The sequence below is a fragment of the Hibiscus syriacus genome, unplaced genomic scaffold, assembly GCF_006381635.1.
Source record: "Hibiscus syriacus cultivar Baekdansim isolate YM2019G1 unplaced genomic scaffold, ASM638163v2 tig00110374_pilon, whole genome shotgun sequence".
Lineage (NCBI taxonomy): Eukaryota > Viridiplantae > Streptophyta > Magnoliopsida > Malvales > Malvaceae > Hibiscus > Hibiscus syriacus.
The window spans coordinates 485,467-557,555 of record NW_024062710.1 but is presented as its reverse complement, the minus strand read 5'-3'; the positions used below and the strand labels follow the sequence as shown (position 1 = coordinate 557,555).

At 34.1% G+C, this 72,089-nt stretch overlaps 2 protein-coding genes, 1 long non-coding RNA gene and 1 pseudogene across 5 annotated transcripts; 3 read left to right on the top strand and 1 right to left on the bottom strand.

The window, feature by feature from the left end:
- The window catches only part of LOC120121527, a 2,606-nt pseudogene extending 1,119 nt beyond the window's left edge, over window positions 1-1,487 (top strand).
- Window positions 1,488-5,989: 4,502 nt separating this feature from the next.
- Window positions 5,990-8,992, top strand: LOC120121500 (inositol phosphorylceramide glucuronosyltransferase 1-like). The gene is made up of 9 exons (XM_039140848.1): window positions 5,990-6,290; window positions 6,502-6,622; window positions 7,125-7,474; window positions 7,565-7,672; window positions 7,754-7,891; window positions 7,978-8,106; window positions 8,205-8,463; window positions 8,533-8,656; window positions 8,744-8,992. The coding sequence occupies exons 1-9, from the start codon at window positions 6,042-6,044 to the stop codon at window positions 8,883-8,885; spliced, it is 1,620 nt and encodes a 539-aa protein (XP_038996779.1). The 5' UTR covers window positions 5,990-6,041; the 3' UTR covers window positions 8,886-8,992.
- A 31,181-nt stretch (window positions 8,993-40,173) lies between these two features.
- Window positions 40,174-46,175, top strand: LOC120121499 (zinc finger CCHC domain-containing protein 8-like). Of its 3 annotated transcripts, none has more exons than XM_039140846.1 (11): window positions 40,174-40,372; window positions 40,496-40,533; window positions 41,101-41,148; window positions 41,505-41,947; window positions 42,129-42,210; window positions 42,382-42,457; window positions 43,071-43,148; window positions 43,545-43,681; window positions 44,054-44,309; window positions 44,883-44,946; window positions 45,407-46,175. In XM_039140846.1, the coding sequence occupies exons 3-11, from the start codon at window positions 41,138-41,140 to the stop codon at window positions 46,030-46,032; spliced, it is 1,773 nt and encodes a 590-aa protein (XP_038996777.1). In that variant the 5' UTR covers window positions 40,174-40,372; window positions 40,496-40,533; window positions 41,101-41,137; the 3' UTR covers window positions 46,033-46,175. The 3 variants fall into 3 exon arrangements, with proteins under 3 accessions (XP_038996777.1, XP_038996776.1, XP_038996778.1); XM_039140845.1 differs by having other exon boundaries at window positions 41,505-41,953; XM_039140847.1 differs by lacking the exon at window positions 41,101-41,148 and having other exon boundaries at window positions 41,505-41,953.
- Window positions 46,176-46,503: 328 nt separating this feature from the next.
- On the bottom strand, window positions 46,504-46,992 carry LOC120121528. Its single transcript, XR_005515996.1, has 3 exons — window positions 46,854-46,992; window positions 46,678-46,768; window positions 46,504-46,589 (listed from the first exon to the last, which is right to left on the bottom strand). It is a non-coding gene; the product is annotated as an uncharacterized LOC120121528 (long non-coding RNA).
- Between the last annotated feature and the right edge of the window lie 25,097 nt (window positions 46,993-72,089).

Below are 72,089 nucleotides of genomic sequence, written 5' to 3'. Positions count from 1 at the left end.
AACGATAGATTTCTGATATTTGCTGTAACTAGGACAAATGTCAATGTAATCTGTTTGCTGATGCTTCAGAATATTAGGGAACGGCTTGATGAATCCCTTCCTGGAACTGGAGGAGGCAGAGATCCATATGATGAGCTTATAGTCAAATTCCTCTTCCTCTTACCTTTCTGTGCTTTACTTTTTTGCTTCTATCGTTCTTTCCGTCAGGTTAGCAGCATCGATTATTATGCTTTCCTGAAATTCATGCCTAGATGATTGCTTTCCTGTTCCGAAACCATATTACTTTTCGTTGCAGACTGGGGGATCGATTTGCAGAACTCCACTATGCAATCAGATCAAACACCTTTACCACAAGCTTGGGTTGAATGGAACCGTTGCTTACACCAGTGTTGCTTCATCTACCTCCACTAGCTCAAACAGTCAAGTTCGTTTCCTCTGGTTTGTCAACTGAAATTGATATAAACTTGTTAATTTCTTACTTCTATTGGTTGGTGTGGTTTTATCCAGTTTCATAACAGTGCACAGATGAAGGTGCCTGCATACTTGGGTGCAGTTTCAGTTTCTGTATGTTTTATGGCTGCTGTGGTGTCCCTTGGAATTTCGATTTCAATCGTGCCTCGACAAGTGATGCCATGGACTGGTTTGCTCTTGATGTATGAGTGGACATTCACAGGTTTCTTTCTTTTGTTTGGAGCTTTTCTTCATTCGGTTTATCAGTGGGGAAAAGCAGTGGCTCAATCGGGACCGGTTGCTTCTCGCACGGATTCTTTTGATTCCGATTCTAGAAAAGGTTTGTTTACTAGGCACAAATGCATAAATCAGTCATGCTCATGATTATTTACCCAGCATTAGTTGACAATGGTCATGTATTCTTTACAGGTTTTCAACGACAGGCATCCTCTTGTGACATGGTTACTTGGTATTATGGATTGGGGATGGCTTTTTTGTCTGTCGCAGCCCCGTCCTTGCCGTGTATTTTCGGGATAACCGCTCTATTCCCGAGGTAAGTTCGACCAAGTTAATCTTCTTTTAACAGTATGTTCAAGTCTGGGTTGACACTGGAGGAAACCAGAAATGGTTTGAAAATTTATTTTCAAGTAGTCTTGCTTATTGACAGTGTTGTTGCCAAATTTCATGGTCCATGACTATTTTCGAACCAGGTCGGGTCTGATGGTGGTCGGAGGGTTTGTATTAACGTCGTTCATGACATATGCATCGGAACATCTAGCAATTAGGTCTTTCTTGAAAGGTCTTGAAGATCGGAACACCGCTCGGTCGAGGACTGCATGTTTCTTTTGTTGAAAGCAGGGCTTCAAAATGATCTTATTACTTCCCAGCTCTGCAATTTTCTTCAAATCTGTGCTGTTTAACATTTAATCATAACAGCTTTTTTTAATTATTTGATGCTAATTTAATCACAAGAGTTGATTTGTAAAATATTGCAGTAAATTTCGTCTAAATAGAAATGTAAATTTTTCTCATTAGATATATTTGTTGTTATAATATAATACTCAGTTTCATGTATAATACCATCATAATGCACATGGGATGTAATAGATGACACGTGATTGATAGTGTCTCATGCTCTTGATCACATGCAAAAGATTTCTACAAAAAGAATAAAAAAGTGAATAAAAATTTACTTTTTCTATAGCACCAAGCACTGCTGATCCAAATGGAGGAGTTCCGGCACCTGATCTGGTGGAGCAGTAAAACATTCCGGTAACGGTGAGCCTTGGGATAAACACGTAAATCTATCCGTAACCGCATTATGACCTAAACGAATCTTCCAGTCCAGTTTGGCTGCAATAGTTCTTTGAAAATTCTGATCAAAATGGGTATAATCAATGAGAATGTACACTCTGACTTGTTATGATATGGTCTTCCAAGGAGGAGATAGCTGAGAAATTTCCTATTTTGATGGGTCCATCCCAACTCAAATTATACGTTTACTTGTAGAGAGTATGTAAATATCATTGTTCGCCATATATGACTTAGAGTTTTCTTTCTTAATCGATTCTTAAGCATAAACTAATCAGGTGAATTATAAAATTAATCTATAAATTGTAATATTTTAATTGAATCCGTTTAACTTCAATTAAAATTTAGACACCAAATTTTACTTAAGGGATCTAATGTCTCATACCACTATACCAACCGGTTGTTAATTACTTCACCTTTTGTTATTCTTAGTTATAAAAGATCAAATAAATTATCATAACATATTATTAAACATCTATTCCGTCTTGATTTATGAATTTAGATTAATCCTATTTTAATCATCTAATAAAATAAATTTAATAATAAGTTACATAATCATTCATCAAATTGAACCGACTCAAGCATTGACATCGATAATTCCACGTTATAAGTTTTCATCGATTTAAATAATTTTTTTTATAAATATAAAAATGAATACATTACGTTCATTGACCTTATCTATCTTTCCACTAAATGTTGTAATTACGAATATTCAAATGAATTATATAATATGCCGATTAATCTATTCATGGATATGATGAGAGTATACTTTCAAAGACTTGTCTTCAAGACTGAAATAAAATTATTGTATTTAGTAATCATACTAAGATCCAAAGTAAAATCATTAACGTAGTTGTTGTATTTGACTTGATCCAAATACAATAAAACAAATGAGGAAATTGAACTTAAACGGAATCGATCACGTATCCACAAAATAAATGAGGAATATGCCGATCCACGTCTATCTGTTAAAAATTATGAGGATCCCATTAATAAAAAAAGATTACGAGGCTTTCAAATTAAAGCACTATATTTTTATTTATTAACCAAGTCTCACCTGCATCAACCTTAATATACGATTAAAGAAATAAATTATCGGTTTTGTTATTAATTTTTAACTGGATTGGTAAAAAATTACCGGAAATATTAATATTTCTACCGGTTTTGTTATTATTGGCCGCTTTACTGTTTTGTTAACATATCCGGTAAACGCTATCGGTTTTGTTATTTTTTCTACCGCTTTTGTTATTATTAGATACTTTACCGGAAATATTAAAAAATATTAATGTTTTAGATAAAAATAATAATATTTTAAATAATTTTTTATCGATCTTGTTAAAAAAATATAAAAAAATATATAATATCTTTCTTTAATTTTATATTAAGACTGTCGTACTATATAACTTCCCACATGAGTTGCTCTAACTACTAACTACTATTTATTGGTTTCTTATTCTATTTACCACGTGATAGCATCATCTCATTTTAACACCGTTATTCCATTTGCATCAATTCTAGATGGTTTCAGTATTAACCCGAATTTTCTCTTTTACTTTTCTACGAATTTATTCAATTCAAAACGGAAACCTCACTACTTTGTATAAAATTTGAGAAGCTGCCAGACAAGCTCCAACTCTCTATCAATTTCATAATAGGTTTGTATTTTTCTTCCTTAATTTCAGAAAATATAGAGGTGTCTGGCAAATAGTTTTTTAAAGAGTTTTTAGTTTATTTAAGCATAAATAACTTATTAGTAGTCAAACATTCTATTTTTAGTGTTTGGTAAATACTTTTTTGAAAAAAAAAATTTATTTTACAAAATAAGCTGAAAATGAAAACACTAGAAAATTCAGCGGTTTGAGAGAGTTTATTGCAAAATAATATGTTAAATAACATATTTGACCTTATTATTTCTATAATTACATCATTACCATAAAAGCTAATATAATGAAATATCCTCCATCCTAATATATTTTAGTGAAATTTTATTTTATTACTCTATTTTTCAATTGTAAATTCTCAAATATATTTTAGTTAAGAAAATATAACAAAACATAAAAGTAAAAAAAATTAATGTTGATATTTTATACAAAGTTAATAGTATGTATCAATCTCGCAAGATTAATATTTGTAAATATTAAATTTTAAAAATACATTCAAAATTTTCAAAAATATTCACTAATTTTCTTAAGGAAATTTTAATTTATTGTCAAAAGCATTTTATCTGAATAGTTTCACTCCAGTAAAGACTAAAATATTATAAAACATATATGTACTTAACAACTAAATGTATCATACCTTTATTTGTCATTTTACCCATATTAGCTATCAGCTAAATTTTACCAAATACTTCTATATAAACAATTAATCAAATCAGATTCTTAAATTAGCTAATCAAATTAATCGATCAAACCAACTACTAGAATCAGCTACCAACTATCAGCTATAAGTTGTTTGCCAAACATCCCCATAATATATAGTCATTTTCGTTTTATTTAATTAAGATATAGGCATCACGAGTTACCTTTTGTTAAATATTTTGGTATAATCATATATTTGATCTTTGTTATTTATATATTCTTAATTTAATCATACTTTTAATATATTAAATTAAATTTAATCGTCCAATCGAATGATGTCACTTGTCACTAGTATCACGTGTCATGTCACATGTCACCCTTCAATTAGAGGGCTAACTTTATTTTTATTTTTTTAATTAATATATTTATTTTTCACCAACCGAATAAATTAAAATAAATATATTAAATTCAAAATAAATGAAAATCAAGTTCGTCCTCCAACGAATGACGATACATGACACCAGTCGATTGGATGGTGAAATTTATTTTAATTTACTAAAAGTAAGACTAAATTGAGAGAATATGTAAATAACATAGACTAAATGTGTGATTATACTAAAATACCATGTCACCTAGTGAACGACAAATAACCCATGATGACCAGAGCCATCTCGAGTATTTTCGAGACCCTGAGTGAAAATAAAAAATAGTCCCTGATTGAAGGAAAATATACTTCATTACTTTAAACAATTAATTTAATATCGTAGAAAAATTATTAAACTTTTTCGAATATTAATTTTATTGTTTTGTTAAGAAAACATCTTAAATACAACTAATAGAATAAAAAAAATCGAATGTCGATATAAATTATGATAAGGAGCTTTATTTTGAATAATAAATTAAAAAAATAAAGAATAACATATTATGTTATCATTTAACTGTGATTGCAAAAGGCTAGAAATTAAAGAATATTTGGTAAAATGAAAAATAAAATTTGTAAAAAAAAAGAGCCAAATATAATTAGATTTAATTCAAAATTAAATGAATTAACGAGAGAGACGGAGAAAGGGAAGAGAAATTGAGAATTTTATGAAATAGTAAAAAATTAGAGACCTTAATTATAAAGGTAGAAATTGAGGTTGAAAAAAATATGGGCCTCAATTATAAATGATAAAAAATTCTTAGGGACCTCAATTAGAAAGTTAAAAAATGAGATTAAAAAAACTTAAGGGCCTCAATTATAAAATTAAAAAAGTGAGATTAGAAAATTAAGGGCCTCAATTATAAATGTAGAAATTGAGATTGAAAAAACTTAGAGGTCTTAACTTGAAAGTTAAAAGTGAGATTACAAAATTAGGGGTCTCAGGTAAAAAAACATTAAAAAAATTAGAGATTTAATTATAAAGATAAAAAGTTAGATTGAATTATATTGTGACCTCAATTATAAAGGTGAAAAATAAGATTTAAAAAATTAAGAACCTAATTATAAAGATAAAAAATAGGGCCCAAACCCGCTCATGACACTCCCCCTAATCAGATCTGATGATGATTACATCTCAATTAGATAAAAATAAAAATAATTATATCTTAATTAAATAAGATAAAAGTAATTATATATTATATTTTTAAAATCAATAAAAAATATCAAAACATAAATATCAGTTTTTAGTTACGTAGTTGACCTTCTATAATTACAGGAGGCGACTGACTGCAAGCATACCACATTAAAAAAGGTTTTTTTTTAAAAAAAAGAACAAACCGCTCGAGTATATTCGAGGTAACCATCACGTTATTCATTTCCAATGTTCCTTACACGGCAATGGCATCATCAATGGTTGTTTTTCCTGTTGACTTTTCCTTATAAGATCAATACCGAAGATGTTTGGTTCCCACGAGTTCCCATTTCTATATATTCTCCCTGTAATGGCTGCCTAAAAACGGGAAAAACTCATTTTCTCGATAACTGAAAATCCCAATAATATGAAATTAACAAAGCTGATCTCTGTTCTTTTTCTGGTCGCTCTGATTGCCATCCAATCGAAGGCGGCGGCGTTGGGGATTGAGCCTCAGTCTTCATCGAAACAAGCTTACGTGACGTTGCTTTTCGGGGACGAGTACGTTCTCGGGGCGAGGGTTTTAGGCAAATCGATAAGGGACACCGGAACAACTAAAGACATGGTGGCTTTGGTCACAAATGGCGTCTCTGATTATTCCAAGGAGCTTCTTAAGGTAAACTTACACCATCCTTTAACTTCTCAAAGTTAGTTACTTTCTGTTTTTTGCCCTTTAAGGTCAACTATAAAGTCAATTCATTCTCTAACCAAAGTTATGAGCTTTATAATGAATGATCTGTTAATTTACAGACAGATATTTATGGATTGTCGTGGTTTAAGATTTGAAATATCTTTTAACTCTCTGGTGGTTGATGATTAATGGGCAGGCTGATGGGTGGATAGTGGAGCCGACGAGTTTATTGAAAAATCCAAATCAAGCTCGGGCAAAGAGATATTGGGGTGTTTACACCAAGTTGAAAATATATAATATGACTACCTACAACAAAGGTAAATCTTTTCCATTTATTTGTACTTCATCTTTGCCGATTAAAACGAATGCTGTAGGATTTTAGCTGAAGGATGATTGTATTTGTAAAATTTAATTATATACCATTAATGGTTCTATCATTAACAGGGACGGAGCTATGTAGGCCCCGGGGGCAGCCCCAATTAATTTTATCATTAAAAAAATATAGGAATAATTATTTTTTTAGATCTTTAAATTTTGATTTATTTTGATTTTTGTCCCTTATTTTATATTGTTAATTATACTTTATCCCTTGAACTAAAATCCTGGCTCCATCCCTGGTAGTTAATCATCAAGTTTATGAAATTAACATCTTATATAATTTTGGATTTAAAAATAGACTGAAAAAAGTATATTTGTAAAATTATGTATTTTAATTGTTGCCACCTTTTCTCTTTAGCTATTCTTCTCTTTTGAATCCATTATTCTTTCTCTGTGGATGTTTTTTTCTAGTGAATTGACACTGGGCGTTTGCTTGTGTAGTTGTGTATCTTGACGCGGATACCATAGTAGTCAAAAACATTGAAGAGGTGTTTAAATGCCAGAAATTCTGTGCGAATTTGAAGCATTCCGAGAGGATGAATGCAGGAGTCCTGGTAGTTGAACCGTCGGATGCGGTTTTCAAGGACATGCTGAGCAAAGTCGATACTTTGTATTCTTACACCGGAGGGGATCAGGGTTTTCTTACTTCTTATTACTCTAATTTCCCGAATGCTCAACTTTTCGACCCTAATATACCCGAGGAGGTAATGAAATCCCGTCCTGCACCCCAGATGGAGCGACTCTCTATTCTATACAATGCAGATGCTGGTCTCTCCTTCATTAACAACAAGGTACATTCATTTGACATGAACATTATGGTCTGAACTTCATCTTAGGCTGTTGTACAATTGATATCTTCTTTTTTGAATTATTTTTTGCAGTGGAAGGTAGATAAGAGTGATTTTCGTGTAATTCACTATACGATTGGCCCCTTTAAACCCTGGGATTGGTGGACATATTGGCTCATGGAACCGGTTGGTGTCTGGCAGGTATTATTGAATTCCTTCAGATATAATATATTTGCTGTAACTAGGACAAATGTCAATGTAATCTGTTTGCTGATGCTGCAGAATATTAGGGAACAGCTTGATGAATCCCTTCCTGGAACTGGAGGGGGCAAAAATCCTAATGATGAGCTTAGAGTCAAATTCCTTTCCCTCTTTCCTGTCTGCGCTTTACTTTTTTGTTTCTATCGTGCCTTCCGTCAGGTTAGTGGCACATGGTTATGCTTTCCCGAAATTCATGCCTAGATGATTGCTTTCCTGTTCTGAAACATGTTACCTTATTGTTGCAGATTGGGGGCTTGCATTTCAAAACTTCATTGTTCAATAAGATCAGACACCTTTACCATATACTGGGGTCGAGTGGAACCGTTGCTTACACTAGTGTTTCTTCATCTACCACCACCAACCCCAACAGTGAAGTGAGTTTCCCCTCTTTACTTTTAGGGTCCTCTCTTTATGGTTTGTCTACTGGAATCGATTTAAACATGCTAATTTGTCACTTGTATTGGTTGGTTAGGTGCCTGCGTACTTGAGTGCAGTTTCAGTTTTCGTATGTTTAACCTCTTTCGTGGTGTCCCTCGCAATTTCAATTTCGATCGTGCCTCGGCAAGTGACGCCGTGGACTGGTTTGCTCTTGACGTATGAGTTGACGTTCACAATCTTCTTTCTTCTGTTCGGAGCTTTTCTTCATTTGGTTTATCAGTGGGGGAAAACAGCAAACCAATCGGGACCAATTGCTTCTCGCACAGATTCTTTCGATTATGATTCAAGAAAAGGTCAGTTTACTTTGCCCAAATGCATATTCCTGTAGGCATTGGTTGACAATTTTCTTATATTCATTACAGGTTATCAACGACAGGCATCCTCCTGTGATATTGTTACTTGGTCTTATGGGTTGGGAATGGTTTTGTTGTCTGTTGCAGTCCCATCAGTACCATACATATTCGGGATCACTGATCGATTATGGATGTAATTTCTTCTACCAAGATAAGCTTGTTCATTGTCTTGAACTAGTCTTTACTAATCTTCCTGATCCGTCACTTTTTTCTGCACCAGGTTGGCTCTCATGGTTGTTGAAGGGATTGTATTAGCGTCGTTCATGACATACGCGTCAGACCGTCTAGCAGTCAGGTCATTCTTCGAAGGCCTTGAAGACCGGAACACCACTAGGTCGAGGACCGCCTGCTTCTTATGTTGAAACAAGACTTCAAAATGCCCGTATTACTTGGTGTTCTGTCTTTAATTACATTTACTTGCGACAGTTTTTATTTATTAGTATTATTTTGGGTTCAAGTGTACATACACAATTTTATTTTTAATTCAATTATATATTTCAAAATAAATATATCAATTTATGTCGAAGACAATAAATGGCACTAACTAAAGTGGCATCCGTCATAATAGAATTATTGTAATTCCTTGAAAACCCAAATTCGAACACTAGCGATCAATGTCAAAAAAGTTTGAAAATTATCTTTAAACTACAAGTTTGGCCTCCAAGTCCTGGATGAGTCATTAAGTTTTCCCCTTTTTCCAGTAGTTTTGTTCAATCAATTAAGATGCGTGGCAGCTAAACTTGACTTTAATTATGAAATAAAGTGGAGTTTTAGATGAATCATCATTCTTACCCCAAAGTTAAAGCTCTCTTCGATTACTCTAATTATAAAAAGGTATTATTATTAAAAAATATTTTTTCCTGATGAAAGGTCTTATTTTGATGTAGTGAGGTTGCATAGTACTATTGATAGGATGACTTTCAAAGCTGTCTTGGGGATATGAGTCTTATGGACCATCCTTAAGACTATCCTTTTCTTGGCCCTTTATAGACCTGATCCAATAGGCAAGAGAGTAACTTCTTGACTCGAAAGCTTGATAGGGTGTTAACCAACTCTCAATGGCTTCTTGATTTCCCTGAGTCATTTGTTGAGTTCAAGGCTTAGGGTGTTTCTGATCACTGTCCAAAATTGTGTGGTCTCAGAAGGATAATCAGGCTAATAGGCTTAAACCCTTTAAGTTCTTTAATTGTTGGACTTCTAATGAGAACTTTCAGAGGATTGTGAAGGAGTTTTGGTAGGAAGATAATGTTGGTAATGCTATGCAATGCTTATTCCTTAAGTTGAAGAGGCTTAAGCCTAAGTTGAAGGAGCTAAATAAGGCCTATTTCTCTAATATTTCTGGTAGAGTGTTTGCTAAAAGGGCTGAGCTTGAGTAGGTTCAGATCTTTAATCTCACTCATGTTGATCAGGATGCTAGAAGAGGTCAGAATGACTCAGTTTGAGCTGTTGAATTAAAAACTGTTGAATCTGATTTCTTCAGGCAAAAAGCCAAGGTTCATTGGCTTCATGAGGGTGATTTGAGTACCAAGTTTTTTCATTCTAGGATAGAGTGTAATAAGAAGAGGAACACCATCAGAGCAATTAAAGATGAGAATGGGAAGGTTTGAGAGTCTTTTGTTGACATGGCTGTCGAGTTAGTGAATTTTTTCACTAATCTTATTGGCTCTGCTGACTCTGAGATTAAGGGATGTTCTGTGGAGTGCCTTAGAGGGTTTCTGAATTATTCCCTGCCTTCTGGTGTTGGGAATGATCTTGGAAGGGAGGTCACTCAAGATAAAGGAGGCTTTGTTTAGACAAGGAATGGACAAGAGCCCTGGTCTTGATGGCTACACATTCTGGTTTTTCAATGCAACTTGGAGCACTGTCAAGAATGACTTCGTGGCTGCTGTGAGGTATTTTTTTCAATCCTCTTCCTGCTATCTGCCTTCAATGCTACAACTATTGTTTTGGTTCCTAAGTCCTTGAATGGTTTCATGGCTAAAGATTTTAGGCCAATCTCTTGATGTTATGTGATTTATAAAACTATTACCAGAATTCTTGTTAATAGATTAGCTTGTTTCTTCCCTGGAATGATCTCTGTTAGTCAATCAGAATTTGTTAAGGGTAGGAACATTCACTTTGTTGGCCCATGAAATTGTTAGGGGTTTATGTAAAGTTGCCTACCTTCGTCCAGCCAACTTTCTAGCCATGTTTCCGTTATTGTTCGAGATGAAAACATCGCTTTCATCGCAAACAATGTAATCAAGTGCAGCCATGCAACCCGAAAAACTTAGAAAATGGTGCTAACTCCTCCTCAGTGGCTATAGTCTCTTTTGAATGATAATTAGGGAAGATTGCTTTGAGCGGGGCTAACCTTTCTTGACCTGAGGCCACATAAATGTGAACATCGCTTCCAAAACCCAATGCTCTCAGCATTAGACCGATTTCCTCTGGAATTAGGGGGCATCTCTCTTGCCATCTCATCTTTGTCTTGTTGCTGGAATGCAATTCATGCCAAAATAAATATGTTCAAATACTTTCAGAAGCTATGCTTGAAGATGTGTATTTTAACAGTTCTCCTCCACAATAATCACATTCGGTGAATGCGAGCATATCAGGTTCGAACCTATGGGAAACGACATAACGGCCTGCATTAATAAATTCCTTCTTGTTTTTATAGTAAATTTGTTGAGACCACCTGATTTGACATTGAATATACAGGCATTATTATATAAAAAAACCCCAGAATTTTTTTGATTGCATCTCCTTAGCAAATTTGTTAGAAAAATATCCGTCAAACTGCTCACGTAAGATTATCTCGCGTCCTATAAAACGTGTTTAACAGACCTCGTGTTTTATAGGGCACGAGTTCCATCAATTTTTTCAGACAAAGTCATTTAATATTAGATAAAAACAATAATAAATGCATGAAAATTGCTTTTTTTGTAAAATGCGATGTCTAACCTCGCTGTTTGTAGAACGCGAGATCATCTTACATGGCAGTTTAGGGGTATTTTTCTAATAAATCTGCTAAGAGATTATTTTTCAGGAAAAATAATTATTAGGAGTTTTTAATATAATAACGCAGAATATACAACCATTGCAGTAGCGGAATTTCGTCAATTATTGGCAATTAAAAGAGACGGTAGTACCTAAAGACGATGTGAATAACAATTAATAACAGAGTGGCCTTTACCTCAAGTGCAATGCAATGAAATGCTTGGTTTTCATCTTCATCCTTTCAATCAAGAGTCTACCCATTTCAATAATGGGATCCGTGAATGTTAGAGTATGTAAATGTAACATTTATATCCCGTAAAAATCCAAAAATACGAGACATAAATATCATATATGACTGATTAATGATCACTATTCACAGTTATTTAAAATTTTATTTAATTTAGAAATTACATTTTCGACCTCTAAATTTTTTAAAGTTTACATTTAATTTTCACAGTTATTTAAAATTTTATTTTATTTAGAAATTACATTTTCGACCTCTAAATTTTTTAAAGTTTATTTTAATTACTAAACTTTCAAAATTTACATTTTAATAACTAGATAAAATTTAAGGTATTACAGTAGTTCACCCTACATCTAAGTTTTTGTACACCTGTTTCCAACCTATTTGAAAGCCTATATCAAACTTTCTAAGCTCAACAGCCTGCATCAGGAAAAAGGATGGGAAAGAAATCGTCAGTTTCCAAATGTTGTGCTTGTTTCATGGAGATAAAAATCAAGAGAGAGATCATCATAGTTACTTCAACATTTGAAAAGATAGAATAGGATCATCTTTCAGGGTAAATAAGGAGGTTTGTGTCGCAACATTCCGAAAAATAAAGGGATTCATTTCGACTAAAAATCATGATGGTTCGAGGGAGTTGTCACTAATCTTTGTTTAGGGTGTAATTTAATCACCCCAAAAGTGTTTTGTTATTTTAATAAAATCTTAATTTTAAAATTTATTAAAATAACTTTTTGTTCTGCTTTTCTAAAAAATGAGTTCGGGAGTCGATTATGTGCCGGAAATGATTAACACCTCACAACGCCCGAAAATCGATAGCTAGTCAATTAATTATTGTCTTTGCAATAGAACTTATGGATCCAGACTTAATTTAATCAATGATCCCTAATTAGTTAAATAAATATCATGATATTTAAAATCCAAGAGAAAAGATTAACAATTCAAACATTTAATCGAGAAAGTTAACCACCTTGTATAAGGAAGAATGACATCTCTTTCATTCCCAATTAAATTGATCAATCACTAATTTCTTCATTGAAAATTTTAATTGACGTTCCAACGTTTAGAACTAAAAGGGAATCACCACTTAATATGAGGTAGAGTGATAATACCCTAGAAGGAAACAAAGAATATCTTATTCATGATATTTATTTACCTAAATTTATGCAACAAACAAATTTTCATTAATAGGATTACAGATTCTTTAAGATAGATAGAGAATGTTCACTTGTTTATAAATACCGAAACTAAACCTCCAAATAAGATCGAGAGATTCATTTTCGATCATTCTAAATATTGGAACATTTCCCTTTCTACTCTCTTGATTAATTTTAAAGGTCTATCATATTTTTTTATTATAGCATTGGAAGATACACGGGTAGTTCTGCGGTACGGCGCCTAAAAAATGGCTAATATACGGCGTGACCGATTAAACAAGTGACCGGTTAAAATTTAGACCGGTTATATTATATTATTTAACCGGAAATATTATCAAGTACAATATCATATTAGGTAACGCTTATATAATGTAATAGATAGCGCTTATATAATAAAATAGGTATTTAACGGGAAATATTATCAAGTACATAACATATTAGGTAGCGCTTATTAATGGTATAGGTAGCGTTTATATTGAACCTATTTTATAAGTAAATCGGTATATTTATACCGGTAACATTGCAAATTTACCTATTACATTATATTATCGGTTTCGATATTTCATAAAGTGTCGAAACTTTTTAAAAAGTATCGACACTTTATGCTTGCACCTCGTTGGGCATTAATATTTCATTTTGGACAAAAATATCGACACAACTAAAAAATGTCGATACATGATTTAAACCTATTTCTCATAAAACCGGTATAATTACCGGTTTCATTGACCATTTACCTATACATTATACTTATGGGTTTCGATGTTTTAGGGATCGATATTTTTTAATAAATGTATCGACACTTTTTAAGGGTACACCTTTTTTGGCATTCATTCTAGACAGTAAGTATCGACACTTTATGCTGCACCTCGTTGGTTTTAATATTTCATTCTGGACAAAAATCGACACAAACTAAAAAGTGTCAACATGATTTAGACCTATTCTCTCATAACCGTATAATTATACCGGTTTCATTGAACATTATACTTATGGGTTTCGATGTTTTAGGGATCGATACTTTTTAATAAATGTATCGACACTTTAAGGGTACACCTTTTTGGCATTCATTCTAGACCGTAAGTATTGACACAACTTTAACAAGTGTCGATACTATATGCTGACCTATTTTAGCATAAAACCGATATATTTATATCGGTTACATTGTAAATTTACCTAATACATTATAATTATTGATTTCGATGTTTTCGGGATCGATACTTTTAATAAAATGTCGATACTTTATGTTAACCTAATTATTATACGTGCACCTCGTTTGGTCGATATTGTTACATTGTTAATTTACCTATTACATTATAATTATTGGTTTTGATGTTGGGTCGATACTTGTAGTTATTGTACATACCTAAATATGTACTGCGAATTTAATGTTGTACCCACCCTTTAACTACCACTACCAATACCACATCCTATTGAAAGCAGCACACGACTGAAACATGTTCAAAATGAACTTTGCTTACATGTCCATCAACTCCTGGACCACTGAACTTGCACAACAAAATTTTTGCCATGGATAATACTGATGTAGACAATGTTAAGTCAACCGAGGATTGCCATGAAGTACATAATGTTGATGAATCTGACAGATTGGTTGGTCAGCTCTTCTATTCACGTGATCAAGCTTGGTACTTTTACAAGGGATTCGCACGGGAACATGGGTTTAGTGCACGTAAGGGAACAACACGGCTTGACGTGGAAGGAATGTGAAGACACAAGAATTTTGTTGTTCCAAAGAAAGGTTTCGAGTATCAAAAGTCAATACTGTTGATCGTCAACGTGCTCATACTGAGTCACAAGAACATGTAAGGCTAGAGTCGTAGTTACAGCAACAAACAAACGATCAGTGGGTTATAAGTAAGTCTGATCAGAAACATAATCGTGCATTGTGCCACCTGCTATGACACCATTTATGCGTTCTAATAGAGCTGTAAGTAAGGCTGATATCGATGAGGCAATAACATTGAAAGGTCGGTGTTGGCACGTCACAAGTAAACTATTTAACGCAGCAGGCAGGGGGCTATCATAATGTTGGATTTACACATAAAGACCTCTACAATGCACTTCAAAGAGGTAAAGCAAAGGAAATCGTCGATGGGGATGTGAATGCGCTATTGCCTACTTTGATTATAAGAAACATGATGATCCCGGGTTTTTTTTATGAATACTCGGTAGACGAATCGGGGGCATTGTATAATCTTATTTGGCGGATTCTACATCGAGATCGGATTACACATGCTTCGGTGATGTAATTGCGTTCGACACAACGTACAAAGATAATTTGTATGGTCGACCAATTATGCCTATTGTTGGTGTCAATCATCACCATAACACATTGTGTTGCCACTGCCATAATCGCTGACGAGACGTCTAATCTTTCGAGTGGGTGCTACATAATTTCTTAGAAGCCATGATGAATAATCACCTATTTCAGTTAACCGATGGGGATAGGGCAATGCAGAGGGCTATCAAATCTGTATCCTTATGCTAAGCACAGATTATGTTCTTGGCATCTTTCTCGCAATGCACAAGTTAACATTGGTGACCCAAAGTTTACAGCATTCATTCAAAATGCATGGCTTCCTGGTGGACAACCAAGGAATTTGATATTCAATGGCGTTCGGTTGTTTCAGAATTCAACGTCCAAAAGCATCCATGGGTGATTGAGAAGGGAAATACACGACACTTATGGGCACAAGTATATCTAACCGGTCATTTCTTTGCCAATATTCGCTCAACACAAAGGTGCGAGTCTATGAATGCTTCACTAGCTATTGCCTGAAACACAAGAAGACATATTTAGATGTTGTTCGTGCAATTGAAGATGGAATTAGTAGAATGCGTATGAACGAGTTGAAAGCGGATTACTTAAGTTCCCATACGAAGCCCTTCCAGATTATAAACTGTGTCGACCTTGAAGCCATGCCGCTGCGATTTTACCGCGAATCTTTTCGTGTGTTCCAAGATGAACTTATACGGGAGACATTGTACCGGATTGAGAAAGAGATTAAGTCCTTATCAGATGATGTCAACATTATATTTGTCAAAGTACGCAGAAAAAAATAGGAAATTTGAAATTAGTTTTGATTCTCGTACGAAAACTCTAATTTGCTCCTGCAAAAAATTCGAGACCGTTGGACTTCCGTGTCGCATCAACTTCACATTTTGAAGCACTTGGACTACACATATTGCCCGGGACTTTGATTCAAAGTAGGTAGACTAATGATGCGAAGGCTTCTGCACTCAGTTTATGTTGATTTGAATGTGTCCCAGAAGTGATGCAAATGGCAAGGTTCGTTGCTCTACGTTCAACGTCAAGTAGGTTATGCTACATTGCATCAAAGACAGACGTCTTTCAAAACCGCAAGAGATGAGATGAAAAAACTAATAGAAGAATTAGAAACTCGTTTGGTTTGAATGATTCAGTTAACCAGAGCATTGTAGTAAACAACGTTCGTGAGCCTCAACGAAAACAACGCAAGCGAAAAGAAGTGCCGAAGAACAAGGTCGAGAAGAAAATTAGGCGATGTGGGTACTGCAATGGTGAGGGACATAACAAACTAACATGTCCTCAAGTCAAGCTCAGTTTGAGTACAAGCACACAGCCTACATCAACTGATTTTTTCGAAGACGGAATAGAATGACAACGATCTCCATATATCGTAAGTATCAACATGACTCCTATTGTGTATAAGAAACATGTACATATAAATATTTTGAATGAAGGAAGAAAAACCGCGTTACTTAAAATTAGCGACACATTATTAAAAAATGTCGATATAGGTTGTAGACCTATTCGCTCATAAAACCGGTATATTTATTGGTTATATTAAAAATTATCTATTACATTATAATTCTGGGTTCCGATGTGTAAATGTCGACCTTTTTGACAGGTATCGACACATTTTTCTTCCATTCTGGACATAAAGTACCGACACAATATTAAAAAGTGTCGACATAGGTTGTAGACCTATTCGCTAATAAAACCGGTATACTTATACCGGTATATTACAAATATCTAGTACATTATAATTCTGGACATAAGTACCGATACAAAATTAAAAAGTATCGATATAGGTTGTAGACCTATTCGCTCATAAAACCGATATATTTATACCAGTTATATTACAAAATTATCTATTACATTATAATTCTGGGTTCCGATGTGTAAATGTCGACACTTTTTGACAAGGTATCGACACAATTTTCTTCCATTCTGGACATAAAGTACCGACACAAAATTTAAAAGTATCAATATAGGTTGTAGACCTATTCGCTCATAAAACCAGTATATTTATACCGGTTATATTACAAAATTATGTATTAAATTATAATTCTGGGTTCCGATGTGTAAATGTCGACACTTTTTGACAAGGTATCGACACATTTTTCTTCCATTCTGGACATAAAGTACCGACACAATATTAAAAGTGCGACATAGGTTGTAGACCTATTCACTAATAAACCGGTATACTTATACCGGTTATATTATAAAATTAGTAGTACATTATAATCTGGACATAAAGTACCGACACAAAATTAAAAGTGTCGATAGGTTGTAAACCTATTCGCTCATAAAACCGGTATATTTACCGGTTATTACAAAATTATCTATTACATTATAATTCTGGGTTCCGATGTGTAAATGTCGACACTTTTTGACAAGGTATCGACACATTTTTCTTCCATTCTGGACATAAAGTACGACACAAAATTAAAAAGTGTCGATATAGGTTGTAGACCTATTCGCTCATAAAACCGATATATATACCGGTTATATTACAAAATTATCTATTACTTATAATTATGGGTTCCGATGTGTAAATGTACACTTTTTGACAAGGTATCGACACTTTTTTTTCATTCTAGACATAAAGTACCGACAATATTAAAAAGTGTCGATATAGGTTGTAGACCTATTCGCTCATAAAACCGGCATATTATACCGGTTATATTAAAATTATCTATTACATTATAATTCTGGGTTCCGATGTGTAAATGTCGACACTTTTTGACAAGGTATCGACACATTTTTTCTTCCATTCTGGACATAAAGTACCGACACAAAAAAGTGTCGATATAGTTGTAGACCTATTTTTTCTCTCATAAAACCGGTATATTTACCGATTATATTACAAAATTATCTATTACATTATAATGGGTTCCGATGTTTTTTCAATCGACATTTTTTGAAAAGGTATCGACACATTTTCTTCTATTCTGGACATAAAGTACCGACACAATATTAAAAAGTGTGAAAACTTTGTTGTGGATATCATGGAAAATATGATATAGTAATGTGTTTCGATACATTTGCAAGCAGATGTAAAATACATTAATAACTAGTATTGATATTTCAACAATCCTCAAATATATGTATACAGAGAAGCAAATAATAATTAATGAAAATATACACACAATATAATCACACCAAAATATACATACACAAGAATATCAATAATGTACCGACAAACGAAATTCCGATGAAAAAGGGTTTTCTAACGAAGTCCGGAACATTAGAGGCCTTCAACAAATTTTCCAAATACTCTCGTATGTTTCCGCCTTTTTCTAAGGACATACATAAATAATTTCAATTATCAACTAATGAGGTGCAATTTTACTAACAATAAACTAAATTCGCATAAGCATGAATAAATTTGTGTCATACCTAGAGCATTGTCGTTCGAATGGGAAGCAGCGTCAAGGTATGTGGACATATGTAATTGTATTTCTATATAAACAATAAGTTGTTAAAATAATCAATGTCTGAACACCTGTTCAACTGGAAAAACATATTGCATAAATGCAGCTTACCGGATTATAAATCATTTTTTTCCGCTGAATCATCGACCAAAAGTGTATTTAGCTCGTTAAAATCTGGACACGCGTTCCAAACATCATTGAGATCTTACAGTAGGTAACAGTATCGTATGTTTTGCATTTGCTTGATCCTGTTCACAAACAGTCGACCATAAATATGTAGGAATCATAGACAACGAAAGTCAGCAAACTGTAATGACATTCATCTTACCCACACGAATAGAAAATGCTCAGAAAATAAATGTAGTTTCTCAAGTACACGGTCGACGTTATGCCTGAGATTGTAATCAAGTTTGAATGTTAACATTCAAATGTATATTAACGATTTTAACTACAGTAATTCAATTGCTCCAAACATGTTCTAACCTCATCTTTGAAGACAAAGGGCAACAACAAAATTGTCGACACAAAATTGCATAAATTCAAATAATCCTGTTCTGAGGACAACATCTACAACATGAAGAAAATGAGATTAAAGTTCTACGCTTATATGTTAAAATAATGGATACAAAAGAATAGAATTAAAACCTGCAGGCAGTCTTGGGATGTAGGCAAGGACACCATTGAGATCAAAAATTAAAAGTTTTCTTGAAGGCGGCGTTGCAGACACGATATAATTGTTTGGATCATCATCATCATCGTTGTCATCTTCATCGTCATCTTCATCGTCAGCTTCATCTTCATTGACCGCTTGGTTGTCTACATCTGTTAAAAGAAAATAAAATACAGTTCAGAACGTATAAATGTTTAGAAACAAAATTGAATTACCTAACTCGTTTGATGTCGTTGACGTAATTCGTCACGCAACATGGAGACTTCATGTTGCATGATGAAATATTCGGATCGCATTCCACTACAAGGGAATCAATATGCTCCCGAAAATTGACCATGTATTCCATCACGGTCTTAATTGTGAATCCTCTACAACTGGAGCTTCTTCCATCATTGCTCTCCACTTGGTTGCTCTTCTTCATGCCAACGGGGTCCATTTCCTCCCTCTCTTGATCTAATCCGACCTCCTTGACACGCTTCCAACCGAGTTTTTCAACAAAATCATATCCCGCTTTTTAATAAATACCATGTCAATCTTGCGGGTTAATCGAACAGGGGCGTCATGCGAAAAATCAACTTCTTCTTCAACAGATGGGTGATGACACATCCATATGGTAGTGTAGTTGAAATTGTTGGTCCCTTTGTGACCATATATACAATGTATTAATATGAGTTTTGTAATGTTTAGAGCCGTTTTGGATTTGGATTTATACTTTGCTATCCACCAATAATCGCTGTCCGGAGCGTTGAATGTTTTCCCCCACTAGGCCGGATATACCATGTGAGCATTTGTGAAACACTCTCGACTCTACATCGAGGTGAATTGGGCTATTTCTAGTAACCCGTTTAATTGTAGACCAATCTACACCATTTTCATCTGAATCCCCCGCTACACCTAAACCCTCCGCAATAGTTTCCGAGATATATATATCCTTCCCCATGACATGGTTAATTCCTATTATATTAGTCTTATTAGGCTCGTGCTGTAAGGAAACATTGTTGTAGAAGACTCTAACTAGGTTGGGATAATATCTTGGTTCTACACCAAGGAATTCAAGCCAACCCCAAGATGTAAATGGATTTAAAACTAAATGCATATTTATCATCAAACAAGAAACCCAGGTCAATGACACGTTCGGGACAAATCTTCCTTACTTTAAAACTCGTCTGCCATCTTTGTTTCTCCATATCGGATCTAAAGTTCAGAGTTTCGAAGGACCTGATTTCCTCAGAAGAATCGTTGTTTCAGAAGGAGGTTGTGGTTGAGAAGAACTAGGTTGAGAAAGCTTTGAGAAAGACCGCGCTTCTGCGCTGAGTTTTGGAGCCATTTTGGTTGGATGCTATTACAATGGAACACAAACACATTCAGGAAAAAAACTCCAATATAGAATCAATCAAACCCATAAAATATCGATAAATTTACCTGAATATCTGATCGTCACTGTTATGATAACGCTAGTATTCTTCGGAGAGGAAGAGTTATCTTATGCTGTTTTCTTTATGTTTAGGGGTTTTGATTTAGAGTACTATATATAATGACGGTGGAAAAACACTTGATATTTAAATTAGTATCGACAAAACATTAAACAGTGTCGATACATATATATACCAATTCTCCCATAAAACCGGTATACTTATACCATTAGATTGAAAAATTACCTAATACATTATACTTTTGGGTTCGATGTTTATGGGATCGACACTTTATGGTTGCACCCTGTTTGCCATTCATTCTGGACCAAAAATATCGACACAAACTACAAAAGTGTCGACACATTATTTAAACCTATCTCTCATAAAACCGGTATACTTGTACCGGTTAGATTGAAAAATTACCTATTACATTATACTTATGGGTTTCGATGTTTATGGGATCGACACTTTTATATATGGATCGACACTTTATTGTTGCACCCTGTTTGCCATTCATTCTGACCAAAATATCGACACAAACTACAAAAGTGTCGATACATTATTAGACCTATTCTCTCATAAAACCGGTATACTTGTACCGGTTAGATTGAAAAATTACCTATTACATTATACTTATGGGTTTCGATGTTTATCGGATCGACACTTTTTATATATGGATCGACACTTTATTGTTGCACCTGTTTGCCATTCATTCTGGACCAAAAATATCGACACAAACTACAAAAGTGTCGATACATTATTTAGACCTATTCTCTCATAAAATGGTATACTTGTACCGATTAGATTGAAAAATTACCTATTACATTATACTTTGGGTTTCGATGTTTATGGGATCGACACTTTTTATATATGGATCGACACTTTATGGTTGCACCTGTTTGCCATATTGTAAATTGCCTTTTACTTTAAAGTGAATTTTGTAGTTATTGTACATACCCTAATATATATGAATGGCCATTCATTCTCGCACATGATGACATATGAACATTTGGTATAATACAGACAACAATCTCCATATATCGTAAGTATCAACATGACCCTTAATGTGTATAAGAAACATGTACAACAACATACTGCTAACTTTTCTCATCTCATTCATAATTATATTCACATACAAAATTATAAATCGTATACAAAATTATAAATCTTATACAAATTAACCCTACATTTACATCATTGTATCTTTTGTTATTCTTATGTATCATGGCAGCTTTTGTTATCTCTGTCTTCGTTGATTTTGATTGTGGCTTACAAGATCGTTTAATATTCGCGATCGATCCCACTCTCCAACAACCTATATTCAAATTGTCAGAACGTTAAGTATTGTGAACTACAACATTCAATCTACGACTTTTAAGAATTTTACCACAAACAATTTTTCTTTCCACTTACAAAATCATCAGTTGCCCCTGTAGAATCGATCGATTCCATCCACATCATACATACATGCCGCAATCATGTCTGTTACAAAATTTGAAAACCACACATGTCAATTATGATGAATACTGCATAATTAAGCTTTCTATTTGTGATAACATCTCATACCCATTCAATTGCTTATTCTTCTTATGCTCCACAAATTTGAAATTTTTCAAGGGATGCTTTCCTAGAGATCCACAGGATTCAACCCAAATGCGTTTCTTATTATAAAAATCTAATATTTTAATCTGCATTAAAATAGAAGAAGTTATGATCCAAAAAAATTATGCATTATAATTTACATAATGTCCTTTCATACATACATACATACATACCAATCTCTTAGCATCCTTCACTCTCTGTTTAGTTGCTTCAGTTGTAAAATACTATCATATATGTTGCAACACATCTACCATATCCAACACCAACAGATACCAATGTGAATTATGGTAGTTTATTGTGATCATGATCTGCAACAAATTTCACACCCAATTTGACAAAATTCAACATTCTATATCCAAAACATCATTGGCAATTGGTATGGTGTCTTACCTTCTCACAGTCGGTGAATTTCACATAGTTATTAATATGGGACCCCAGAAGGTAGCAATACTCTCAACACTTTTTGTGTTGGCATCCAACGCCTGCTGCTGCAATTAAGCAACAAACATTATTAATTTACTGTTATAACACTACTTATTCATTTATTAATTTAACTCACCGCTAAGTGGTATGGAAGGTAGCCAATCCTCCGGAGTGACTTTTGAGAATCGTAGCATACTGCCAGGCGAGCAAATCAATAACCTAACAAAATTAATTACACAATCAGAACATATTCAATAAGTTTTACATTTTCTACTTTCTACTTACCACACCGCCAACCCATTCCGTAGGCTTCAACGTTGCAACGTCGTATACACTAGCGAATTGATTTCCCATTGAGATTACAGAATATCTGTATGAATCATTAGGATTAATATGTTGTCATGAAATATTTAAATATAACTCACAAAGCAATATATTTCACTTACTCCGATTCTAACTCACTATTCCATAAATAATCACAAATTACAGCTTCGATGTCATCAATTCCGCTTGGAATATCCGCTTTTTCAACCTACAATTTTGCATACAAATTTTGTCACACAACATAATAAAAATCAAATTAAGTTTTCTTTTATTCAACTTACCTTCTGCTTCTTCTGGGGTGCAGGACATTCCGAATCCAAATCTGCTGCTATAACACTCTCCGGTGTATAAATGACATCGACTTCCTTCCTCCTCATTTCTTCCATCTCTTCTTCTCCTCCCTCTTTTCTTTCATATTTTTTCAGTTCATCGTATTTTTTCTACATAGCTCTTCATCTCTTTTATTTCACCCTTCAATTGATCTCCTTCATCCAAGTATTTATCAACCACCCCCTTCACCCCCGTAAGTTCACTCCTCAATTCCACAACCTCCTTCACCACTCCCTCAAATTTTGACCCGTCACCATCTTAATATCACCCTTAACACCCCAACTTCTTTCACCACTTCACCCCTCAACACCTCTACTTCTTTCACCACTCCATCTATTTTTCCTTCCACTACCCCTTATGCCTCTCAAGTGTATCTTCGACTCTCTCAAGTTTCTCTTCGACTCTATCAAGTTTCTCTTCGACTCTTGATTGTCTTTGCATGATATCAAATTGGATTTTTTTGATATCAGCCAATTCAGACATCAAAATGTCGAAGTTACTATGTTTTCCCTCACCGTCGTCCCACTCACCGTCATCCCCCAATACAACAATCTCTCATTTCTTCTCATCTGCCTCCACTGCCTCCTCTACATCCTTGCCAATAACCTTCAAAATTAAATTACAATATTAAGACATTGATTATATTCTTAATATTATTTAATTACATTTATTACCCTTTCTTGCTTCTTCGCTCTATCCAACTTCAACTTCACCATCACTCTAACCACCTCTTCCTTCCCCATGCACGGATGCGTGCCACTCTGGTTCTTTCATAAGCCGGCACTGCCTCACAGCCCGACCAAAAATCGAACAGTGCAACCTGCATTTATAATAAAATTTATATTTTATATAAAAACACAAAAAGTTCTTCAACTCATTTACCTCTAAGATTGCTATGCACCCTTTGAGGTATCTGGCTGCCCTTTTTAAAGGTGATTATTGATTCAATCAATCTCGAATGGATATATTCAGCCCAATTGAATTCACCCTTCAAGCTTCATCGTAAATGAGCTTCATATGTTCCTTGTTCGTTGACGTATGACCGTTGGACAAAGAAAGATACCGATAAGGTATAATAGAACTCTGGCCTTCAGCTCATCCCCAACGTAAGATCCACTTTTTATTTCCTCTTCAATTTCAGCATATGTCACTTCTGCTTCAAACCATATTTGGAGGCAAGTGCTTTCCAGTCCTTACTCTTACAGACTTCTACAACACTTTGCCTTCATTTTCTCCCCAATACGGCTGCAGAACATGGGATCCCGAGAGGAAATGAAAAATCACCATACTTAGCAATACATTGTCTGACATCAAATTGCGCCATCAAGGATCGACACAATTCCCTCCGAATAGGTCGATCCCTTACTCCTACCAACGATCCAAAACCTATTTCTCCCAGCACATTCAACTGACCCTTCTCCTTAAGGTGTTTAATTAATGAATTCACCCTTTTAATGCTGCATCTTGTCGACACTTCCTACATTTTTTAACAATATATAATGTTATAGTTCTTATATATTTTGTATCAACGTATTTACAAGTTTAATGAATACCTTATTTTCATGTGCTTTCCTCCGTTCTTTGTATTCTTTACTATCATTCCTTGACTGTGTGATGTAAGGTTCCTTTTCAGCATCACTCATTGAATTCCATTTGGACCTCACATCTTTTGTCACCTAATATTAAACATAAACGTTTCTTAATCAATACATTAACACTAAATACTACTCAATATCAATTTCATTTTACATACCGAACCGCTCTGTGTGCCATCTTCCTTCATCCTTTTGCATTCGGCCATACTGTCAACATTTAAAATTTGTAATCAATTTAAAGTTTATCGATACTTTAATCCAATTACCATTTCAACAATAATAACAAAAAGACATTGATACTTAATAGAAGTACATATATCCACCCTTTGGTTGCTTTCGAGTCTCGGCCTCAATTTCAAAGTCATCTGCGCCACCGACAATTTTCCAACCCATTGACTCCATTTTTCCTTCATATATCAGTTTATGCAAATCAAATTATTTTGTTACATACACTTTATTCAATATACAAATATAGATAACTACTCTTGTGGTAAAACGGTTTTCTTCAAAAGAATTTGAATGGCCACTACAAAATGTGTCGGCACATTTATACAACCTATAATATCATTTTCTACCTATAATATTTAATAAAGGTATCGACATTTATATTTTACCTTCAATATCACTTTCTACCTGCAATCGGTCCCAAATGCTTCTTTACTCCAAAACCCCAAACAACACATAAAAACTCTATTCGCGATTACTGTAATAATAAAAAACTAGGGTTTCGACAGCATACTTTTCGATTCGACTGCATCAACAAACAAACAAACATCGCTTTAGAAACGCCTTCTGAAATGCAGCAACAATTACGCTTCGATTTCAAAAACTCGTCCGTTCTATCGATTTTCAGAGGATATTTAGATATGGCCTTTATATTTTCATCGGATATGTTATTTATATTTAATCGATACAAATACAAAAGTGTCGATACTTTCGAAAGGATAATTACCTATTTCTTTGAAAGTGTCGATAATTTATTACACGTACTTACGAAAGTATCGACACTTTCAATATATCTGGTATCGTTTTACCGGTTTTATCATTTTGATACCGGTTTTATCATATTTTACTGTTATATCGTTGTGGATCGATATATTTTTTTTAAAGTATCGACACATTATAGGCGCTAAAACTACTTCTCTTTTAAATTCACAAAGTGTCGATCCTTATATAAAGTATCGACACTTTCAATATATCCGGTAACGTTTTACCGGTTTTATCATTTTGATACCGGTTTTATCATATTTTTACCTGGTATATCGTTTTGGATCGATACATTTTTTAAAAGTATCGACACTTTATATGATTTAAAACTGCTTCTCTTTTAAATTCACGAAGTGTCGATCCTTATATTAAAGTACCGACACTTTAAATGTATCCGGTAGCGCTTTACCGGTTTTATCATTTCAATACCGGTTTTTATCATAGTTTTACCTGTTATATCGTTTTGGATCGACACGAACCGACAAGTTAAATTTGCCGGTTGCACAATTTTTTAATATTTCTTCATGACTTAGACCTACTACATTATTATTAGTCAACATTTTCGGTAGCGCTAAACCGAATTTGTTAAATATCTTTTAATGTATCCGGTAACGCCGTATATTAGTCGTATATAACCCTGAGACAATCCCAAGATACACATTCATTTTGAATTACCAAATTAAACTACCCAAGTAGATTAGGGTAACTCTTTTTGATAATTTAAATTGAATGTGTATGGCCTTTAGTTTATTGTGGAAGGGTGAAGTGATATGCATGAAGTCATCATGCTTAATAAATAAAATATGATGTCACACGATTAATATATTTCATGAAAAAAATAATAACACATTCTAAACACAAGCAAATTAAAATTTAATTTAAACATTCGGACCACATCTCAAATCAAAAGTTAAATGAATGAATCATAAGAAATTAATAACTAAGGACAAAATTATAATTTAAAGCAAATAATAACTGAATTGCATTTAAAATAAAATTAAGAGGCCAAGTTACAATTATTAAATTAAATTTCATGCAAAAAGGGTCAAAGTGGAATTAAGACAAACCTTTAAGGGCCAAGATAAAAAGTTGCCCCTACAAATTCCAGGATTACACCCTGGGATGCCGTGACCTGTAATCCAATAATTGTGAAAACCAATTTTAAATTTGGCTCATTTCTTCCTCTCTCCACGAGATGAAACAAAGAGGTCTCTCTCGTCCTTGCTCCAATTCTCAAAGGCCGATGATAGAACCCCTGCAATGCTCGCCGCCGCACGCCGTCGGTCACCGTTCGAGCCGAATTTCATGGGGAGTTTTGTTCCGACGCCGTGGTCACGGGACTGACTTTCTTTTCGCGTAAAACGGCCTTCAACTACACGAAATGGCCGAGTAACATTTCGGCTTTCTCGCTCCGAATCTCCGCCGGTCAGACTGGTTTCGTTTTTAATTATATGTGGTTCCTCTCACTATAACGGAGCCTTCTACCGCTCGGATCGTCGGATGGATGTCTCAATCCCCGGAAAAGTGCGTCGGCCGAAGGGAAGAGCACCCCTCTTCTCTCTTTTTTATTTTCTTTCTCGGCTCTCACCACCACCGTCTAAGCTCCTCTTTTGTGTTGGTTTTCAGCTGATTTTATAGCCCTCAAAGAAAATATCCTTCCCTTGAATGATGGGATACGAAAATCCCCTTCCAAAGAGAGATGGATTTCTTTTCCATTTGAGTTTATTTTCATTAAATCATGGGATTTGAATCTGATTTGTTTGGAAGAAAGACTCCTTTTTTGAAAGAGGGATTCTTTCCATTGATGGCTGATGAAAAGAAGGGACACCGATGCATTGGCGCGTGACGGGTGCTCCACGATTGACGTGTAAAGGAGCTGTTCGGACTTGCTTGTAAATGAGCTCAATCGTATAGGGAGTAGATTCCCACTGTTGATTAATCTATGCGTGTAAAATAAAAATCAATAGTCGATAAAACACCCTTTTACTTGTATATAAACATATTAATCAGAACCGATCCAAACAAGCCATCAAACACAAATAAATGACGTTAAGATTCAAGCACTTACACTAAAATGAAAAAAAAAACAATAATATCAAAAGAAAATCGTGCCGGAACCTGAAACACCGCCCCAAAATTGGATTCCACGGTCCTCGCCTAAGCACGTATCCCTCGTACACTTAACTCTGGTTTCGTTTACAGGACATCAAATTTTTTAAATTGATACATTTCAAATCGAGTCACATTGGATGTCTAGATGAAAAAAAGCTTCTGAATATTATTTTATTTTTAATTATATTTTATTTTTTAAAAAATATAAATTTCGAAAATTTATAGACGTGATTGGTGATATTTTTATGATCGACGCAAGATCTCATGATAATTGTAAAGATAAAATCGTTATATATACTTGATAAGTCTTGGATCCAAATATTAACAAAGTTATATTGTGTTTCTATTCTATTGAAATATTTGAGTTTTCTTTTTTCAATGTCGAGTGATTTATATTACTTATATTTTTAAGTTATAATTTATCTAAGATTAATAGGAAGTCTTTCAATTATCGTCATTGTTAATAACATATTCACTAAAGAGAATGTAAAATAGATCATCTAATCGGTAGTTGTTCAAAGATGACTTAAAAGATATAATATTTTCTTATTTCCATCATCAAGACGATGCTTGAATTAAAAAAATGGTTGTTATTAAGCACGATTTCCAAAATTAATTAATTAATTAAAGTGAAAAGACATTAGACGTCTCTGTACTTTTAAAAATTATCAATGTGACTGTCGTATTATTTTTTTTCTCTCAATGTGACATTTCAACTCAGAAAATAAATCCAATGTGGCCTTTTGACCAACATTTTTTTTATCATTAACCGTTACGGTGCTGATATGACAGTTCATAATGCTGGCATTGCAGTTCACGGTGCTGACATAACAGTCCACGGTACTGACATGACTGTCCAAGGTGGCAGGTTAACCTCGCGAATGACATGGTAGGTTGTCTAAATTAGTAACTCAAATATGACATATAAACTGTCACGTTAGTACCGTGGACCACCATGTCAACACCGTGGACTAGCACACCAGTACTATAACGGTCAATGACGAAAAACATTTTCAAAAGACCACATTAGGTTTTTTTAGTTTGAGAGACATATTGAAAAAAAATAATAATAAGAGGACCACATTGATTTTTTTCCTTTCAAAGTATAAGGAGTATGATGAATTTTTGCCATTAATTAATAACATCAAAACTATAAAATAAATTATTGGTTCTATCGATTGGATCTCAAATCAACAAAAAAAAAAGTAACAACATGCAGTTTTATCAGGATTTTATTTCTATTTAAAGAAACCAGGTGATTATAAGAATTCGAAGATTAGCCTAAACTACAAAACAAAAGTTGATTTTTAACTAGCTTTTCTAATTTTCACTGAAAGAGACTCGGTGAATGGCTCCAAAAAGCAACGAGCATTGGCTTAAAGATTTGGCGATATCGATTCTTTTCAGTTTGTCTGTTAAATCAATCATCCGATTTAAGTTTGTATAAAAAACTTGGAGGTCTTTTCTCGACAACTCAACTTTTGTTTCCCAACACCTTAGCATTAGTAAGAGGAATAAGAAAAATCAACGACTTCTATTATACTATACTGACGAATATGATGACAAAATTGTGCTGATCAAATACTTGTATCTTTCGATGATTTGTTCCCACAATTCTACACATTAGACTGTGGATCAATCTGCGTTTATAATAGTTTACTTTGTATGAAAAACATAAATTTATGTATATGGAAATCTAAAAAGAAGGGGGGAAATACTAGAAAAAATCTTTTTACGTTTGCTTCAAAACTTTTTAATAACCGCACCTCAAATCAAAATATAATGTTATTAATAGTTAATCCTACTCGATTAACCATGGAATTTATGCATGAGAATCATACAAGGTCATGGTTTCCACCAAATCAGATTCTCCTTTAACACCCAACTTTTTTACAAAAAAAAAAATTATTATTATTATTATTATTTGGTAAACTCTAGTTTCTCGATCAACTAAGCCATGGCATAATAGCAGCCACAAAGCCACAAAAGGAGTTATTATGCTCGGATGAAATAGGAAATGGAGGGATGTAAACTCGTATGAAATTGATGGAGAACCAATAATACGAAGTGACGAAAATAGGGAACAAATATGACTAAGGATGATAATTTAACTCGGTTTTGTCAGTTTTCGACTCGATTCGATTGAAGCATAAATTTTCATTTTTTTTTAAATTTCGGGTCCAAACTAGGTCAAGTCAAGTTTAATTTGCAAAATTTTTGGATTTGAATGAGAGTCGAGTTTAGAGTTAAAAATATCCAATCTTTATATTTTTAATTATAATTTAAGTTATTTACAATGTAGACACTCGTTTTCGCCCGACTTTTATTTTTATTTTATTACAGGCCAAATTACAAAGAGTCATCCAACCCAAACTGAAATCCAACGGCCCAACAAGTAAGCCCATCAAGCATCCAAGCCCATTGGTGAGCCCAAGATTAGGTTAGGGTTTCTTCACCCTGGTTTGGTCTCCCACTGCAGGCACATCTTGCCCACTGCAGCACTCCATGCCTGCCACTCTCGCCATACCCTGCTAGCAGCAGCAAGGCCACCATCTCCCCCAAAACATTGTACCACCAACTGCATCAACCAAATCAGCAGGCAAATTTTAATTTTTATCCTTGACAGTGTAATGGGTATATAACTCGAAAAACAAAAAAAGGACAATCAATAACAAAAATGTTGAACTATATTTTGATATAACAATTTAAGGCAAAATGTTTTTGAACTTAAATTGAATTTATTCAAAGTGTAACATCCAAAATCAGAGCTAGTGACTAAAATGTAAATTTTGTGCTCAATTTCGAAATAAGTTAAAAGTTCAGGGACTTAAGTAAAGAATTTAAATGTTGGATTAAATAGGAAAGATGGATGAATTAAAGGGGTAAAATGGTCTTTTCATGGGAAAGATTTTTATCTTCCCTTTTTGAATAATATAAAACGTGGAAAATGTGAGAAAGCTTTCAGAGTTCTCTTCTTCTCATCTCTCCTTCATGCGTGGAAGCCAAGAGCAAAGGTGAGAGTTCTTATTAGTGGATCGTTAGTTAAAATTTAAGTTGGTTTTGATTCTTAGAATGATAAGAAAGCTTAAGGGAAGTTTTAAATGGTTTGAAAATCAAAGATGAACAAGTTATGAGGAATTAAGAAAAAAGGAGTTTTTAGGTGAAACTTTGAATAAGAAGGTTTAAATGAATTTAGAAGTTGAATTTGACTTGTCATATGTATGAATAAGAAGTTATAAGTGTTAGAACAAAGTTTGGATTATATGGAAAGTTTAGTGAGATTCTTAGTTTTAATAATTTGGGAGATATATGGAAGATAATAAGGTGTTGGAATGATAGAAGTTAGTTAAAGTGTTTATAGTTGAGTTTGGTAGTATAAAAAGGACTTTATATGATGAAATTGAATGAAGAGTTGATGAATTTTCGGGTTAAAAAGTTTGTTCTAGGCAGGGTATTGTACACTATGAATAGATACCGACACACTAAGACCAAAATTGAAGAACAACTTCATAGTGTATCGATACATTAAGGAGTGTACCGATACCCGTGAATTTCGAAGCTAATTTGGGTACCGATACACTCCTAAAGGGAAAAATGAATTATGGTTCATTAAATTAGTTTAATTTATTAGCATCGAATTATAAGGTTTAGACTTCTGGTAATGTCTTGGAAATTATATTTATGTAGATACTGAGCCTAAACGAGTTCCGGAATAATTGGCAAGTAAGATCGATCGGGGGAAAGACAAAGATAAGTGCTCGAATTGACTAGTGAGGTCAGGTGAGTGCATACTAGTTAGTACATGATATTGAAGGGAAATAAGACTTGTGACAAGTCTATTTTCTATAGTAAAATACATGAATGCATTAATATGAGCATATGTTTGACATAATATATGTGTGTATTTGGTTATTGACTATGTTATATGATATATGTGAATACATGTTAGTGTAATAAATCAAGTGAATCGATATAAATAATTCATGTGAATATATAAGTTATAGGATATGAACATAAGAGATATATGAGTTATGTGAATTGAATTAAGAATTATGTGTGTGACATGTGACATGTGTTATGCGAAAATAAGCTAAGTGATTACATGTGTATGTGAAAATGTTATGTGGAATAAGTGAAATAAACTATCATAAAAGGTGATGCCCATGTTATGTGAATTGAGAACTAGAGGTATAGTTGTCATGCCAAGAGTCGAGGGTTCTACGTGCTCCTTCGGGACATATATGTAATTTTGTGGAACATATATGTGGTACTTCGGTACACTTATTTGATCCATTGTATTATGTATATGGTTCTTAAGGAGTAGTCCTTCGAGAGATAGTGGTCCTTCGGGACATAATGGTCATTCAGGACAAACCTTCAGTGCCCCTAGTGGGAATTTATACGAGCTGTAGTGACAACATATGTGCGCAACCTTAGCGTACTTATGTACCTCATATTCTCACATGTGGACATGGGCTAATAACATATAATAGAAATACACTTGAAATGATTGTTATGTAATTGTGTACTTGGATATGAGTGTATTGATTGCATGTATTATATATGTTATATTATCTATGTTAGAAACTATGATTGTTTGATATGTTAAATTATAAGAGAATAAAATGAACTTATATGATATGTTACAAATAATCACATGAGAAATGTTGTGAACTCCATAAGTATAAGTATACGTAATGAGGTAGTGAACTATAGGATTATATGAATAGAATAATTATGATTGTACTATGAGAATATATTGTGTGAGTGAAATATTATAATAAAAGTATAATAGAATAGAGATAAAATAAATAGTATATCAAATAGGAAACATGTACAGAAAGAAGTATAAGAATATATAAGACAAGTTGTATAGGAAGGATTATATGTTTCAATAAAATTATAATCTAAAACCTGTTAAGTTCTTAGTTAATATGAAAGATAGTACAATGATCTAGGAAAGGAAGTTATATGAAAATATCATATGAATTAAATTATGATAAGTTGATGAAATATAGGTGTTTATGTGACAAATTATATGAAAAATTAATTAATAGAATATAAGGAATTAATATACAAGAATATGATATAGAGCATGTAACAAGTATCTGTGGGTTATATGATCATTATGGACATATGGAAAATAAGAGATAAGACATGTGACTTTGGGATAGAAATTATATGATTAAGAACTATATAAAAGAAAGAATTTATTCAATAACAGGAAAATGGGATATAAGATGAGTGGGGTAAATATAAGGATTATATGAGCATGAAATAGTATATAAGCGTATATTATATGATGATGTATATGTATTTGTAGGTTCATTATGTGAAAGTGTATATGAGGTTGCTTGATATGATAATAGGAAACATGCATTCATTGTTAGGATTCATAATTACCTTATAAGTTTTATATGTCTCACTAAGTCATAGACTTAGAGTGTGAATGTTAACATGTAGGTTTCTAGAAGCAAATAGAGAAGCGAAGCAACGATAGTCAAGGCAGGACATGTCAGCCTCTCATTTCCTATGATCAGATCAGAAAAGAGTTGGAATTATTTGTATTTTGTTTATTTAATATATGAGTTGGCATGTAAAAAGAGTCGTATCGACATAAGCTCTGATCAAGTTTGTAATGTTTTGAACTTAATGACGTAAATATAGTTTTGTTGTTAATAAAAGTTTAAATTTACTATGGTTTTTTATAAATGTACAAGCTTTGAAAAGTCAATGTGACACCTCAGATTCGTATTCGGGTTGGGTATGTGTTAGGGTTGTTACACAAAGTTTTCAAAGTTTTTAAAAATAATTCAAAGTCCTTAAAAGTGGAATTGAGCACAAATTGTTTTTCTGGATAAGCGTACTGATACCTCATGAACAGTACTGATACTATTCATATGGTATTGATACCGAAGGTAAGAGAAGTATCGATACTCACTAGGTAGTATCGATACTACCCGTATTGCTCAAATTTTAGAATAAAAAAATGGTACTGATACCCAAAGGGATACCGATACTACTCTATATAGTAGTACCGATACCATAGTCATAGTATCGATACCATAAGGCCCCAACGGCTAATAACAACTAGTTGATTTAAAAATAACAAAGGTAGTACCGATACTCCCTTTAGGAGTACTGATACCCTCTATACTTGGTAGTTTTATTTTGCAGAGAAAACATCCCCAAACGGCTCCAAATCACTCTTAACGGCTATAAACGACCACAACTTCATTCCAACATATAAATACAAGTTGAGGACACTTGAAAAAGTGTTAGAACACCTATCCAAGCAATCAAACACAATATAAGAGTTTTTCAATCTTATTTTATCTCTCTTGTAAATATTTGTGTTTTTAGTGAGCTAAATTTGTAAACACCCTGCCTTTGAGAGGTTTTATTGTTTAATTTTTTTTACCTTTTGTAAAAGGGGATTGGTTCTATCTTAGCCAAGTGAAAAGATAGGGAGTGTAAATGTTACTTTTGATCCTTGAAAAAGAAAGAACAAATTAGTGAATTTGTTAGAAAATCTTAAGTGAGGAGTTTAGGTAGTGGAAGTAAACTTAGTTGAGAAGTCGAACCACTATAAATCGTTGTGCAAAATTTCTCTATCTTTTACTCTCCTTACTCCCTAAACAAATTTTTTTGCCAATTCACCCCTTTTGCAACTTTTTCAGTTGTTCGAATTGAGCTTCTTCGATCTTAACAAAAAATAATTTCCAACTAAAAGGATTCTAGCCACTACTTTTTCTTCTGTTCTTGATATGGATGTTTGATCATTCGAATATAACAATAAAAAAGGGATAAAAGGATAACTTATCTTGCTACTTTCAGGCTTCGTTGGGACCAGAGAAGACATTGGGGAGGGAGACCGAGGGTAGTTTTAGGTAAGATAGGATCGTGGCTCCACCGTTCGTGGTGATAGACCATGGGTGATGTTTTCTTTACCAATTAGGAGAAGAAAATGAAGGTATACCTTTTCGACCGAACCTCTCATCGGGATCAAGACTTTCTTCGGTGAATCGCAACGGTGAGAAGGAGCGTGAGGGGAAGAGGAACGACATATCTCAGTATCGGCCCGATCCAATGGCGGACGGCAAAGATCGGAGCCCGGGAAAGCCGAAGAGTCTCGACCATTTTCACGACGATAGAACCCCCTTCACGAAAAACCAAGCCCAAATCCGAGACAAGGAGATCGAGGCGGATCTCTAGGTAAAATTCGATGGCCAACGACGACGCGACGACTGGCGGCATCCAAACGGCTGGCGAGAGGCCTGCTTTCTAGAGAGAAGTGATAGCTTCTCTCTCTAAAAACTAAAAAAAACAAAATGAAGAAAATTTAAAAAAGTTTGTATTTATAGAAAATTTTAGGGGGAAATTGCTCTTAGGTCCCCAAAAATTATGTTTGTTTTTGCAAAATGATCATATGTAGGGATTGATTTTATAATTTACCTATTTCTTATGCATATTATATATTTTTGGTTTAATTATTGTTTAGTCCCCATAACTTTAGCGTGTTTTTGCATATTAGTCACCTGTAGCGATTGTTTTTGTAATTTACCCACTTTTATGCATGTTATATATTTTTAAAGTTATTTTTTGTTTAGTACTTGTATATTTATGCGTGTTTTACATTTTGGTCATATGTAGTAACTGTTTAATTTTTTTTAAATACTTATGGACTGATTTAGTGATTTTCCCTTTTTTTTTATTTGAATGTATATTTTATGGACTGATTTAGTGATTTTCCCCATACTTATGCATGTTTATATTTTGAATCAGAATCTATCTTTTAATTTATTTTAATTTGGCCATGCAATTTTAGTTTATTTTAATTTAGTCCCCATGTTTTATTTATTTTTATTATTTGTAATTTTAGCACCCAATATTAAGCATGCTCATTTTAGTCACTTTTATACTTTATTTTATTTTTGACATGATGGTTTGATTATTTATGTTTTAGTCTCTTTCTGTTGGTTATCTTATTTTTATGATTATTTTAATTTGAGTGTCTTACTTTAATAATTTCCATTTTGGTCCTGAATTATTGAAGCTGGTTTATTTACGATTGCAATGCCTAGTTTGTAAAATATTTGCAATGGTTGCCTTGATCTCTTGTTAGTTTTGTAGTTTAATCCCTAAAGTCACAATCTTTATTATTTTGATCCATCATTTACATATTTGTTAATTTTCTGCTAGTTGTAATATTTTCAAATATTATTTTGTATGGGGAATTCATGAAAATGTCTCCTTAACTGACAAGGAATGTATTTTCGAGAATTGTTCTTGCAAAAATAATACCCTTATATTTTTTTCTAAAATGATCATAATTTAAATGTATATTATTTGTAAATTTCAATATTTAGATGAAGTATAATCGCTTAGTTACCGATATTGAGCGTTGTGGGGGTGCTAATCATTCCCCTGAGTAATCGACTCCCGAACCCTTTTTCAAAACAAATTTCTCTTAAACGCGGACCATTTTTTATCTTTTAAAATTATTTTTTCTTAAAATTGTTTTAAATGATATTTTTAGGTATTCGACCTACTTAATCCAAAGGTCGATATCGACTCCAAATTTGTTTATTTATGCATTTATTTTAAAACTCAACCATTTCTCTTAATTTGTTTTCTTTTCCTCTCCTCATGTCATCTCTTCGCATTCAAACATTTGAATGTTAATAATTTTTAACTTCATTTCTTGTTTCTTTATCTATATTATCAGATATTATCCTTTTCTAAAAGTTTTCTTCTTCTTTTTCTTTTGTTCGAAGAAAAATCTAAACTTTCAGACTTATTATATCCAAAGGTTTGGATTTTCTAATTTATCAGTTCTTTTGAGTTTTTTTTTCCTTTTCATTTTTTTCTTTTTATCTATATTTTTATAATATATGCTTTTGTTTATTATTTCCTTTTTCTTTGAGTATATATTGTAAAAAATTGATTAAATTTTATAGTATTCGCTTTAAGTTCTAAAAACTCAGTTTAATATATATTTTTACATATGAAGAAGAGAAAATTGAAGACTTTAGGGTAGATGTTTAGCTAAATTAAAAACTTAAAATCTTTAATGTTTAGGGATTTAGCTTAGATTTGTAATTTTTGATGAATTGGTAGTAAAAAATTGATAAACAATGATGTTAACAATTTTCTATATTTTTTTTGAATTTTTTATTTTATTTTCAGTAATATATACCGGATTGTGTCAAGTTAAAATCGAATTTATGTTTTATTTTCGGAATTAGAGTCGGGTTGAATTAAATAATAAAAAAATTAAAATCGAATTATGATTTTACTTTATAGGGTTAGAACCGGATCATACAAAATCTAATGCAACCGATTGTCATCCCTAATGTATGACGGCAACTTAGAAATGGAGGGGATTATGGACTATATTGAAGGAAATTTTGAGTTATGGTATCCTGATAAACAAGTATTAAGGGGGAAAGGTGGGCTCAGAGCATGAGAAAATTGGGCCGCACAACTCGCAGGCGGAAGTGATTAGATATATAACATAGTTAAAAATGAAGGTCCAAGCAATCATCTGAGATTATCCCACAAATATTTTATACGGTAAAGCCTTTGAAACATAAAAAGAAGAGAGGACGCCCGAACAAGAATAAACAAGCGGGTGATCGCGTTGCATATTGGTCCCCGTTAAAGTCCAACTTTTAGAACTATAAAAGATTAATCCTCTAAGAAATAAATGAGACTTTACACCTTAACAACTAATCAGATTGAAAATTATTGTTAATAAATACACTATCGTTAATGATGTTATTAAAACTATTAAAGAGCAAAAAAAAAATCGATGAATTAAGACAATAAGAGTGCTTTTGCTAAAATATTTGCCCCCTTTTTTAAATAAACAAGGGAAAGCCAAAGGCCCTGGATGCTCGTAGGGATGTAAATGGGTTAACTCGAGCTTGAGTATTATTAAACTTGACTCGATTCAAAAAGTTTAAAGTCGAGTTTGATTCAACTCGAAAGTTCGCGAGCTTGAAATTATCAAGTTTGATTCGAACTCGAAATAAAAAACTGAAACTCGACTCGACTCTAAAGCTCACTAATTTAAATTTTTTAAGCTCAAAATATTTTCAGGTTTAGTTCAATTGAAGCTCAAATTCAAGCTCGGTTAAACCTTAAACTAAAATTCAAATTTGAATCTAAAGTACATGACAACCTTTATCATTGACGTCACTTGATTCATGCTTTATTCCGTTAAAAATTAGATGCTCAAAATTTTAATTATTTAAAAATAGGGTAAAGAACGCAAACGGTCTCCCGATTATAGGTATTGCTTTATTAAGTACATCGACTATGAAAAGTTATAAAATTGTCATTTGACTATGGAGTGTTGTATTGTTGAGTGACTCAACAATTAAAAGTTACAAAATGGTCACCTTACATTCATTATGTTCCAGACTCTTCCTATTTCGTTAAAAAATTGATAGTTGTTTAAGGTCCCGTTTGGTGTGGCTTTTAAACGCACTTTTAGCTAAAAAGCCCGTTTTGACCACAAAATTAATGCCAAATGGGTAAAAGATGAACAAATTTTGCAATGAAAACGGTGGTTTCAAACCAACCGAAAAAGCTAGGATTTGTAGCTTTTTTATTTTCAACTTTACGATTGGGAGCAAATTATAATTTTACCTTTATTAATGCGTGGGTTCTACTCAATTATGTATTTACATTTTACTTTAATAATTTAATATTAACAACCTTAAAAAATAAATTATTACTCAATAAATTATTTTAATTATTTTAAAGTAAATAATATTCATATTTTGTATATTAAAATATTAATAATGAGTTATTATAAAATATGATTTTATTATAATTATAATTAATTATATTATAATTATAATTTTTATATTTTATTATGGTTTAAGTGATATGTTTTATATATCATAGTATTAGTAAGTTTTAATATAATTTAAATTTTTTATTTTTAATTTACAACATAATGTCTATAATAGACATTTTATTTTTTCAAACTCATTTTTTAACAATAATCCCAAACGGTTAAATTTTAAATTGTATTTCTAAACAACACTTTTAAAAATTATTTTTTACCGCACTTTTAAAAGTCACTTTTCAAAAGACATGCCAAACTGATCCTAGTTGGATGTTAACTGAAATATGATAGCCGTTTGAGATTTTGTAATCAATTTTTATCATATCACAACTAACAAGTTAATGTTCAGCTCAGAATATCATTCATTTTCAACTGAAAAGAATGAGTTCGAAACATAATGAATAATTATGTGACTATTTGGTAACTTTTAATAGTTGAGGGACTCAATAAGAAACACTTTATAATCAAAGGATCATTTTTATAATTTTTAATAGTTGAAAGACTTAATAAAATAATATTCTATAGTCGGGGACCATTTGCGTTCTTTATCCTTAAAAATAAAAATATTTTACTTGAAAAATGTAATAATAAAATAACCAAAATATAACTTTTTGATAATTATTTAGTACATTAATTACTTCAAGACAATCAAATTCAATAATGATCTAATCATAGTTCAAAAATTTTAAATATTTTAAGGCTTGCTTTTGGACATTATTTCTCTGGTAAGATTCAATTTTTAGAAGTGTATTTTTTAATTATTTATTTAAAGATTATATAAAAGATAAAAATATTTTTACGAAAATACTAGTTATAAAATTTTAATAAATTTGATAGTAGATTAATTTGTGACTTTTTTTATTGCCTTTGATTTCAAATTTTTGTTCTAATTAATTTGGATACATTCACGTCGTATAGATATACACTTTTTAATAGGTAAATTAAAGATTTTTTACATATACAAAGACTAAATCCTGAGATCTTGCATAGGCATGTCAAATTGTTTAACTTTTAACCATTCCGATTAATTTGTGAATTTAAATTCAGTTAAAATTTAATTTTTAATATAGATATAAATGGATAAATAATATTTATCATTGACTCTTTTCGCATTTTGTAGGAGTTAACGTCTTTAAGGACATTTAATCTAATTTATATATAAAAAGGGGGTGGGGCGTGGGGGAAAAAATAATATTTATTATTTAAGCTTTGGCCTTCAGCCTTCAGCCTTCAGCCTTCAGCCTCCAACCGATTCCTTTTCTTTTAGGCCTTTGGATTTACAAAAACCTCAAATCTTCACATCCACAACCAGCCGCAGCGGATTTCCCTACCTACCGCCGCGCGTCGCCGCCACTGGCGCTTCCGTTTCTTTTTGTTTTCCTCTCTCATATTCTCGCTTTTCACAGCTTTGTGACTATAACTCCAACACCCCAGCTTGGTAATTTCTTTGGAGAATTATGAAATTCTAGGGTTGTAAAATTTTCTTGCTAAGTTTTTTTTCTCACTTTTATTTTCCGAAAAGCTTCTGAGTAACCAAAATCAATGGTTTGTTTGTTTTCAGGAGAATAATATTTCAGGCTCTCATCCCTAAAATCGCTGGTTAGTTTTTCTTTTTCTCTCCCCCATCCATAAATGAGCCATTGAGATCTGAAAAGGAAAAATGTTTATAGTCGTCGGTATGTAAAACAAACAACGAAAGAAATTTCATAGGTTTTTTGTTTTCTTTTTCTTTAGTTTAGTTAGATTTAGAAGTACATTAATGAAGGATATAAATAATTTTTGCTAGGATGTGAAGTGATCTGGGAACTGACATAATTTTTAGCTTTATTTGGTACTAAATTAATCTGGTTGTTGTCTCTTTATCATTCTTCACTTGATGGGATTGGTTACCTTTACTACTTTCATGTGTGGAGTTCTGCTTCTCAATTTTGCAGAGTATAATTGTTTAGGAAAATTGGTTTATATTATATTGGTTTTATAGACTTACTGGTTTACTTGTTTTCTCTGTCAGTGCACGATTAAGTTAGCTATTAATTTTTTCATGTTTCCTATGCTGCAATATTCCCTCGCCTGCAAGAAGAAACTTGGATATGTCATTTTTTTAAATTTCAGGGGATTGGAATTTGATTTTAGTTCTTATGGGTGTTTTGATATTTGTTCTTGTAGTGTGAGTTGATTCTATCCAAGTCTAATTTAGTGGATTATGAGTGAAAGGTTAGTAGTGCAAAAACTAGATTTGGTAATTTTGTTTAACCTTTAAGCTTTATGGGGTTTCTTTTTCGTTTATAGCATATTTTATTGCTTTTCTGTTATATTTAAGAGAGTAAATTGAATCACCTTTTTGAAGAGAAAAAAAAAACAATTCACTCCTGATTTTGAATTATATGTTTCATGATTACATATTATGTATCAATTTTAAGAATAAAATAATAAAAAGGCCTAGAACTCTTCCTCTAATAAAAACTGTTCTAAAGATGAAAAACACATAAATGGGTCCGAAGCACTGAAAAGAATATATCTTGTGATTCATTACATTGTAGTTTACTAATGAGGGTTCATGTTATATGCAGTAATGCAATTGTAGAAGGGCAGGATTTAATTACACTTCCTGCATCTAGTAATTTTATGTCTGGAAGTGAGAGTGGTGAACTTCGGGATGTGGATGATGGACCCCATCAAATAGATTCTCAATCTAATAATATTGAGTTTGAACATGGCGAAGTGAAAGCTGAGATCCTGGAGCTGAATGAAGGGGGTATTAGAAACGCTCAGAACCTTTTAAGTGTGGAAGCAAAGGTAGACAACACTCTTACAGGCAATTCATCCGATATGGAAATAAGTGATGAAGAAACTGAAACTCTTAGAGCTGAAAAGAAATTGGATGATGTTAGCTCCGGAGCTCATTCTATATATTTTACGGTTGAAGAGAAATCGGGTGTCTCTTCAGTGTCTACCAAAAAGCGGTGTCTTGATGTCCATAATGGAAGTCCCATCCAGAACCACACAATGGATGGTATTTGTATCCTGCTTCTCCGTTATCGTAGTTTTCTTTATTATGTATTCGCTGACTCTGGCTTAAGAACTTTGCTTCTGCAATTGTATGTTTCATAAGCTCAATTCCATATGACAGAAGTAAATATATCTCTAGAGTCTATGGTATGATTGTTTTTGTTTTCCATAATTCAATGTGCCAGCTATATCTGGTGTTAAGAGACCAAGGATGACATTTGATGCCCAGCAACCTTCTATTCGTATTGTGTATAATTTCTTAACAAGGTTAGGACTGGAGACAAATTCTGAAAATCAATGAATGTAAACTTCACGTTTTTATTCCTTTTGTTGAAGTTTAGTCTTGTTTAATAGACTGAAGTAGGACTTGTTAAGATAAATAGCAACTTGCATTCTTTTTAGTTATATTCCATATTATTATCTCCTACATTTTTCCAGAGCTAGTAAGCAGAAGCTTGAGGAACTTTTACAGAAGTGGTCAGAGTGGCAAGCTGAACATGGTTCATCATTGCAAGTATGTCTGGTTGAATTTTTGGTTTTCAGTATTCTACCTCTATTCATCACTGATTAAATCCATTTTCAAGAGGGTAGAGCATTGGCTTACCTTTCTTTATCTTGCATGATTTGTAATACCCTATCAACAGGTTGTATATTGTCGTTTTCACCTTGAGGATATCGTATACTTTGATGTTTGAGAATCTAATGGCAATTACTTTTTTACAGTACCTATATTTTAGATTGAATTAGGTATCCTTGTGGAATTGTGGAGTTCATTCGGAGCATCTAGTCCTTCTAAGAATGTTCTCTTGTAAGATAGATTTTTGAATTTATTCTTAAATGGTAACTTCCAAAGAGATATTATGTCTGAACCTCTCTCTCGAACCGAAAGATTTGTTATAGATGGATGGTCATGCATATTTTGTTTGATTGTATCTGTGTGTTTGGATGAGTATATTGATAGGTGTACTTGTAAAGAAATATACATGTGCATATGTAGATGGATCAATGTATGCGCATGTGGGTGCATAAGCACAGATGTGTATGCATCTGTCCTTTATATTGTTATGTATTGCAGTTTTTCTTATGCTTAACATTAAGCGTAACTAAATGTAATTCAATCTGGTCAGGAAAATGAACCTACGGAATCAGGAGAAGAGACATACTTTCCTGCTCTACGCGTCGGTGCAGAGATGCCCTCATCTGTGGTAAGCCTGTCTCCAGTCCTCTAGGCATTATGTTTTGAACTGATTTAGATCTTTGTAGTTGTAATGTTTTTTTGTAGAGGTACGGTTTTGTACCTTTTAACATTTTCTTTTCAATTAATGCCATTAGTGATCTGTTATATTGTGTAGTAATTTTTTCATTATAAGAATTCTCAATCGTGAGTAAATTTGTTCTTGTATTGAAAAAACTCGTTCAATTATTTACTCTCTAAATGGATTTGAATTGCAACTCTTACCATTCCTCCTTTAAAAATTGTAAATTTTATGCATGTTAAAGTTTCTCAGTCTGTCTTTCTGTTGCAAAAGGGCTCATGGTGCAAGTAGAGTTTAGTGTATTTTATCAATATTTTAGTTTGATTTTTGTTATTGGATTTGTAGTCATTCTGGATTGACAACCAAACAAGGAATCTGCATGATCCGGACTTCATCCCATTGGACAGTAAAGTTGTGCCACTTTACGATCGTGGGTTTGCAATGGGTTTGACTTCAACTGATGCTTCAAGTAACTTGGAAGGGTAAATATCATCTGTGATTTTGTAAATATTGTTTGCCATGTAAATTGATGCTGACATGCAAGTTTGTTATAAACCTTTAGGGCCTATTTTATGTCCTTGAACAACCCACCAAAAAGGAAGATAAGAATAATTATGTCCGATAAGTAGCAGTGGTAGGTTGATTGCTAAATCTGTTAATGTGCCAGTCACCAGTCGGAATTATCAAAAGCGAAATATATGTCATAGTAAGGAGATCTTTTCTTGCCAATCAATTCTATTAAACCCCTGAAGAAAAAGTCTACTAGTTTGGTAGATATAACTGTAAGCATGGTGCATCTTGTGTCCTGTATGGCTCTTGTCTGTCTTCTTACCTATTTGTGTTTCATGTTGCAGGGGCCTGGAGTTAAAAGAGGAGGCTTCCCGTTGTTTCAACTGTGGTTCTTATAGTCATTCCCTGAAGCAATGCCCAAAGCCTCGTGATAGTGTTGCTGTCAACAATGCTCGAAAGCAACACCAAAAGTCCAAGCGTAATCAGAATGCTGCTTCTCGCAATGCAATTCGCTATTATCAGAGCACTCAAGGTGGAAAGTATGATGATCTAAAGCCTGGTGTTCTTGGTGCTGAAACACGAGAACTATTAGGCCTTGGGGTAATATTCTCCTCCAATTCCATAACAACCCTCCCTGCTCCCTTCTTTTTGTGGTACCTAATGATACACCCAAATATATTGCATGGAAATCAACTAGATTTTGCATACAGTGCTAAAGTTCTCAGTCATCATATATTTGTAAATTGAAGCCTTCAATCAAAGAACCAGCATCCTATTCCAAAAGTTTTATGTTTTCATTTAGTTTTATTTCCTGAATTGTATAATGAACCCTAGTGGCAAGCATGTCCACTCCTTTAATTGGCGCCAATTATAGCTGACGAATGCATTCTGCCTTCTTCTTTTGTTCGCAATGGCTATGGACCAATGACTTATTCTGCACGGTTAATGATACAGTTTCATTTTGTTCATTATGAGCACGGATGATTGACTTATTCAAGTCACAAAGCAGTAAGAAATGTGGTCATTTTTAAGTTGTTGAAGTCTTATTTGGCTGTTATCGATGCATACTAAAGTCAATGGAAAAAGAAAGGCAGTCCCGATTCCGTCATTATCTATGGATGGATATATTAACAAGAAACATATGTTAATTCCTTGTTTTTTCTCCTTCCACAGGAGTTCGATCCACCACCGTGGCTTAACAGAATGCGAGAAATTGGGTACCCACCGGGATATCTAAGTAACTAAACACTTCTCAACTGAGTCTCAATTTTATTTTAGTTATTGCATTGAAACATTTTTGGTAAATAATCACGATTGGAAGAAATTGCAGTCTGCCATCTCTGAAGGGCCATGCCATTTGCCCCAATCCCTCAACTATTTTGGTCGTCTGTAATATTCACAGAACAGATTAAGTGTTGACCAGTGAACTATTGTCAGTTAGTTGCTGCAAATAATTGGAGCAATAATGTCATAAGGCCTCCGCAACTTAATCAAGAAATGCATGAAGACAAATCTTATTGATTCCTGGCCGCAAATAAAAATGGCTTCCCCTTTTAGCTCTTAAATTCTATCTTCTGATCTCAAACCACCGTGTCTAAGATTGAAACATGATTGGACAGTTTAAATTGTGTGTTAGCCTGCTTAAACGTCATATGTTATTTTCTCATACATAAAATTCACTACCTCTAAATTTTCAGTACCCGAAGATGAGGATGAGCCATCTGGAATTACAATATACGCTGATGCAGAAACTGAGGGACACGAAGATGGGGAAATTGCAGAGATGGTGCAGCCTCAACCAAGGATGAAAATGACGGTTGAATTTCCAGGAATAAATGCATCGATCCCTGCAGAGGCCGATGAAAAACTTTGGGCTCCTGGTCATTCAAGTTCTGAATCGATTAGGAGTAGGCCACAGTCACACTATAGGTTAAACCATTCTTCTGAACCTGGCAGCAGGGGGCTCGAACGAAGGTACTATGATGATTATGAAGATGATGGCCCACCAGGAGTTGACACTAGAGTTAGCTCATCCTTTCTCCCTAGGTATGGTAATCATGATTCTGCTTACAATTTTCAAAGTCCAAGACAGCCATTTTCAGGTCAGAGAAGCCCAACCTCGGGAAGGTACTATTATGATAGGGGTAGAAGGAGCCCCTTGATATATGAAGATTTTGCTAGTCATGGTTTCTATAGTTCTTCAAGACATTCACCAAGGTCTCATGGTTCAGCTAGATATGAAAATGAGATTGATGATCGATTGGATAACAGCCACCAGGAACATTCATCTCGGTCTAGTCATCGATATCACAGCCGATGGTGAACAGCTTTGTTGTAACTTTTGACTTTTGTCGCATCTTATAAGGCCGTAACTTGTAAAGGGTTCTAGATACAGTGATACTTTTAGCACCAGAAAAGTGGGAGGATTATTGTACAATGATATAGACAGGCCTTAGATGGATTTAATGGTTTCTTTACCTTGGATGTATTCTTGTTGAATTTACTATTTTGTTGTCTAAATAAGACCTGAGTTTTGGACGCAGTTTATCCGATACTTGAAATCATTTATATCTGTGCTTATTGTACAACCTTAGAAAATATCAATATTCTCGTTTTATATACCAATGTGCATCAAACACAAATTTGAGATCACACCAGACAGCAGTCGTCCTAATCCTTCATGCCGTTATTCCTGGTGGAAGTTCAATACCGTAGTTGTCCAACGAGGTTAGAGTCTAACCAACTTACAAGCAAAACCAAGACAAGAGGTTACTTTCCCTTGGAAATTAGCTGTCTTCCAAGTAAGAATAGACTGATGGTGGTAAAAACAGACAAGATCGTGGACGAATAGAAAAGTGCGAGTAGTGCTCACCTTAATGACTGCATCACAGAGTTTCGAGTTTTAGTATCTAGCAATGGGTTAACAGTTATAAGTTTCATGTAATCCGAGGTTGTGGTTTTTAAGAACCTTAGCTAGAAGCAGAGCATTGTCATTTGCATATTCCACTGAACTCTCCGGAACGCTTTAGATGCCCTGTGCTATTTGCCACGAAAGAATCCTGGATTTTCAGTACTTAGAGCAGTTATTTTAACGTTCTTTTAGAATTTGTTTTGTAGAAATCACAGTGCACATGAGATGTGTACCCGAAAACGAAACCTATTGCAGCTCCAATGTTAGCTTTCTCCGCTGTTACCTCAAGCTGAAGTTCTCCGAACTACAAGTGGTAAAAGCTGCTCAGTGATTTAGACCCATGAAATTGAATATACGTCCTGGAACAGGTGGAGAAATTGAGAATATCCACACCCACAGACCGGATATGCAATGGGTTGCTTCATTCCACCTTATTTTTCCTTTTCCACCATCAAACTTTCTCTGTGATTTTTGTTTTCTGCCGCTTATGGGAAGAGAAAGAGAAAGACATGATTTAGGTATAGGTTAGCAAATTAAGATTTTATATCAAAATAAATTATTATTAAAAATGCCAACATGAGATCCTACTTAGATTAAATTACTTTAATGAAATGGTCCATATCATCCCTATTACGGTAAGCAGATGTCATATCAATGTCCCGTTAATGATTTAATGACGGTGTGTCATAATTGGAGTTAAATATTAACGTCAGTGATAAAATTAGCAAAATTGAAATGTCAGTGGTATTTTTGAGCCCTTGCTTAAAAGTGAGTGATATTTGAAGTAGTTACACTTTTAAAAATAAAATTTAAAAAATAAAATTTTTAAAATTATATAATGTGATACGTATCAATTAATGAAGGTTTTTAACGATCGTTACAGTCGATACATATAAAATGGTAACATCTATAATGTTATATACTTGAATTGACCGAAAAAAATTTAAACGTCATTTTAAAAAATAGTATAATTTGATCATTTATTTTTATATTAATCCTTATTTTTAATGCGAGTTATCCCTTTATAAAATACAATGTACTTTTTCGCTATATCCAACCATTGTTGGATATAAGAAGGATTTAAATTCTAAAGCCAAAAAAGGGTCGACAATATGGAGATAAAAAGGTGATTTGACCTAAATATCACCCTATAAACCTAATATGCCCTAAACAATACCTTTTGATCAATATTTCCCTAATTAACACACTTTCGTTTGAGGTGGCACTAAAGCGCGCTCCCGGTAACGCGCTTTAGCGGGATTTACTTATGTGGACATAAGACGCATTTCCAGGGAAGCTCTTTCCAGCTGATGTGGCACCATGGTGGAAAAAGCGTTTCAGGGGGCGCGCCTTTGCTTTTATTTTTTTAATTAGGATAAAGATTTAGGGTTTACACTTTAGAGTTATTATAAATTAGTAATTTATTACATAAAGTGTTCCGGTTATGATTTAAGAATTGTCGAAGGTATTTTTTAATTTTGTATTTAAGGTGGAGTGAATTTAAATAAAAGTGTTACATGTTTCGTTAATATGAAAGTGGTGAAGGATTTTGTAGGTCAAAGGTTCATTAAGGTTGTGTAGTTAAAGTGCTTTAAGGTAAGGTTCGATTAAATTAAAAATGTTAATTACTTGAAGTAAGAGGTAAGTGGAAAATTTAGGTAGAAAATATACATACATTGAGAAATTATAGAAAATGCAATTATATTTAAATATTATAAACAAAGACATTCATTGAAATAAAAAATGCAATTACATAAGGGTTAACGGTTAAGTGATGATAACAGAGCTGCACATTTTTTCTATTGTGCCCGATGTTTCTGCAATGCCCACATCTTTTTTGTTCTGTTGACCTCTCCCGAATATCCATATCACAATGTATTCGAGTGGATTTTGGACAACATAAGTCCTTCAATAGCAACAGATCTGGTACAATTGTAAGCCAAGTTTGAATCTCATATGGCTATCTTTCGTTACCTATGGGCGGAAACTCAAATTCATATACCTTGAATAGTTGTGAAAGTTGGTATACGAGATCAACATAATTTTTGTAGTCTAAATACGAATGTGAGCAAAAGCTGCTATGACATGAGATCATATATATTTGAGTGCTTGAAAGAAACCACAATCACACCACCTCTCTTGCAGATTAACTCTGAAAGAGTTAGCTTCAATCCCTTGAAGAGGACATGACATTTCGGTTACACGAAATAATTCACGGGTGCGAGAAAAATTAGTAAAATTTGTAACAAACATCCCATTTGATGTATCCATTTTTTCCTGTAAATCAGCTACTAGTCTTGGGTGATAAATATGGCTGTTCTGCATCCAAGTAAGAGCTTGTCCACTGAGCTTTGCAAATAGTTGACCCAAACGAAAATAAGTTGTTTTGACCAACGTCGTGACTGGTAAATGACGCGTTCCCTTTAAGGTTGAATTGATTGCTTCAGCCAAGTTGGTTGTCTTATGACTATAGCGATACTCTCGTCATAAGCATTTGTCCACATTTCTTTGTTGATGTTCATAACGTACTCGCACCCCTTCTTATTTTTGTCAAACAATTTTTGTAGCATATACTCAAACCTTTGAGGTAAGAGTTCGTAACGTAAGCCATAAGAAATATGTAATAGTTAATATGAAGTATAAATAAGTAATATGAAAATGATTGAAAAATGGAAAAAAGTAACATATCCATGCGCACGACGAACTGACGTTCATCATTCTTCTTGTATTTTCTATAATAGTTTGCAGCAATATGGCAGACACAATAACGATGTTGAATATGTGGAGGTTTCCACATTGGACCCAAAGAGTCCATTGCAGCTTTTATCCCGACTCCTCGATCTGAAATGATGCATACGCATTCCCTTGTGACAACATGTAAACATGAATTTTTAAGAAAAAAAGCCCAAGACTCAGTGTCTTCTCCTTGAACGAGGGCAAACACAACAAGAAGAATATTGTGGTTACCATCTTGGACCACAACCAATAATAAAACATGCTTGTATTTTCCATACAAGAAAGTACCATAAATTTGGACAATTGGTTTACAGTACTTCATTGCATTAATACACTAAGGGTAAGTCCAAAAGACACGGTAGAATTGGCAGCGATCGCGAACCACTCGATCATTCACATATGATGTTGAGTTTCGAACTCAACAATTGTCCCGGGATTAAGTCTTTGCATAAATTGAAACCAACTGGGCAGCTCATTGTAAGAGGAATCCCATTCGCCACGAAGTTTGAAAAATGACATTCTGTTTTACCTTCTAAGTTTTTTTATAGGAGATGGTGTACCCATATTATGATTGTATAGCAGAAATCAACACTGCAATAGCTATATGAGAGCTTTGCTTCACAATGGGCATGATAGCTTGGAAAATAATGTTGGAGTCCAAGTTGGGATGGTCCTGGTTTATACCACTTGCGTAACACGTATGAGGACTGTTGTATATGGTTAGTTCCCATAAGTTGTTCTTCATCTTTCTATTTGATACATGAACCATCCACGTATATCCGTTGTCACGTTGGAAAAAATAATAAGCATATTTATCCGTGGTAGATTGATCAACTCGGGAGTGAACTGAGTTACGAATATTGTAACTCTTTATTGCCATCTTTACTTCTTCTTTTGATGGGAACTCAATTACAATATGTAAATCACCGTCATTGACTGATGACTGAAGTCTATAGGTTCAAATATTAGGGAAATATGAAATTCAGGCTCGTACATTGCATCATAATCAACCCCATAAATATGTGCATGAAGTTCGCTTGGTGTTGTATTTATGGGAACATCATCATCATCAAAGTGTACGTTAAATTGTGGTGAGTCAGGTTCAATGAATAATCCCGTTTCAGCACCATTTGCACCTGGCTCACGAAGAGGTTCTTCTAGTGGAGATGAGGGTTCCATAGATAATCCAATGTTGAGGTCAAAGAAGTTGCCACTTGCGTGTTCTCCTCTTGAACTTGAAGTCATTGTGGACTGCTGTCTCGATGGAATTTCCATATGTAAGTCAAAAACAGTGGCAGATGAATGTCTGCCCCTTGAAGTAGAAAAAATGTTGCCATATGGATTATTGGTGAAGCCACGTGGGTTGAGATCATAAGCAGTTGCTGATGAATGACTTCCTATTGAACTTGATGACATGGCATCTGGCTTTGAATTTGCCATTAATGATATGAAATCATTACAGATCAGTTGAATTGGGCTATCAACTTGATCAATTTGATACGCAATGCCAAAGTGAGAGGAATATGAGAGACCACTAGAAGAACAAACCTCCATAAAAGTGGCATACATTTCAATAAGATATTGTGAACTTCCCATATGAGCATCAGCTATCATAGTAACATCATCATCGTTAGAAAGCTGAAATGATGTATATATGAATAGAAAAAGTTCAGTAGGAAATCTATACTGAAGTGAATATAGTCTTCTCCTACATGCTACGCGAATTTTTAACGAAAGTTTTGTGATTAAATCCTCAAGAGTGATGTTTCTCTTCAAGGTTAAGGGGATATAATGATATGATTAAAAAACAATCCCCTCTTCAGATTCCTAAATTTCCCCATCATAGTAAACAACAGCAGAAAGACGATTCATTTTTAAAGAATAGAGGTTGAGAGTTTTGAGAATTTTAGAGTATGAGATTTTGAAAGGTTGGAAGGAGATGCATGTTTTGAAAGTTTAGAATATGCTGCATTTAATAATGTTTAAACTGGGCACTATTCACGTGAAAGCGTGTTTCAGAGGACGCGCCTTCCCTTTTTTTGTCAGAGAATAGGTTATAATTGCCTATTATGTGTCATGTCCCCCGACGGGGCACTATTTATATCAGTACTTATAATGTTTGAGGGGACGTAACAATATGGTTAAATCTCATTTCAGGGGGTGTGCCTTCCCTTTTTTTTATCAGATAATTGGTTATAATTGCCCTATTATGTGTCATGTCCCCCGGTGGGACACTATTCATGTCAGTACCTATAATGTTTGAGGAGACGTAACAATGTGGTTAAAGCGTATTTCAGGGGGTGCCTTTCCTTTTCTTGTTAGAAAATAGGTTATAATTGCCCTATTATGTGTCATGTCCCCCGACGGGGCACTATTCATGTCAGTACCTATGTTTGAGGGGATGCAACAATGTGGTTAAAGTGCATTTTAGGGGGCGCATATTCCCTTTTTTGTTAGAAAATAGGTTACATGCCCAACTCGCAGGGTTTTATGACACCCCATGGAGGTGCATATACGACTATGCTTAATGATCTAACATATTTTTCATATGCATCTTATTTGGCTAAAACGTAACAATGTGCCCCGCCGGGGGACATGACACATAATAGGGCAATTATAACCTATTTTCTGACAAAAAAGGGTAGGTGCCTCCCTGAAACGCGCTTTAACCATATTGTTGCGTCCTCTCAAACATTATAGGTACTGACATGAATAGTTCCCCGCCGGGGGACATGACACATAATAAGGTAATTATAACCTATTCTCTGACAAAAAAAAGGAAAGATGCCCCCCCTAAAATGCGCTTTAACCACATTATTGCGTCCCCTCAAACATTATAGGTACTGACATGAATAGTGCCCCACCGAGGGACATAACACATAATAGGGCAATTATAACCTATTCTCTGACAAAAAAAGGGAATGCGCCCCCTGAAACGTGCTTTCACGTGAATAATGCCCTGGTTATAGACATTGTTAAATGCAACGTATTCTAAACTTTTAAAACACACATCTCCTCCTAACCTTTCTAAATATTACACTCTAAAATTCTCAAAACTCTCAAACCTATATTCTTTGAAAATGAGTTATCTTTCTACTGTTGTTTACTATGATGGGGAAATATAAGAATCTAAGAGGGGGTTGTTTTTGAATTAGATCATTATATTCCCTTAACCTTGAAGAGAAACATCATTCTTGAGGAGTTAATCACAAAACTTTCGTTAAAAATACGTGTAGTAGGTAGGAGAAGACTATCTTCACTTCAATATATATTTCCTACTGAACTTTTTCCAGTCACATATATATCATTTCAGTTTTCCAACGATGATGATGTTACTATGATGATTGATGTTCATATGGGAAGTTCACAATCTCTTATTGAAATGTATGTCACTTTTATTGAGGTTCGTGCTTCTCATGGTCTCTCATATTCCTCTCACTTTGGCATTACGTATCAAACTGATCAAGTTGATAGCCCGACGCAACTGATATGTAATGATTTCACATCATGAATGGCAAATCCAACACCAGATGCCATGCCATAAAGTTCAATAGGAATATATTCATCAGCAACTGCTTTTGATCTCAACCCACGTGGCTTTACCAATAATCCATATGGCAACATCTCTTCTACTTCAAGGGGCAGACATTAATTTGCCACTGTTTTTTACTTGTACATGGAAATGCCATCGAGACAGTAGTCTACAATGGCTTCAAGTTCAAGGGGATGACACATAAGTGACAACTTCTTTGACCTCAACATTGGATTATCTGAGGAACCCTCATCTCCACCAGAAGAAACTCTTCATGAGCCAGGTGCAGATGGTGCTGAAACATGATTATTCGTTGAACCCGACTCACCACAGTTTAACGTACGCTCTGATGATGATGAGGATGATGTTCCCATAAATACAACACCAGGTGAACTTCCTACACATATGTATGGTGTTGATTATGATGCAATGTACGAGCCTAAATTTCCAGATCTCCCTAATAATTACACCTATGGGCTTTAGTTATCAGTTAATGATGGTGATTTAAATATTGGAATGGATTTCACATCGAAAGAGGAAACAATGATGGCAATAGAGAGTTACAATATTCGTAACTCATTTCACTCCCGAGTTGATCGATCTACCATGGAGAAATATGTTTGTTACTATGTCCAACGTGAAAACAGATGTACATGGATGGTTTGTGTATCAAAGAGAAAGAGAAAGAACAACTTATGGGAACTAACCTGATAGAACGATCCTTATACGTATTGTGCAAGAGGTATAAACCATGACCATATTAACTTGGACTCCAACATTATTTGCCAAGCTATCATGCCCATTGTGAAGCAAAGCTCTCATATAGCTATTGCAGTGTTGATTTCTGCTATACAATCACCATATGGGTACACCATCTCCTATAAAAATGCTTGGAAGGCAAAACAAATGTCATTGTCAAACTTCATAGGGAATGTGATTCCTCTTACAACGAGCTGTCCAGTTGGTTTCAATTTATGCAAAGACATAATCCCGGGACAATTGTTGAGTTCGAAACTCAATATCATTACGTGAATGATCGAGTGGTTCGCGATCGCTACCAATTCTACCGTGTCATTTGGACTTACCCTCAGTGTATTAATGTAGTGAAGTACTGTAAACCATTTGTCCAAATTGATGGTACTTTCTTGTATGGGAAATACAAGCAAGTTTTATCATTGGTTGTGGTCCAAGATAGTAACTGCAATATTCTTCCTGTTGCGTTTTCCCTCGTTCAAGGAGAAGACACTGAGTCTTGGGCTTTTTTTCTTAAAAATTTACATTTACATGTTGTCACAATGGAATGCGTATGCATCATTTCAGTCCGATGAACTGGGATAAAAGCAGCAATGGACTCTTTGGGTCCAATGTGGTAACCTCCACATGTTCAACATCGTTATTGTGTCCGCCATATTGTTGCAAACTATTATGGAAAATACAAGAAGAATGATGAACATCAGTTAGTCATGCGCATGGGTATGTTACTTTTTTCTATTTTTTTCAATCATTTTCGTATTACTTATTTATACTTCATATTAACTATTATATATTCCTTATTGCTTAGGTTACAAAATCTTACCTCAAAGGTTTGAGTCTATGCTACAAGAATTGTTTGGCAAAAATAAGAAGGGGTGTGAGTACATTATGGACATCAACAAAGAAATGTGGACAAATACTTATGACGGGGGGTATCGTTATGGTCACATGACAACCAACTTGGCTGAAGAAATCAATTCAACCTTATAGGGGGCGCGTCATTTACCAGTCACGGCGTTGGTCAAAAAGACTTATTTTCGTTTGGGTCAACTATTTGCAAAGCTCGGTGGATAAGCTCTTAGTTGGATGCAGAACGACCATATTTATCACCCAAGACTAGTTGGTTGCATCAAATGGGATCTTGGTTACAAATCTTTCTTGCACCCGTGAATTAAACCTAAATGTCACGTCTTTTTCAAGGAATTGAAGCTAACTCTTTCAGAGTTAATCTGCAAGAGAGGTGGTGTGATTTTGGTTTCTTTCAAGCACTCAAATATCCATGCTCTCATGTCATAGTAGCTTTTGCTCACATTCGCATTTGAACTACAAAAATTATGTTGATCCCGCATACCAACTTTCACAATTATTCAAGGTATATGAATTTGAGTTTCCGCCCATAGGTAACGAAAGAGACCCAGATGAGATTCAAACTTGGCTTACAATTATACTAGATCCATTGCTATTGAGGGACTTAGGTCGTCCAAAATCCACTCGAATACATTGTGATATGAATATTCGGGAGAGGTCAACTGAACAAAAAATATGTGGGCATTGCAGAAACATCGGGCATAATAGAAAAAAATGTTCAGCTCTGTTATCGTCACTTAACCGTTAACCCTTATGTAATTGCATTTTCTATTTCAATGAATATCATTGTTTCTAATATTTAAATGTAATTGTATTTTCTATAATTTCCCAATGTATGTATATTTTCTATCTAAATTTTCCGCTTACCTCTTACTTCAAGTAATTAACATTTTCAATTTAATCGAACCTTACCCTAAAGCACTTTAACCTACACAACCTTAATGAACCTTTGACTTACAAAATCCTTCACCACTTTCACCTTAACAAAACATATCACACTTTAACCTAAATTCACTCCACCTTAAATACAAAATTAAAAATATCTTCGACAATTCTTAAATCATAATTGTAACACTTTATGTAATAAATTACTAATTTATAATAACTCTAAACCATAAACCCTAAATCTTTATCCTAATTAAAAAAATAAAAGCAAATGTGCGTCCCCTGAAACGCTCTTTCCATCGTGAAGCCGCATCAACTAGAAAGAGCTTCTCCGGAAACGCGCCTTATGTGCACATAAGCAAATCCCGCTAAACGCGTTATCGGGAGTGCACCTTAGTGCCACTTCAGATGAAATGATGTTAGTTAGGAAAATATTGGTTAAAGAATGTTATTTAGGACATAATAGGTTTATAGGGTGATATTTAGGTCAAATCACCGAGTAAAAATTGATGTCGTCATGTAATCGACAGCCCATGACTATTCCTGCGGGAGAATGTTTTGTTTTAGACTAGGATTCTGAGTTTTGGTTTACTTAAAAAATTTTAACCTTTGACGCAACTCATTTCGATGGCTTCTGTTTTGGCTTCAACAACACACACTGTCGTAACCGGTTTTCGTCCGGGCACGAAATATTATAATTTTGGCGGGGAAATTGATGTGAATAAATGGTTTTGAAAATAATTTGGGAGTCGCCATCGGCCTTTTGGGTCAGGTAGGTCGAATACCTAAAAATTATCTTTTAAAAAAAAGTTTTTAAGAAAACATTATTTAAAAGATGAACTGATCTGCGTTTTATAACCAAAAATTCGTTCTTTTTAATAATAAAAAGGGATTCGTGGTCGGTTACGTTTAGGGAAGGATTAGCACCCCTACAACGCCCAAAATTGGTACTTTTTAATTATAAATTGTCTCTATTATTAAAATTTAAAAATTCAAAAATATGTTTAATTTATAATCCTATTATTTCAAAATTATATAAAAAAAATATTTATTTATTTAAAAATATCAGAAAAGAACTTCTAGGTGCCTTAAGACAGCTCTTTTCTTTGATATTGATAAATATTAATTTAAATAATATTGTTTAATTTTAAAATACCAGAACAGGACATCCAGTTGTATTAAGACTGTCCTTTTCTTTGATATTGAAAGCTAAATATTAAAATAATTCATTTAAAATAATATTTAAAAATTTAATTACTATTTATTATATACATTTATGAATATAAAAATATTTTAAAATATAAACAAATAAAATAAAAATACCACTAAAACAATATATTTTAAAAACAATAAAATAAATGAAAACATATAAAATAAATGACTAAATTATAGTGAAAATAAAATTAAAAATCTAATTCATAATTAATAGAAATATTAGGGATTAAAACATGCTATTTCTTTATTTTATTTATTTAATGACTAAAATAAAATTATCTAAAATGAGGATATTATAATAAGATAAATTAAACATATAAACTAGGGATTAAAATATTATTTATTAAAATTAAGGGATTAAATCTGTTATTTACCCTATATATATTATTTTAATATAAAGGACTAAAATAAATAAAATTGAAATTCGAAGACTGAATTACAACATTCAGAAGTTAGTTTCAGTGACTAAAATGAATAATTACAAAACTCGGATGACTGCGGAAAGGGTTTGACCTTAATGGAAATTACACAAGTACCCCTCCCCCTAAACGGCGTCGTATGGTGGGGTATATAAAAAACCAAATGGCTGGCCCGTAGGGCCAGCATCTTCATTTGCTTCTTTCCCTCTGTCTCTCTAAAAAACGAGAGAAGCGTTTCTCTCTCGCTTCTCTCTTCACCGGATGGATTCCGGTTTCCTGTCGACAGCCGTGTTCCGGCCGATTGCCGCCGCCGGCCACCGTGAACGGTGGCCGGAAATTACAAAATCTATCCCAAATCGAAGCCCGATTTTCCCTTATCCTAGATTCAAACCTCGTTTCTCATAATAACCTTCTGATAACCCTAGATCTAAAATAAACCGAGGGTTTTTTTACCTTTGATTAAACGGCGGTTTGACGACGTTTGGTTTCTGACGCCGCTTTGGTAAGTCTTTTCACTCTTCTCTTGGTTATTTTTCTTCTTAAAATGGCTATTTGTTGGTGTCGTTTGGCTTGCTGTCTTCTCTTTGTTCCGTTTGCTGTCGATGGTTTTCTTTGCAGATGTTTGATGGCTTTTATAGTCATCGTCGATGTCCTCTTCGGACCGGTCTCAAATGGTGACCCTAGGTGAGTCACCGGACTATGGTGGTGACTCACCATAGAGTTTCAACGTGGGGCGGAAACAAGGTGCTTCTGGAGGCTTCAGTTGAAGGTGGCTTCATGGAGGCGTGGCAGCTGACTGAGATGCCGACGTGGGGCGGCTGGAGGCAGAGGCGGCGCCGCGTGGTCCCTAGGGTATCATAACCCTAGGGTTTTTTTGCTGGACTGCATCAGGGCCGTTGGATCATATTAGATCCAACGGCTGAGGATCTGCGGCGGCTGAGACTTAGATATAAACCCTAAATGGGTTTAGGGTTACACATTTAGGCCACTGGGTTGGGCCGGATTTGGCCCGTTTGTAATAATAATTAATAATAATATTAGTAATAAATAATAATATTAGTAATTATAATTATAATAATAATAATTATAATAATAATTATAATAATATTTAAATGAAAAAATGAGTATCTTCAGCTGCCCCTCTTTGCTTTTTTCTTGTGTTAACAAGAATAGAGCAAAGACGAAAAGATAATAAGTTTTTCATTTGACTTCAATTGGTTAATATGGAAATGTTGAATAAGTTCTTCTCTTTCTTCAGATGAGTTCTTCTCATTATGAACTTTCCGCTGGGGATGATGTTGACCTATTTCCTTCTGTTATAGAGTCATTCAAAAGGTTGAATAAGCTCTTCTCATTATGAACTTCTTCTTTTTCTTCAGATGACGAGTTCTTCTCATTATGAACTCTTCCTGGCAATGTTGATCCATCAAATGATGAATTTAAACAAAAAGTTGAACAAATTCTTCTCATTATGAACTTCTTCTTCCTTCTTCAAATGATGAGTTCTTCTCATTATGAACTCTTCCTGGCAATGTTGATCCATCAAATGATGAATTTAAACAAAAGGTTGAACAAATTCTTCTCATTATGAACTTCTTCTTCCTTCTTCAGATGACGAGTTCTTCTCATTATGAACTCTTCCTGGCAATGTTGATCCATCAAATGATGAATTTAAACAAAAGGTTGAACAAATTCTTCTCATTATGAACTTCTTCTTTTTTCTTCAGATGACGAGTTCTTCTCATTATGAACTCTTCCTGGCAATGTTGATCCATCAAATGATGAATTTAAACAAAAGGTTGAACAAATTCTTCTCATTATGAACTTCTTCTTCCTTCTTCAGATGAATTCTTCTCATTATGAACTTTTTCTGGAAAAGCTGATCCATCAAGTGATGAATTTAAACAAAAGGTTGAACAAATTCTTCTCATTATGAACTTCTTCTTCCTTCTTCAGATGAGTTCTTCTCATTATGAACCTTCTCTGGCAAAAATAATCCATCAAGTGATGAATTCAGACAAAAGGTTGAACAAATTCTTCTCATTATGAACTTCTTCTTCCTTCTTCAGATGAGTTCTTCTCATTATGAACTTTCTCTGGCAAAAATAATCCATCAAGTGATAGATTTGAGCAAAAGGTTGAACAAATTCTTCTCATTATGAACTTCTTCTTCCTTCTTCAGATGAGTTCTTCTCATTATGAACCTTCTCTGGCAAAAATAATCCATCAAGTGATGAATTCAGACAAAAGGTTGAACAAATTCTTCTCATTATGAACTTCTTCTTCCTTCTTCAGATGAGTTCTTCTCATTATGAACTTTCTCTGGCAAAAATAATCCATCAAGTGATGAATTCAGACAAAAGGTTGAACAAATTCTTCTCATTATGAACTTCTTCTTCCTTCTTCAGATGAGTTCTTCTCATTATGAACTTTCTCTGGCAAAAATAATCCATCAAGTGATAGATTTGAGCAAAAGGTTGAACAAATTCTTCTCATTATGAACTTCTTCTTCCTTCTTCAGATGAGTTCTTCTCATTATGAACTTTCTCTGGTAATGCTGATCCATCGAATGATGGATTTAAATCTTTGCTAAAATCTTTGAAATTCCTGTCAAATTTTAACATGGATAAAATGAATGAAAATGCTCCTATTTTGCAAATGTCTAAATATGATGCATGAATGTTGATGCAATCTTCGTTTAACTTCAAAATGGTGAACTCGGTTTTCCTCCACTTCATCATTTATTGCCAGGGTCACCTCTGGATATCAATGTAGCAACTTATGCTATCAAGCTTGCATTTCTGAAGAACCATCTGATCAACTTGTATCTTTATGTATTCTTTGCTTCATGAAAGTCTCAAAAGAATTGTTTCATTTGTGGAACTCTTGTCGTAGTCAGAATTATGACCTTAATGCCCCATTTTGTCTTGGATAAAACCAACTTTATTTGTTTGGACTTGTGTAGAAATCTGATAAAGCTTTCATCTTTGAAAAGAGAATCTGTCATCTTTAAAAAGGGAATCTATCATCTTTGAAGAGTGTAGATGTAGATATGCCTGACTCAGCAGGGATTAATTAAGATAGTAGAGTCTGTTCTGATTTGACTCTTGAAATATATCACAAGGAGGATTTATTCCAATTCCTTTCATGTCTCCACATCTAATTGGATCTCGAACAAAGCAACTCAAACTATATCATGTAAAGATGTTTAACAACAACCTATTGTTTGATCTTAGTTGGCTCCAATAGTTTATTGTTGTTAAAATTTCAGCTCTCCTTCTGTGGAAAGAAATCTTCATCATATCTCATTTATAACTTTGGGGTTGAAGAAAACATGCTTTATTTTGGATCAATAAAGGAAAACCATATGAAAACAACACTGGTTTAACACCATAATCACTGGTTCATAAAACATTTGACAACACATTCATCATCTTATGTGGCTTCTGCTTGGATTGCTGATCAAGAAAATTCTTTGCACAGTGTTTAAAACTTTTGTATGATGTCACAAGACCATTTGAGAACAAAACTCCATGGGGATTCAAGTGTGATGTTGGTATGACCAAAAAGTTGGTCAATTTCTCAAGATATGCTAGTGTTGAATTAAATAGGAGACACTAATTGATCTTGATATCATCTCGGGCAAAGACAAATGGGATACTGATCACGTTTTCTTCTATAATGATCTTTGTAAGACGTAGAAACACTTCACTATAAGAGCCATGTATGGAAAGATATCCGTAGAATTCTTGATGCTGGGGATGAAACGCACATGATAAACCAAATAGATGAAAACTCGGTTCAATCTAGCTGGAAATGATAACCCCAGTAACATCGGGCAAGAGCAATATACATGAGCTTCTCTCTTCAATGTCATCAAGTAAACAAAACTGATGTGAAAAATAGCTTCGTAACCTCAATAGTATGGTTGAAACTAACTGACAAGAATCTCAAAGAAATATTTTCAATTATCACCGATACACAAAAGGCCAAATTCAATACTGAGATCTTAAGGAACTGAACCCTGGATCGAATGGTCTGCCTGGGGATCATCTTTATTCATGCAACCGTAATGTAGTTTATCAAAGAACACACTGTCATGTGACACATGGTTAAGAAGATTGAGTATTTGAAACCATTCTTGCTGAGTAGATATTTGTTCAACAATATGATCTTGCTGTAACTGTCTGATGAACGAAACAATAATGTATAATCAGCTCCACTGTCACTTGTTTCACCATTTTCATTCTTCATACCTTTCTGTCTTATTGTAAATATTTGTTCAAGTCAATGATCTTGACATAGGATGATGTGGGCCTTCAGCATGCCCCAATATTTACTGATATGAGCGTTCAAACTACATCAACATTCTTCATTCTGATTGAAAGGGGCTTTCAGCATGCCCCGACATTTGTTTCTTGTTAATCTGAGCCTTCAAAATGCCCCACATGGATCTGTCTGAAGGAACCTTTAAAATGCCTCAACATTGGCTGATACAGATGCTAAAAGTATGCTCAACATTACTTCTTGTTGAGATGGGCCTTCAAAATGGCCAAATATTCATATTGCTGCGAGCCTTCAAAATGCCCCAATATTCTATTTCTGGTTGAAAATGGGCCTTCAAGATATCTCTCTAGATCTGTTTGATTCACTCTCAATGTCTATTTGACTGAAATGTTATGATCCATCACAAGGTTCAATTTTGACAATGCACTGTTGTAGGTACTTGTGGTTTTATTCGTGCCCAAAATTTGTTTATCTTGAATACTCTCATTCTGGCGTCACTAAACAGCAGTGTTGTCAAGTAACTGGAGGAATCCTCTTCACGTTGTCACAGACTTAAGAAACAATCAATCATTTTGACAGAAACGTCTGAGATATGTGCCTCTTTTGAATGAACTGACCATTTTCTGTATATAGAGGGATTTAATCAGACAGAGTAGTAAAAATAGCTTGGTAATCCGTTCCAGGCTGACACAGTGGCTTATCATCTTTCAGTGAAGGCCATATCTTAAATATACTTTTCTGTGGGAGAGAAACCAATTTATGCAAACAGTAATCTGATGCAGTAGCAAGACTACATATTCAATGGTACAAGCTCATCAAAAATCCGCATCCATGCAACATGTTGATTCTGATAACAACTCATCTGATTATGAAGCGATCTTTCAGGATGGTTTCACATATATTGATAGTTCTTCTAATATCGAGGAAATCATGAATTCTGATTCTGATGAGGAGAGTAAACTGTTATACTTGACAAAAATGGGATTCTCATAGGCTGAAACTTCAATAACCATGGAGAGATGTGGTTCAGATTCATCAATTGCAGAATTGACAGATTTTATATGTGCTGATCAAATGGCTAAGGTTACTGACGTACTTCTTATGGTAGAAGATAGGAAGCCATTATGCAATGATCCCAATTACAAGCAAAGGCAAAACTTGGGCTATGATTTGTGGAAAAGGAAGAAGCAGAGGAAGCTTGAAAAGAAGCTTCTTAATGAAGATGATCATGCAGTTCATCTTTCAATTCCAATGATCGGTTCTGGGGTTCCTACCAAATCAGATCAGATAACTCAAAGAACACTTCCAGAAGATGCTATTGAGTCTCCTTATTTCTACTATGAGCAAATTAATCTTCCAAATTCAATGATTGGTTCTGTCCAACCAGATTAGATAACTCAAAGAACACTTCCAGAAGATGCTATGAACAAATTCATCTTCTAAATTCAATGATTGGTTTTGCCAAACCAGATCAGATAACTCAAAGAACACTTCCAGAAGATGCTATGAACAAATTCATCTTCTAAATTCAATGATTGGTTTTGCCAAACCAGATCAGATAACTCAAAGAACACTTCCAGAAGATGCTATGAGCACATTCATCTTCCAAATTCAATGATTGGTTTTGCCAAACCAGATCAGATAACTCAAAGAACACTTCCAGAAGATGCTATGAGCACATTCATTTGTTCCATTTAATGTTTGGACTGGGATATCACAGTACTTATTCGATGTAAAGCCAGAATTTGTAGATTCGAAGCATTTTCCTGCTGTCACACTGAAAATAGGCTATATTCATAATCTGCCAATTAAGAACAGAGTTCCTCTTATTCTGCTTCCTCCATGTGCTGATGCTTTTCCCTTGACAAGGAAATGATGGCCTTCTTGGAATCCAAAAACAAAGTTGAACTGTTTATAAATATGTACAGGAAGTGCCAAATTAACAGAAAGGATCTGTAAGGTTCTTGAAGCTTATGACAATGAGCCACCTTAGAGTGTCCAGAAGTATGTTCTTAATGAGTGCTGAAAATGGAATCTAGTATGGGTTGGAAGGAATAAAGTTGCTCCACTTGAACCTGATGAGGTGGAAATACTTCTAGGTTTACTTAAAAACCATACATAAAGATCTGTTTAGAGACATGTTTCCCAGTGATATCAATGTCTTGTTTCTTTTTGCTGGAATCAGTGCTGCAAAGATCGCCTTCTACTGTCTTAGTATATCTTTGAAAACAGAGGTGCAAGAACTGAATGGTGATTGGTTGGAGCAATTGATGAATAGATTTGGCGGATTCGACCTTGTTGTCGGTAGCATCCCGTGTAACAATCTTACCGGAAGCATAAACATCATCATGATTAACTAGAAGATTTTTGTTGGTGCATTTTCTTGTAATGACTGCTACGACAGCTGTCTCTTCTGCTGCTCCAAAATACACACTGCCATATCTCACTCTTCCTTAACTATGGAAAGGTTTAGTTGATGGTAAAACTGGTTATCTCAACTTTTGGAATCCTGTACAGCATACAAGTGTAGAATCTGTTCCAATATCTTATTCTGTGCCCTAAGTCCTCAAATTCAAATTCAGCAATCTTCTGAAGGACATAATGGGTATCATCTTGACAAAGAAAGTGATCGGCATAGAAGAAGTAGCAATGATGTATCAAGACTTGAGCCAGCATCACGGTATAACCAGAGTGCAGGTAGTGTCTTGCTCATGGTTCTATAATGTAATCTTCTAGAGAACATGAATTGATGGTTGGAGAAAATAATCTGTCTGGTGATCCTTATTGCCCTCAGTATGAGATAAACGATCTTTCTTGATGAGCTGCTAATAATGTCATAGGAGAGTGTCACAAGTTCAATTCTCCAGACTTTCTGGCTTCATGGACCACTTGCCTTCAAAAATGTGAAGTGCTTCATTATTCTGGCTTCGTTCATTCTTTTTCTACAACAGAGGTAGAATAAGCAACAGTTGCTTCAAGGATCTTCCTCATTTGAGGCTGTCTTGTTTGAAAATGTTTTTTCTCATTTCTTTAATGAAGAATGAAAGAATTTTGTAAAGTATTACCCCTTTCAGGTTCACAATATAATCAAATCATAAACAATGAGTTTAATGAATATCAAATAAATCAACTATACTTTTAAATCATTCAAAAATCATAGTCCTATGGCAAGTGTCAAAATTATTGACTGATTTGAGGTGTAGGTTGATTTTGGTAAAGTAGGTTCTTTCAAGTTGGTTCAGTATGTCGCTTCGGGCTTCCACTAACTTGAAGAAATGGTTGTTATGCTCATCTTGTAGAGATGCTTCTCGTTTCCAGAATCTCAGGAACGTTTTTGAGATGTGTGGTGCTTTGTTAAGAGCTTAAGATCGTCTCTTATGTCGTTGTTGCACCATTCAATATTCGAGCCGCCTTTTCAGGTTTTCAACTCGAATCCTCCTTTGGTTTCAAGATGTTATTTAAAAATTTATATCTTGAACCCACCTTTATCATTTTTCATATCATGCATTAAAGATTTTAAAAACTAATTTTTGCAAATAAAAATCAATCTTGGAAGGCGGAATGAATTTTAAAGATATCATCTTTTACTTAGAAACCCATGTATGATTAGAATGGACTTTTCAGGTACGTAACGTAGGCCATGGCTTATGGTTACGAAAGAAAGGGATAAAAAGGCCCAAATAAGTGTTTAAGGGTCATCAAACCAAGGATCAATTCATTCTGATGCCGTCAATCTTGTTTTGTTTGACTTGGATCTGCCTTGCTGAGGAATTTTCCATCAACTGGATCCCTCTAGAGTGCCAAATTTTGGATTCATTTCCATTTTCTCATATCTCCAGCATTTCTTGCTCTTTTTGTTTGTACTTGATCAACCTTGTAACTTGAGGCTCAATAAATCACCCATCTTTATTCGATTTTCCTTTTTTTTTTTTCTTTTTCTTCTTCTTCTTTCTTTGCTGGATGAGTATAATACTTCAATTGCTTTGAGCACCTCTTTTTCCTTTTGCATTTTGGAGGTTTTCCATTATTCTTGATTGGATTGATCTTCAAGCACTCTGTATTTGACATACTTTGTAGTTCAAAACTTTTATGACTTCATGGAAACTTGTCTTCGTAATAAAACTGTATTGACAATCTTTATTCTTGTGAGCCAATATCCTTTACCTTGCCCCCTAATGTAGAGGGTGATCCTTGGTTAGGGTTGAATTAGAAGAAACATTATTCAGGCTTAAATGGGGACAACAAAGGATATATATATATATATATATATATTAAAGGATAAATGAAACAATGCCGTTCATCATCTCATACACAGAAACCTTTGTAAAAAGAGGTATCCACAGGGGGATGAATATTCAAGATTAACTTTATTTACATGAAAAAATGTAATTAATGCATGATATATTTATTTCAATCAATCACTTTCCCCTTCTTCTTTGAGTATGCCCTAATCACTCGAAATTATCATCAATGAGTTGGTCCATGATGCCTCATCTAGTCTCTTCTTGCAGTAAAATTCACGGATAATTGAAAGTTTGGTTCTTTTGAGGTCTTTTGGTTTATGATGGTTTTGTGTTCGAAAAGACAAATGTGTGACTTTTGAAGTCATGTATATGGTGGAATGTATATCATCAATCAACTATACCCGAAAAGGTAAACATCTAGAGTTTGTGTCTCAAAAACAGGTAGAGACATTTCTTCAGAATCTCAGATAAATGTAGTGTCAGGATTTGGTTTTGGTAAAGGTCGAGTAATTGGTGTTGGATGGGATATGGAAGATATAATTTTATCACTTGCCAATAGATCTATAACTCTTGCAAATTTAAAAGAATATTTAATCTATTTGATACTCAATAATCTCAAGATTAAAACTTGATTCTTTGCTCATAACCATAAAAGAAACACATATTTATTTATTGCACAAAAGGCGGAGAAAGAAACAAAAAAACAAGTTCAAACAAGATGCTGAAAATAAAAAAGTACTATAGTGGTAGATAACACTTCCACTTATTTATTTATCATGACTCATCACTCCTCTATTGTTGGGTATGTACTTGGCCCAGGATCTTTATCCTTATTTGCTCCCCATTTCTTGATCGTTTCTTGTGTCAAGACTCCCTTGTCAACGAGCGTCTCTATTTCCTTTAACAGTGACCAACAATTCCATGTTGAATGTCCAGATACTCCCAAGTGAAAATTACAGAAGCTATTTTGATCATAGCAATGGGCATAAGGATTTGGTGACACCTTCACCAATCTTGGTGTAATGTAGTGACCTTTAACCAATGAGGGTACAGGTCTGAGATAGATTCTTGAAACACCTTCAGAGTTTTTCTCACTCGCGAGGCTATCACTTTCTTTGATCGTTCTGACCGAATGAATGCTCTCATGTTATCGAGGGGGTTCTGAATGCTCATTTCAGCTATAACTGGGGTAGTATTAACCAGACTCCTTAAGTTTCCCCTTGCCTTACTGGTTTTCGGAAAATCTGATATAGGTATCTGAGATGTCTTCTGGGTTATATCTGCCTCATTCTTTCTTAGACATATAAGCCAATCTCGAATTACATCCATGGGAGCCTTTTGATTTCTTTTCCCATTTTCTTGTGCCCAATATTCTTCATAGGATTTGGTTATATTAGTTTCTGTTGAAGAAACAATTTCTGAACATTGAACTTCACCCCTTCTTTTACCTTATATTTTTGAATTGCTTGCTCTAAAGGGTCTTGGAAATTTCTCTTAAGGTTACCAGGAACCTTAACTGAACAATTTGGAATTCCAGTCTGATTTATCCAAGGAACTTCCTTATAGGTCCAATTATCATTTGGAGGCCACTGTGATTGATCAAGTTGTGGAGTAATTGATCTGGCTGAGAGCATTTTTGGATGCAACTTTTCACTCGAACAGTGGAAGGGAGGAAATTGAAATCCCTGCACATTTTTTTTTCTTGATCACTCTATAAGATTTGGCACCATGTTTAACTGAATAAGACTTCACTGTATTAACCCCAGCTTCTTTCTTGACTTTAGTATTGTCAGAGCCTCTTATCTTTCCATTCTTGATAGCCATTTTGATGATTTCTCCAATTATGATGATGTCAGAGAAATTATTAGGGACAACCCCTATCATGTGATTAACATAAGGAAATTTTAATGTGCTGATGAACAAAGTAGTGAACTCTTTTTCAGTCAATGGTGGATGTACTTGAGAAGCAACGTCTTTCCATCGTTGTGAATATTGTCGAAAGCTTTCATTACACTTCATATTCATGCTTTACAACATTGTTCGATCAGGGGCCATACCAGTCATGTGCTTGTATTGACCCAAAAAAACTTGAGCTAAATCCCTCCAAGAACGTATTTGAGTACGTTTTAGCTGATTATACCATTTGGATACAGACCCGGATAAACTGTCTTGGAAACAGTGGATCAGCAATTTTTCATTCTCTACATAGCCAGTCATACGACGACAGTACATAGTGATATGATATTCAGGATATATGGTCCCATTATACTTCTCAAAATCTGGAATTTTAAAATTTGGTGGGAGAATTAAGTCGGGGACCAAGTTCAGTTCTTTGGCGTCAAACTCATAAAATGTCTCAACTGTCTCTATAGATTTTATCACCTCTTCTATATTTTCCAGTAGTTGAGTGAATTTTTCCTTCTCAATTGATTTGTTTAGGTCAAGGACCTCATTACAAAATTCATCAGGCTTCAACTCAGAAGTAGTAGGACAATCAGTGGGGAACAATGCTCTAGCTTGATATGGTGAGTTCTTAACAGCAAAATAAATTGGTGACTGAATTTCCTGGGGTATAGAGGTGAACTCAGGAATATGAACAGGTGTAACATCCAAAGAATTTTTGGGGTTTTCAACAAGACTCTTTCCAGCGATCTGATGCTTCTCAATCATTTCTTTCATATTGTTCAGTAGATCGATATGAGAATTTGTGATATTAGCTTCAATTTGTGCCAACTTGCTCCTTAATTCCTCTTGTATTTCTTTCTGCTTTATCTCAAATTTGGCTAGCCTATCTTCCTTTTCTTTAGACATTTTTCTTGTATCGTGCTGAGCGTTCTTGCTTCAAGGAAAAACCAAGATCACTTCGTTTGAAATCCTTATTTTAATGAATGAATTAATGTATTATGACAAAAAAATGCAAAGATGCCAAATGCAAATGTAAATGTAAATATGTGAATGTAATAATAAGAATACAAATTGTGCAATACAAAAGCAAACATAACAGTATAAATGCAAAATGAAAAATGCAAGGATGTAAAATACAATGTATGCATGAAAAGGTGTTACTCAAGAGTGATCATCTTAGAACAGATTTCATTGAACACAAAAGTTTTGGTACATCCAACAAAACTTTACATATAGGGATATATTTTATTCCTAATTTCTCCAAAGCCAAATTAGTTTATCAGCTTAAGGGACATATTGTTTGTCTGGACTGCAACTTCTTCCATGACATTCTCCTTAATCTTCTGTGTCACTTCTCGGAGTTGCTCATTTTCCCTTGTAAGAGAACTTTTCTGTCCAAGAAGTTCTTGAACAAGATCTTCATATATGTTGCAGCTCTTTTTCAGCTTGGTGACCCCTGTTATCCACTCTTCTGGGGTACTTCCTAGACCAGCATTTTGAAAGGCTTGACTGATCTTCTGAAAATCTTCATGCATGGTTTTCATCTCTGTGCTCAATTTCTTATTTTGGTCATTCAAGTCCTTCAAATAACATGCTTGAGCTTCATAAAAATCTCCACTACTCTGAATGCACTGACTGATGCTCTTACCATAGATTGCTTTTGGTATCAATCTGGTAGGATCTTTGTGTAATACTTTTGGTATTAATATAACCGGTTCTCTGTATACAGAACTTCCCTCGATCCTCGGAGTTTCCTCAGGATGTCTTTCCTTGGCCGCATCATATTTTGTTTGATCATAAAACTTTTTGTCCATTTACGATTTCTTTCCAATATGATGAACAATCTTTCAAGTCAACACCTTTTGATTATGCCATGATCATGTAATGCAAACAAAAGAAATTAATATGAACAGATTAGAGCAATGTAATATACATGAAAAAAATAGAATAGTTAGTACCAACTAAAAAAACTGTATATCAATGTATAAATCTTAACCTCATGCTTTCTAGTTCCATGCTTTGTTTGGAAAATTTAACTTAACCGCCCGATTTCTAGTTCACATGCATTTATTCAGGAAAAAGAAAAGGAAATAAAATAAATTAAAAGCTAGAGCTTATTTCTCCTTTATGTATACCTATGAACAGAGTTTCAGTATTGTCTTAGATCAAAAGAATTTCTAGGGTTCATTATATGCAGAGTTTCAGTTCTAGGAGTAAAGGTACTCGAATTGTTCTTGTTGATGCCCCCTTGGGCTGTCAAACCCTCAATCCTAGTCCACTACAGACTTTAGCGGATCGAGTTCAATTCGAGAGGACACATTTCTCTATGCCTGACACGGAGAATAAATTCTCACGAAGACATAGAGTATATGAACCCCGAAAGTTACTTGCTAGGTCTAACACGGAGAATAAATTCTCACGAAGACGTCGCTTTCACTCCCACTTAAAAGGTACAAACTCAATTATAGAGCTTTATGTTATGCAAGTGTTGTGTGTGAGGAGAAATGTTCAAACCTCTAACAGATAAATAAAATAATTAATACCTGAATAAAAAAACAATATTAATATAAAAATAATAAATAATAAAAATTTGAAAGAAAAGAATTAAAAATTAAATAAATGAATTTTTAATTTCTAATTAATAGAGACAATTTATAATTAATTTTGAAGTTTGACAAATCCCCAGCGGAGTCGCCAAGCTGTTGTAACCGGTTTTCGTCTGGGCACGAAATATTATAATTTTGGCGGGGAAATTGATGTGAATAAATGGTTTTGAAAATAATTTGGGAGTCGCCATCGGCCTTTTGGGTCAGGTAGGTCGAATACCTAAAAATTATCTTTTAAAAAAAGTTTTTAAGAAAACATTATTTAAAAGATGAACTGATCTGCGTTTTATAACCAAAAATTCGTTCTTTTTAATAATAAAAAGGGATTCGTGGTCGGTTACGTTTAGGGAAGGATTAGCACCCCTACAACGCCCAAAATTGGTACTTTTTAATTATAAATTGTCTCTATTATTAAAATTTAAAAATTCAAAAATATGTTTAATTTATAATCCTATTATTTCAAAATTATATAAAAAAAATATTTATTTATTTAAAAATATCAGAAAAGAACTTCTAGGTGCCTTAAGACAGCTCTTTTCTTTGATATTGATAAATATTAATTTAAATAATATTGTTTAATTTTAAAATACCAGAACAGGACATCCAGTTGTATTAAGACTGTCCTTTTCTTTGATATTGAAGCTAAATATTAAAATAATTCATTTAAAATAAATATTTAAAAATTTAATTACTATTTATTATATATATTTATGAATATATAAAATATTTAAAAATATAAACAAATAAAATAAAAATACCACTAAAACAATATATTTTAAAAACAATAAATAAATGAAACATATAAAATAAATGACTAAATTATAGTGAAAATAAAATTAAAAATCTAATTCATAATTAATAGAAATATTAGGGATTAAAACATGCTATTTCTTTATTTTATTTATTTAATGACTAAAATAAAATTATCTAAAATGAGGATATTATAATAAGATAAATTAAACATATAAACTAGGGATTAAAATATTATTTATTAAAATTAAGGGATTAAATCTGTTATTTACCCTATATATATTATTTTAATATAAAGGACTAAAATAAATAAAATTGAAATTCGAAGACTGAATTACAACATTCAGAAGTTAGTTTCAGTGACTAAAATGAATAATTACAAAACTCGGATGACTGCGGAAAGGGTTTGACCTTAATGGAAATTACACAAGTACCCCTCCCCCTAAACGGCGTCGTATGGTGGGGTATATAAAAAACCAATGGCTGGCCCGTAGGGCCAGCATCTTCATTTGCTTCTTTCCCTCTGTCTCTCTAAAAACGAGAGAAGCGTTTCTCTCTCGCTTCTCTCTTCACCGGATGGATTCCGGTTTCCTGTCGACAGCCGTGTTCCGGCCGATTGCCGCCGCCGGCCACCGTGAACGGTGGCCGGAAATTACAAAATCTATCCCAAATCGAAGCCCGATTTTCCCTTATCCTAGATTCAAACCTCGTTTCTCATAATAACCTTCTGATAACCCTAGATCTAAAATAAACCGAGGGTTTTTTTACCTTTGATTAAACGGCGGTTTGACGACGTTTGGTTTCTGACGCCGCTTTGGTAAGTCTTTTCACTCTTCTCTTGGTTATTTTTCTTCTTAAATGGCTGTTTGTTGGTGTCGTTTGGCTTGCTGTCTTCTCTTTGTTCCGTTTGTTGTCGATGGTTTTCTTTGCAGATGTTTGATGGCTTTTATAGTCATCGTCGATGTCCTCTTCGGACCGGTCTCAAATGGTGACCCTAGGTGAGTCACCGGACTATGGTGGTGACTCACCATAGAGTTTCAACGTGGGGCGGAAACAAGGTGCTTCTGGAGGCTTCAGTTGAAGGTGGCTTCATGGAGGCGTGGCAGCTGACTGAGACGCCGACGTGGGGCGGCTGGAGGCAGAGGCGGCGCCGCGTGGTCCCTAGGGTATCATAACCCTAGAGTTTTTTTGCTGGACTGCATCAGGGCCGTTGGATCATATTAGATCCAACGGCTGAGGATCTGCGGCGGCTGAGACTTAGATACAAACC

Coding starts and splice junctions, on each gene's coding strand:
- LOC120121499 (XM_039140845.1), top strand. Junction 42,211..42,381: donor GTGTATAATTTCTTAACAAG/GTTAGGACTGGA, acceptor ACATTTTTCCAG/AGCTAGTAAGCAGAAGCTTG. Junction 42,458..43,070: donor AACATGGTTCATCATTGCAA/GTATGTCTGGTT, acceptor CAATCTGGTCAG/GAAAATGAACCTACGGAATC.
- LOC120121500 (XM_039140848.1), top strand. CDS start 6,042: ATGAAATTAACAAAGCTGATCTCTGTTCTTTTTCTGGTCGCTCTGATT. Junction 6,623..7,124: donor TATGACTACCTACAACAAAG/GTAAATCTTTTC, acceptor TTGCTTGTGTAG/TTGTGTATCTTGACGCGGAT. Junction 7,673..7,753: donor AACCGGTTGGTGTCTGGCAG/GTATTATTGAAT, acceptor CTGATGCTGCAG/AATATTAGGGAACAGCTTGA.